Source organism: Carassius carassius, chromosome 44 (assembly GCF_963082965.1).
Source record: "Carassius carassius chromosome 44, fCarCar2.1, whole genome shotgun sequence".
NCBI lineage: Eukaryota > Metazoa > Chordata > Actinopteri > Cypriniformes > Cyprinidae > Carassius > Carassius carassius.
In genome coordinates, this window is record NC_081798.1 from 8,826,210 (window position 1) to 8,898,298 (window position 72,089).

At 35.8% G+C, this 72,089-nt stretch overlaps 4 protein-coding genes, 1 long non-coding RNA gene and 1 pseudogene across 10 annotated transcripts; 4 read left to right on the forward strand and 2 right to left on the reverse strand.

Annotated features, from left to right (window-relative positions):
• Positions 1-4,056: 4,056 nt before the first annotated feature.
• On the reverse strand, positions 4,057-7,143 carry LOC132126171 (acidic mammalian chitinase-like). Its single transcript, XM_059537287.1, has 11 exons — positions 7,055-7,143; positions 6,939-6,965; positions 6,607-6,811; positions 6,419-6,475; positions 6,171-6,336; positions 5,816-5,940; positions 5,583-5,706; positions 5,306-5,488; positions 5,101-5,217; positions 4,879-5,011; positions 4,057-4,472 (listed from the first exon to the last, which is right to left on the reverse strand). The coding sequence occupies exons 1-11, from the start codon at positions 7,077-7,079 to the stop codon at positions 4,219-4,221; spliced, it is 1,416 nt and encodes a 471-aa protein (XP_059393270.1). The 5' UTR covers positions 7,080-7,143; the 3' UTR covers positions 4,057-4,218.
• Positions 7,144-10,786: 3,643 nt separating this feature from the next.
• On the forward strand, positions 10,787-24,590 carry LOC132126213 (acidic mammalian chitinase-like; annotated as a pseudogene).
• On the forward strand, positions 16,520-18,917 carry LOC132126605 (uncharacterized). The gene is made up of 5 exons (XR_009427417.1): positions 16,520-16,643; positions 17,839-17,883; positions 17,949-18,218; positions 18,301-18,373; positions 18,508-18,917. It is a non-coding gene; the product is annotated as an uncharacterized LOC132126605 (long non-coding RNA).
• A 3,249-nt stretch (positions 24,591-27,839) lies between the features above and the next one.
• Positions 27,840-35,135, forward strand: zc3h11a (zinc finger CCCH-type containing 11A). Of its 6 annotated transcripts, none has more exons than XM_059538077.1 (17): positions 27,840-27,981; positions 29,293-29,359; positions 29,500-29,647; positions 29,884-30,003; positions 30,100-30,223; positions 30,313-30,501; positions 30,675-30,740; positions 30,818-30,898; positions 30,994-31,095; positions 31,185-31,253; positions 31,339-31,434; positions 31,519-32,052; positions 32,142-32,212; positions 32,294-32,684; positions 32,877-33,040; positions 33,149-33,288; positions 34,369-35,135. In XM_059538077.1, the coding sequence occupies exons 3-17, from the start codon at positions 29,594-29,596 to the stop codon at positions 34,574-34,576; spliced, it is 2,409 nt and encodes an 802-aa protein (XP_059394060.1). In that variant the 5' UTR covers positions 27,840-27,981; positions 29,293-29,359; positions 29,500-29,593; the 3' UTR covers positions 34,577-35,135. The 6 variants fall into 6 exon arrangements, with proteins under 6 accessions (XP_059394060.1, XP_059394059.1, XP_059394061.1 ...); XM_059538076.1 differs by having other exon boundaries at positions 27,867-27,981; positions 28,812-29,359; XM_059538078.1 differs by lacking the exon at positions 27,840-27,981 and having other exon boundaries at positions 28,439-29,359; positions 32,145-32,212.
• Positions 35,136-39,072: 3,937 nt separating this feature from the next.
• On the forward strand, positions 39,073-43,832 carry maf1a (MAF1 homolog, negative regulator of RNA polymerase III a). Its single transcript, XM_059537739.1, has 7 exons — positions 39,073-39,783; positions 39,927-40,055; positions 40,139-40,301; positions 40,412-40,533; positions 40,664-40,783; positions 42,792-42,896; positions 43,177-43,832. Exons 1-7 carry the CDS (start codon positions 39,701-39,703, stop codon positions 43,196-43,198), a joined length of 744 nt encoding a protein of 247 aa, XP_059393722.1. The 5' UTR covers positions 39,073-39,700; the 3' UTR covers positions 43,199-43,832.
• A 1,179-nt stretch (positions 43,833-45,011) lies between these two features.
• trib3 (tribbles pseudokinase 3) lies at positions 45,012-49,433 on the reverse strand. Its single transcript, XM_059537737.1, has 4 exons — positions 48,595-49,433; positions 47,496-47,783; positions 47,098-47,390; positions 45,012-46,407 (listed from the first exon to the last, which is right to left on the reverse strand). Exons 2-4 carry the CDS (start codon positions 47,781-47,783, stop codon positions 45,945-45,947), a joined length of 1,044 nt encoding a protein of 347 aa, XP_059393720.1. The 5' UTR covers positions 48,595-49,433; the 3' UTR covers positions 45,012-45,944.
• Between the last annotated feature and the right edge of the window lie 22,656 nt (positions 49,434-72,089).

Below are 72,089 nucleotides of genomic sequence, written 5' to 3' on the forward strand. Positions count from 1 at the left end.
ATTCGTTCAAAATGAACGAATAATTCAAGAACGACACATCACTACTGCGCCAGTGCGCCTTCACGGAGAGAAGACAGATTCATAATTTCACGGATTAATAAATTAAATTAAATTCTGCTCTGTACCCTATAAAAACTATTACCTCCAGAGAGGACTGCAACTGGAACTCATTATCATTTGAACTACTTTTGGTACCACTTTTGATATTTTTTCGCAAAAAATAAATGATTAACATTATGTTTGTTTGTCTGTTATTTGTTTATTTATAACAGTAACGTTATGTAGTTTTTAGAAATGGTTATGGGTAGGTTTAGGGGTAGGTGCAAGATTAACGTTAGTGGCTCAAAAATAACGTTTTAATGTTATATTTTTACAAAAATTGTGTTTTATTATGTTTTATTCTTTTAACATTCTGTATAAAATGGGTAGGTTAAATTTCGATACGTATCGAACCTGTAATTACGTCCAGATAATATGTAAATGACACTGTAAATACGTAAAGGCACATACGTATTGGACAGTTTTAATTTACGTCTAAATATGTACGTTTTGATTGTGAGATCAGGCTGGATTAATAGTTTCCACGTTAGATTGGGTACTGCTAAAACATTAACAAATTATTAATAAATGAATTAAGATGTGCAAATAGTAGAGGTCAACTCAACAAACAAAGACAAAATATATGACCTTTACAGACTGATTATAAGCTTGAATATATTAACATGAATAGTTTGTGAAGTGCCTACACTCTTAGAAAAGATGTGTTAAACATGACACTTCCTGTGTTAAACTTTAACACATTAATGAGTCCTGGGACGTTTTTCTTGTGTTTTTTTGTGTAAATTTTTACTCATTCGTTGTATTGATGATTTTAACACAAGGTAGATTGTTTAGCTTATTGTCAAGCTTATTGTCAAAATAATTATTATAATGAAATATCAACAATTACATTCATAGAACTGCAGAATATATGTACAATTTTAACCAGTCAAAAGGAAATGTACAACACAGGACAAAGGTTCTTTTCATCTCATTAGGTAACATGACGCATAACCCCACCTTCATAATCATTTCACTTTTTCCATCTTTTCCACAGCATAGGAGTAAAAGTCATTATTAAAATAGCCTTTTAAAAGCCAACACAATGTTTTTGTCCACCTCTAGGAATAAATGAACTTCTCCGCAGACTGGGTTAGGGTTAGGGTTAGGACTGGAGACTGGACTGAGTACTTGACCGACAATATCAGAATGTTCCCTGGTCTGTATACGTGTCCACAAACACAAATGCACTCAGTGCTTAAGTGGAGATCCCGGGTTTCAACACTATATTAAGACTTTCTGTCCAAAAATGATGAGATCCATAGACAGAAAGACTCCAGTTGAGGATTTAGCCTTCAGCTTGTCTGAAGCGAAGGGGTAGCTGTTTGAGACAAAAACACACTAAGACACATGCAAGAAACTATTATGTGATTATCTTTCTCCTTCCTACAGAAGTTAACCCACCTGTGCATTGATATTAGGTACCTTCCTGGTCATGTGGGACTGCAATGGTAGAGAGTCTTCTGCCTAATAAAAGATCACAAGTTTTACTGCAGTGCTTACCTGAAAATGGTTCATCTTCTGATTGGTTCATTTCCTGTGATCACTTATTTGATAAAATGTTAGTAAATCTAGATTGTAAGCTACCTGTTCTGCACCAGTGGCTCCAAAGCACTAGTTTCAGCAAACTTTTAAATAATCTACCACTGCTTTACACATAATAAATAAAGAGCATTGCTAGCACCATTTCTTTTATTTTCGTTTTTTTTAAAAACAGAGTGAAATACAGAGTTTAAAAGTGCGGTCACATTTGCCACTGCTTGGCATAATTTTGCATGCTAAATTCAGTCATTTGTAAAGGTGTGCAAGTGTGTCGTTTTGAAATCAAATTTCAACACATTTTAGCCGTGCTAACCATAGATATACATAATAAAGGCTAGATGTCTCGTCCGCACTGCTGGCCAATGGAGGTCCACGTCCGCACCTGGCGGCCATCTTGTGACAGTCAGCTTGTTCACTTGTAACATTGGGTTTTAATGGTGCATTTACTTTTTAAATAACCATAATTTGCTCAATTTTCTACCGATTTTCAAACTGTTTGGTTTGTTAAAAACATCAGAGATGTACTTATGACACTGCATACTTATGAATAATTATAACCATGGACTACCATATGAAAATAACATTTTCATAACAAATCACTTTTATAATATGAATATTACTATTATAATAAAATAATTTGAATTATTACATGGCATTTACTAGGCTTTTCCCCTCGACATTGCACTGTGCCTACTTCAGAGATCACTGTTCCCAGATATTTTTGCCTACCATCAAATGCCTGACCTCTTTAGAAGGCTGAGACCCTGTAGTTTCTTAGGAAACAATCAAAATAATTGTGTGAAGTACTGGCACAGAGTTAAAGAGGCTAGCATATGGTTTTTTACTTTCTGCCGGAATACCAACATCTCAACTGACCACATTTCAGCCTCTAGGTCACTTGATATGATATAAGTGATATGACTGTTTTGAAACAAAACTGAGCCCAAGCACCAGGTCTTGTGAAGCGGTGTGCAAAAGCAGATCAATATAGAATGAAATAAGAGTACTTTAGACCATTTATTTGCAAAGGTATGCTCATGCATTTCGTAAAATGCCCTATGGAAACTCCCCATAGGACTTATGGTTACCCAAAATGCATACTGACAATAAAAGGGTTACATTGAATTGTATGTCTGGGGTTCTGATACAGAATGACTACACAAAATATGGAATAATTACTCAAAAGTCTCTATTTTTAAACTATTATAAAAGTGACATTTATTTGCAATAAAAAGAGGTACAAGATTCCCCTTTACAAATATACACAGTTTTAAGAAACCAAACCATTTGTAAATCCGTCAAAATCATTTGAAGTTGTTGCTGTGTTTTTTTTTTTTGTTTTTTTTTAATGCATGATCATATGATTTGAAAGTTTAATGACATTTGGAAGCATTTCGATTTACATGAAATAATGATCTGGTAATCATTTAGTGATGTTTAAAAAGTTCATTAGTTAACATAAGCACATTATCTCATGTTTCTAGATATGTGAATATTTATTAAGTAATGATTAGTTAAACATTATATAATGTTTGTTAAAGTCATACTCCACTCGTTCCAAACCCGTGAAAGCTTAGTTTAACTTCGGAACACAATTCAAGATATTTTGAATGAAAACCAGGAGGCTTGTGACTGTTCCATAGACTACCAAGGTATTCCTTTAATGATTTATTAATGAACGTTATTGTAAAGTATTAACAATATTTTTGATGATTTCCGAGAGCTTTCTGACTTTGCATAGACAACAACACATCTGACACGTTCAAGGTCCAGAAAGGTATATAGGCATCGATATCTCATGCATTCTATTTTTAGTTTGTGATTTCACTTAATTTACTTGACTTCAAACATGAACTTACTTCTGTGGCAATCTAATCATGCATTATTAATCTTACCAAACTACCTGCCAGTAGGTTATAAATACAAATATTCAACAGAAAAGAAAAGAAACTTAGAGATCATTGGTGTTATGAACAGTCATAAATTAACCAAGATTTGTCATTTTAATTCTCTAATATAAAAATCGTCAGTGAGTCAGTTATAATGACTAAATATTTCTTGCAGTTTTGCTTGAAATGTATTGTTCTGTTTTTTTTTTTTATTAAAATAAATATTTATGTAATATAACTGATGATAAAACATCTAGCATATCACAGATATTTTTGTTATTGATCACATCATGAATTTTTTTATCAAATGCAAGACGATGTAATCAAACGTAACCAGAACAATTTTAATGATGGCTGCATGTTGTTTATTAACATGAGGATGAGTTTTTTTTAAATCTTGTAAAGTTCTGTACATTTCTTTTTTTAATTTTTTTTTTTATAAATGATGCATAGCAGTTGTACTAACAAGCAATCACATGAATAGATTTACAGGGGAGTTAAAAATAATAATAAACATGCATTATCCACTTTCAAAATACATTCAAATGGAAAAAAAGCACATTAATTATGTTCAGTCCACACTTATGTGAAATAGTTGTAGTCAAACATGTTTAGTTCTGATTCTTCTTGGGTTCTTAAAAAATTTGCAGTGTCCTGTTTCATTCACTCTTTTCACATTAGTGATCCCTTAGTGTTTGGGCCAGCCACAGCACTTACAGCTGTCATCAAACACAGTGCCTGGACCACACTTATCTATGTAAGTGTGGCCTCCTGCACAGTTATAATATTTGTTGGGGTCTTCAGGGTGAGGATAGAGTCCATCTGGCTTTCCATTACAGAATCCTGGTCCTGGAGCATGAGTGGTGGTGGTGGTGGTAGTGGTGGTGGTAGATGTGATTGGGCCAGGTTTGCGGGTGGTGGTTGAAATCTGAGGAGGTATTTCTGGAAAAAGCATTTTAATAAGCATTAGTTTTAGGGTGGGTTTGATGGTGGTGGTAAGGAGGGAGAGGTGGCAATTCTGATAAAATTAAAAACATTTTAGCATTAGCTAGGAAGCTTTTTAGCTTTTCTTTTGATTATAAAATGTAACGCTATAATTGTAACTAAATTTAATTTAAATTTTACAAACTGGCACTTACACCTACTGGTCCAAAAAATATAAACAATGCTTATAACTTTCCAAACATTAAGCTTGGTCTATAAAGATTCCTTGACTCACAGTATAGTGTTGAAAATTTTACCAAAGTCAGTCATAATAGGCCTACTTGTCTGCCATTTTGAAACTTACCACAAACTACCTGAGCAGCTTAAGGTGAACAGCGCCACCTAGTAATTAGGAAAGACTTACCGATATCCAGAAGATTGCGCAGATGGACCATGAGAGGATGGTTCCCCTGATTACAGAACTGTCCAGCAAAGTCATCCAGATCAAGCGCCCAGACGAAGGCTCCTCCAAATTTCTTGTCTTTCAGATAATGTACCTGTAAATTGAAAGGAGTATAGTCAGTTGCTGACAAATACTGACATTCAAACCAACTCCAGTAAATCAATACTCAAATCTCAAAAGTACCTTAGTTTCAAAGCTCTCCTTTGTATCAAATCCAACCCATTCACCATTCTTAGTGGCATAGGGCACCTTCTGATCCTCAATCCACTGGAGTGGTGTTCCCTCTAGGAATCCACAGATCTATACAAATATTTAGACAGAATTGTTTAATGTATGCCATTCATTTTACTTTCCATTTTGGACAAAAGGACTTTTCTAAAGCTCCCACCTCATAGTAAGACCAGAATCCAGCCTCGCGAGTGTAGCTTCCAGCTGAAGCAGGTCCACTAGCTGGGGCTCCAACGGCAGTATCTGAAGATGTCAGACGGAAAGTGCGACCGTATGTTGCAAAACCCATTCTGAGTTTCTCCACAGGGGTGCCGTTGTCCCTCCAATAGCGCATAGCAAAGTCCTGAATGAGCAAGATAGTAGTCATTTTAAAAATGATTCCTTTGGGAGGTTTGAATACATCATGATAAATGATGTTACAGTAAATCAGTTCTCACAGTATTAAAGTAGACCAGGTCTCCCTCATCCTTTGAGCCTTGGTACAGGGGACTGTTGTGTCCTGTGAATCTTTCCCAAGTTCCATGGAAGTCATAAGTCATCACATTGATGAAGTCCAAGTACCTAGGGAAAAAAAAGAAAATACACCAATCAAGAGAGGCCTTGGTGGCTTATTTTCACCTCATTGCTCTGCCATTTTGTAAATGTTATGATTCAGTGTCGTCATACTTACTTGGCAACCTCTGCAATCTCGTATCCATCATCAATGGTCCCTTTGCCAGCAGCTACAGCAGCAGTCAGCATCAGTCTGGGTCTGCCAGTAGCTTTGCTCTCAGCCTCATAGGCCTCAATAGTTTCCTATAAAGAAAAACATAATACAGTTAAAATCATAAACAGTGAAATTACTTTAGCTGAATAACAACACTACTGTCTTCGCTGAACTGAACCAAAATCTATAAACTATTGTATAAGTTATTATATAAAGCACTATATATCAAGGATAATAAACTTGACATAAAATGAGATTGAATAGGGAATTTGCTCCACAATATTTGCTTAAAAAGGAACTGTATTAGAATCAGACCCACCTTCAACAGCTGTGTGAATCTTTGTTTGTCTTCAGGTGGACTTCCTCTTGCTCCAGGGTATTCCCAGTCCAGGTCCATACCGTCAAATCCATAAGTTCTCAGGAACTTGATGGAGGACTGAATGAACTTCTGACGGTTTGCAGCATTGGACACCATGATGGAGAACCTGGAATGGACAGTCTTCGATGTTTTTGCATTTCTTTCGACAACATAAATCTAAACTTCAATATTTTTTTCAGAATACGTACTGTGCTGAACCAAAGTTCCATCCACCAACAGCCAAGAGAGTTTTAAGACTGGGATTTCTGTGAGGATAATGGAGATATTTTAGGATTTTGTGATATTAATTTAGTTAACATGTATGACATAACATCATAAATGATTTGAGAAACTGAGCATCTGAAGTGTTTATGTTTATGTAGTAACCAATACACACATGTTCTTGAGTTCATTGAAGGCCTTGTAAAGAGTCTCATCGTTCCATTCATAGGTGACAAGCTCGTTGGCATGGTTGATCATGGCAAAAGCATACAAAAGGTGTGTACAAAGGAAAGGGTCAACATTTGCAGGAGTATATTTTCCAATTCCAGGTCTGTACTGGGACCAGTTGGTGAAGTAGCAGCCCATTTCCATGGAGAAGGCTGGATATGGATACACAAAGAAGCTCTTAGACAAGACATCTTTCTTATTTAAACATATAAGTTAATAGTAATTCGTTACATTGAATGTAATATTATTATATGATGCAGTAGATACTCAAAGACTCACCAACATGGCAGAGCACCAAGCCCAAACCTAGAATATGCAATAATATCATGTAAATGACAAACATAAAAGAATGAATAAAACACATTAGTATTTCACTTATTATTTATACACATTACCTGCAATGAGCGTAAGCTTTCCCATGTTTATTTCTAATTGCCCTGTAAGAATAAAAGAAGAGGGTTTTTTAATTACATATATACTAATAGCAGAAATAAAGATTTTAAGATGTATTATGATCGCACATACCTAGGGTACCTCAAGCTCGAAAAATGTACAAAGGATCTTCAGGAACCCATGGTTTTTATAGCAACTGGGGGTTGTCAAAGCCATCTGGGATGATTTATTATGATGGTATTAGATATGGTATCTCTTCTAAACTATGGACTGAATTGTAAATATACCTTTTGGCCTCAGCACAAATTGCATGAAGCTAAAATCATAGATAAGATGAAAAATTAGGCCTGCTACAATAAAATCTGTGCAACGTGCCAATATGTTTGTTACACTGATATATAAAAATATATATATTAACTTATACATATAAAAAAAATATTCAGCTGACCTCAGTTATGCATTTATATTTGAAAAACGTAATTATAAAAGAATTATCATGTAATATGTGCAAGAGGAAATGACAATGTACGATAAATATAAATTAAAATATCTGGTCCTCTGAGACTTGTAGTAAAAGTATAAAGTTGTCTGTATCTTTGTTTTACTGTGAGACTATTGCTAAGCATAATTATTTATATTAATAGTAATCCTATTCCTATTTCTATTTCTATTAAAAGTTATCGTAACTAATCAAAAATAGCTGAATTTGATATCTGAATTAAAGGTTTAGATACAGTTTTCAGGAAACCAAACATTTATGGGGTCAATATTCTTTAAAGAGGCTTATGTAAGTAATTTATCTTTACAAAGATAATTTTCTTATATAACTTTGTTGCGCTATCAGAACCACATTATAAAGTGCTATGGTGCCTTCAAACTTATCGCTTCAGGATCACCATAATATTCCCCCACTGTTTTAGAAACCAAAATCAAACAGATGGTTAAACTGCACTTATCAATAAACCTTAGCAATGTCACATTTGTCTTCATTTTGCCATCATTTCCGGAATGTATAAAACTGTGTACAATCTGATCATTAAATCAAATATATAAATAAAGAGAATATAAGAACTAAAATGCGGAGATGTTAAAAGAGAACATCAGTGTTGTATTGCTCATATCTTATCACTGGTACATGCCATGTGATGATATCAGTGTGAAAAGGAAGAAATCACATTACCAAAGACAATAAAAATATGCTGCAAAAGCGACACTTAGGACATTTATAAAAATGTAAATAAAATATTGTTCTTTTCAACATTCTATTCATGAAATAACCCGCGGAGGACTGGAGTTATAGCATCTGAAAAAACAGCTTTTCCATCACAGGAATAAATTCTATTTTAAAATATATTAAAACAGAAAACAGTCATTTTTTAAATGAAAACTAATATTTCACAATATAACTGTTTTATATTTTTGATTAAATAAACGCTGCCCAGGTGAGCATATAAGAGACTTTGAAAATGGTTTACTAATTAAGTTTATTTCAATAAATAAATAAAAAAGACTTAAATGCATAACTAACTATAAATGTGTAGCTTCAATAATAAACTGCATATTCTTTATGAATCTATTTGTGTACACCACAAATAAATTTCCAAAAAAAAAAAAAAAAAGATTTAATCGCGTGCCAAGTGTCCCAGATATCTGCAGGTAGTTTATCAGCTCAGCTGTAATATAAGAATAAAAAAATCTAGGTCCCTAATATGCTTGCGTAACATTATCACAACTGTCAGAACAGCTCATTTTTATTTTTATAACTTTAATCTTCAAGTTAATCTGGCAAGCAAACCAACAAGACCTTATATTCTTGAGAAGGATACTCAGTTTACTGTATATTGTATTTCTTGGTGTTGATGGTAGACACTAAGTGAAAATACTGTATGTAGATGGGTGGTGTACATAATATGAAGTTTAATGATGGCACTTCTTTCCTCAATTATTTTTCAAGTTTATAAGAATGCTTTACTATGTGTGAAATTTACTGTTTCATAAAGCTAGTCATACATAGATTGTGTAACTATCTTTATTTCATTTGATCAGTTGGTATTAAGTAAAGAGTGCTATAAATATTTTTTTTAGCCCCCTGGGGCCTGAGAGCCTCTGGGGGCGTTTTACAGAAAGTTTCTTATCTTAGGTCTTAATTTCTTAATAACTCTGCCCCCCACACACACACACCACACACAGACTCCTCACCCCTCCTCATCACTACATCTATTTACAAACAAGCAAAAAACAGTTAACTTGTTATTACTTGCTCTACTGTCTGTTCATCCAGAATACTGAGTAATCCGTTTGCACACTGAAATATTTTCAGTTTGCACATTGAAATATTAATATACATAAAATTTTTCATAATCCATCTGTATATCATGCTGATAGTATTTAAAATCTGTAAATGATGTCCATATACTGCCTTATTTGTATATTTATTGTACATTTGTAACATATGACCTTGTATATTCTGTACTTGCTTATTGACCTTCTGGATAGATGCAAACTAAATTTTGTTGCTCTGTACCTTACATGTGCAATGAAAATAAAGTTGAATCTAATCTAATCTAATCTAATTTAAGATGCGATATCTAAAATAAGGATTTTCAGAAATGTATAGGCCTATTAAATAAGCAAATCATAACTTGATTTGGGTTTCTTATCCTATCTTACAAAATCGTATCTTATCTCTAGATAGGAATCTTATATTGCATTATCAAGTTCGACAATTCACTCTCAGGTCTGTTGCACTATGACCAGTAATGCTCCGTGATGCTTTGTTAGTCTCTGTAATGCCATTGCAGAACTGTAATATCAGTCTGTGATTACTTTTAAGCGTTTTGTTTGAAAAGGCAGTACATGCTTTATTAAAATGTAACCATGAAGGAAGCTTCAGAATTCTATTCTGGACAAATGTTTGGAATACCGAGGATTTTATGTTTTTGAAAGTCTTTTGTGCTCACCAAGGCTTCATTTGTTTGATTACAGATACAGTAAAACAGTAATGTTGTGAAATATTAATATTATCTGAAAGAACAGTTTTTTTATTGCTATATATTTTAAATTATAATTTATTCCTCTGATGTCAAAGTTGAATTATCATCAGCCAGTACTCCAGTCTTCAACGTGACTTCACAACGATCCTTCACAAATTACTCTAATATGCTGATTTGGCACTCAATTATTACTGGTACTTAATTACTATCATTCTTCTTATCAGCGTGGAAAAGTTTTTGCTGACTAACAACTTAAGAATTCTTTAATGAATAGAAAGAAAAATAAACTGCATTTGAAGTAACTTTTGTGACATTATGTCTTTACTGTAACATTTCATCTATTTAATGCATCCTTGCTGAATAAGAATATTAATTTCTTTTTCTTTTCTTTCTTTCTTTTTTATACTAATATCCCAAACTTTGTGTATGGTATATAAAGGTTTCCACAAAATATTAAGCAGCAAAAACTGCTTTCAGCATGAAAACAAAAAGAAATGTTTCTTGAGCAGCAACTCAGCATATTAGTATGATTTCTGAAGGATCATGTGTTATGGGTATACTGGAAATTATACATGACCATAATATATGTCTTTCAACATTTAAAAATCGTATTATACCAAACGTTTGACTTGTACCGCACAAATTTAAATATAGAGGGAGGTGTGATTAAATTAAGAAATTAAGACTAAACTAAATCAATATGATAGACACTTTTATTAGTTATTTTACAATGTCCCACTAATGTTGGAGGTTTTTAGACAGGTCAAAGATGATGTGTTGGAGTGCAAGCTCAGGTAATGTTGATACTAACTGCAGTGTTGTTGTTATTTTTATCACTGGATTGACACTTGCATGACCTTCGTCCCTGTCTGGACCCTTGTCTCTGTCTGCATTAAACACACTTTCCAATGAAAATAAGGAAGGCTACACTACAAAGAGCAAATGTACCTCTATCTGATTGAACAACGTCCTAATGTAACTTTCTTGTGTAACACTGGGTACATATTATCATAAATATTAGCTTGAAGTTACTTATACATGTCTATAGTATCCCTTTATGATCCTACAGAAGCAGTGGGTTCATCCTAAGGCTGTTGAAGATAATGTAATGAACATTTGTATGTCCACAGGCTACATTTCCACATGCCTGAAGTCACTGAAACATATGATGTTTGTGCAGTTTAGTTACACTAGTTTCTAGCTTCATCAGAAATAATAATAGTAGAGAGCTTGAGGTGAAACTGAAAATAGGTCATGTCAGATCAGTTTTTTTTTTTTAGGTCATGTCATGTCAGATCAGTTTCTTTTTTTTTCTTTTTTTTTGATAAGACAACAAGGCTATCCAACAAGATCAAATGTGTAGATATTGTTTATGATGTTTGTGTTTAAATGTGAAGAGCTTAACATTTAGTAGCACACTTTCATTCACTATAAAATTTGTAAGATTTAAGTGCATGAGCTTTTTTCTTCACAATCTCAAAATAAAGTTGCCATTGTATTCTCAATTGTTTTGAATAGCATTTCATTTCCTCCTATTGTGAACAGCCTCAAGGGAATGGACATCCACACCATTGAATCCACCAAGAGAGATACATTAAATCTTCACTGTGTCTGTCAAATAAAGAAAAATGTTCATTCAAAACAATAAGTTGCAAAATAAATAAATCTTTATTGGTATTTTACTACAATCAGCTAAATCTGCATTGGCCAAATCTGACTGAAATTCTGATTTTTCTATAGGCAAAAAAAATCTGATCTGACTTTTAGTGTCATGATATACATGTGTAGCCCTCCCTGTCTCTCCCCACCCTTAATTTTACTTTATGCTGAGTTTCCCACACAAAACTAAAGGGACATAGAAGCAACAAAATGAACAGGGGAATAACACATTTAACAGGTATTTTGTCTATTTTTATCCAAATATGTTTCTTTAACCCCACTGTTTTGTTGGAGTCAATTTGAACAACATTCAATTTTCAAAATACTTGAAATACTGATTAAATTATTTACTTCTCCTTTAAATTTTGTGAATATTTCTCATTTAGGGGCATAGCAAGATATTTATATATATATATATATTATTTATATTATATTATTTATACTATAAGTAACCAAGAGAAAAACATCAAAAACATTATGTTGTGTCTATGCTGATTTCTGAACATAAAACCAAGCTACAATGGATGTCTTTTTTCATAGTGCAGATTTTTGGAAAATTGCATGGAAACCAGTGTATGTCAGTTTGACCACAAATCTGAAGTTTTTTTTATACAACAGAAAGGTAACTATATTCATCTAATGTAAAAGCATCTATTAATGATCTTTTTCCATTTTTGTCAGGCCTGAATTTGCTCTTTCAGTTCGGTAAGGTTATTTTCAATCCACTGCATTAAAATGAAAATTCTATAGTTTTTTTTAGGAAGTATTGAGAGATTGAGAATTATTCATTAAAATTATATCACAAACAAATTACTTCTGACATGTTAGTATGTGTCTTTATTGTATTTTTCCTCAGTAACCTGTTCAAGACTGGTGTGTTACTTCACAAACTGGTCTCAGTACAGAGCAGGAACTGTTAAGTACCTTCCTGAGAATGTGGACCCATACTTGTGTACTCATTTGATCTATGCATTTGCCATTGTAAACTATGCCAATAACATAGCAGGCAGTGAGTGGAGATGATGTGGTCCTTTACTCGACCTTCAGTGCACTTAAGAACCGGTAAGGATGCTTCTAGCTCAGAGATACACGTTTCTAGTCTTGTATATTTTTGGTTTGTCAGATGTTCTGGTATGTGACATAGACTTCGCAAAAATGTTTCTTTTAGAAATCCTCACCTAATAACCTTGTTGTCCATCAGAGACCAGGACTCAAACCAGTAAGCATTCTTTTTCTGTTTGTTTTTTTGTTTTTGTTTTTTACAAAAACATGGCTTATTGAGAGAGATTTAGCAAATTTTCAATTAATCTGAAACATTTGTAAACCACATTACAAGTTATAGTGAAGTAAGTAGTCATGAATTTACTTGTTCACATTAGATTCTCCATTATGCTGTCCAACTGGACAAACCGTCAGATATTCATCAAGTCTTCAATAGAATTTCTGAGGAAGTATAACTTTGATGGGCTGGATTTGGACTGGGAAAACAAAGGCACTTTAGAGACGCATCTAGAAGAAAAAATGAAATTCACTGTACTATGCAAGGTTAAAATGAAAAATATGTTTTCATATGATGATGATGATGATGGTACTTTATTGTGACAGTAAAGTTTATCTGACAGTATCCATGTTTACAACATTGAACACCAACAAATGCATTTAATCTACACAGTACAAAAACATCAAGCATTGTACATTTAAAAATACACCTGTAACAAATTAAAACTTCATAATCATCGGGAAGAAGGAGGCGGGAACTGGCGGACAATCAAATAAGGTTTTAATAATCAAAATAAAGACAAAACAGCCCGTCAGCCCCTCACGGACGACTGATGCGCACAAATCAAAACCAAAACACAAACTAAAATCCAGGCCTGGTCCTCTCTCGTCCTTCACTGTCGTCGCTCCTGTTTTATATCCCTCCATCTCCTCCGTGGGACTCGAGACCGGTGGGTCGAGCAGGTGTCGCTCATTTCCAATCACTCCACCGGCCTCGCTCCTGTTCCCACGTCTCTCGGCCCCGCCCCACTCGTCACAATATCCTACACTTTACAGCACCTTCACCTCGTATGCTCTTGATTCAAAGTGTCTTATTCAACTCAAGGATAGCTTGATGCACAAAATGAATGCTTCATCCTCACTCTGTTGAAACCTCCAATTTGACTGCAATTAGACAAATTCATAATGCAGGATGTGATTAGAGTCAGCTATTATTATCTAGCCTTAACAAGTTGTTATAATAGGCTAAATCATATATAACTTCACAAGAGGGTGACCAACAATCCTTGAACAGACTTCTATGTAATTAAACAATTTTATTTTTAACTTAAACAATAGACTCTTATACCATATAGAATTACAATATTCCAGTATACTCATAATCACAGACATAAAGAATAGCAAAGGTATCTTCCTTCTCATTCTGAAAGACCTAAGACGATGAAGATTTACTCTTTTACAAAGAGTATCAATGTGATCCTTCCAAGACAGCATATCTTCCACCATCACTCCTAATATTTGTACATTTTAACCTGTCTGATTTTTTCATTATGAATAACAACAGGCAATGTACAACCATCAAATGTGGACCCAAATATGATTTCTACACCATTCTACCAATTTTGTCACACCCTATTGATGTAGAACAGGACTGTCCAAAGCATTCAACACGAATATTAAAACAGTGTCATCAGAATAATTTAAAATATAATGATTTGTCATGTCAGCTCAACAATCATCTGTATATAAAGTAAAAAGTATAGCAAAACTGACACTTCCTGGTGTACTCCAACATTTGTTATAATAGCAGATGACATATTTTTATTCACTCACAGAAATAAGATATACCAGCAAATCAATTGGGAATTTACGCTCAACTGTACAAGTTTTGACACCAAAATATTAACCTGTATTGTGTTAAACGTGGAGGAGCAATCTAGAAACAAAGTTCCTACTGCAGTAGTAGGTTTATCTAGAGGTTTAGAAATTAAAATATGTACTAAAGTAGCAACAGCATCTTCAGTACTATGAAGGGTGAATGCTGAAGTAACAATCTTTCCAAGCATTTCCAAATTACTGAAGTAAGGGCTATTGGTCTAAAATCCTTATATTCTCTCGGACATGGAACTTTGGATAATGGTTTTATACATACAGTCTTCAATAAAACAGAAACAATGTGTGTAACAATACTAGTTGCCACAGTAGGGCTAATTCATTTCCTAAGTTCTTAAAAAAAACCGCACTACACCCTTCAGGACCAACAGCTTTTATCCTATTGATAGTCCTGATGTCATATACCTTAATAACAATTTTCTCTGCAGGTAATGGAGCTACGGCATCTATTATTTCATTGCATTTGGCATATTTACCCGTTGATCTGAATCTAGTAAAAATAATAATAGTTAATTCCCAAAACAAAATCAGTTACAATAGATTTATTTGAGGGAAAAAAACCAAGTCATTGTTTTCATAATGTCCCATACCTTCTTAGTATCATTAGTCTGAAATGCTTCCTATAAGCTTGTTTTGCTTCCTTCAATATAATTTTTTATTATCTTTCTGTTTGTTTAAATACCTTAATAACTTTATTCTTAAGTGCTCCTTTCCTCAAATGTATAACTTCTTTTATACTTTTAGTCACGTATGGATTATTATTTGAATACACTTGAACTTCTTTTGTAGGTATAACCAACTCGACGCAAAAAAAAAAAAATGTAATCATTCAGCTCTGTGGTTCTTTCATCAACTGAACCGTTATCAAAACTATGGGAGTAAAATAATGACTTATGTCTTTGAAACAAAAAAGCATGCTGAATAGCACTAACTGAAAAATAATGCATTGCATTAACAGTACTTGCATTTTAATGCCTTGAATTTCCAGGACTTGCATTGTTAGGTCCTGAAATTTTATATAGTTGTTCATTTAAGCTGTGAATATTTCAATTCAAAATATTTCACACACCTTTTCATAATTAAAAAATCAATAATTCATATTGACGTTCCAGAATTCACTTCCAAAATATTAAATCGGTTAAAAAATACAATGTATAATATTCGACAGGCAAATTTCGGTCCATTTTATTTCACTTTCCAAATTCGCTTCCACAAATTCAGTGGTTAAAATTCGGCAGATAATTCCATAGACAGTAAAAGAAATGGACACAGCGACCCCATTGGAACTCAATTGAGACAAGTGAAGCCCATTTTTAGCGATTTTTAGCACTTCCGTTTCTGACGCGCAGACTCAAACTAAGCTTGATGACGTCAGCAACCTGTCTGACAGATGTAAATCTTCTAGTAGCTGTGCGTGAAAACTGCCATCGTTAATCTTGCAGAGACGGCGAGCTTGAACGGGAAGTTCTTTGGCGTGAGTGAGCAGGAGTAAGTATTCTGATTAATTATTTTGTATAGTATTTTAAAATGTAACGCCAGGGCTTGTATCTATGGGCTTCTCTCTTGACGTCTCCCCGATTGCCTGCGAGCTTCTCCTCCTGTCTGTACGGTAATTTCTCTACTGTGCGACAGAGAGTCGAGTGGTTATGACGCAATCGTTAGCCTATTTTTACAAAAACTGTTTCTATGGGGCCATAATGTAACATAGAAGGTAATGGAGCCCTTTATACATTGTCGTGTATCTTTAGAAATAAATAATGGACAAATGGAGTCTTTAAACGCCTCAGATGTAAAGTTATTCGCTGTCAAAGTGATGCCAAAATGAATGGGAGTCAATGGGATGCTAACGCAAGTGAAGTTCTGCTACAAGATGGCGGCACGCGGCCGACTTCAACTTCCGGTCGACTTCCTTCCCACCTGGATAATTGAGAAGGGTCTGGCTGCAGACCATGGGCGAGTGGAGCTCCACTCTCAAACCGGAAATACGTCACCTCCACTTGAAAACATCAAGATGGCGTTGCCGGGAGTACTTCAAACTTAAACTCAGGTAATTTTATCTCTGCATCGTTAAAATGGTGAACTGACGCTGTTGTAACGTGCAGTGTAAGAAAAACGCACAGGGCTTACGTGAAATTACTCACAAAAGGATTAATAAACACTATGAATTTATAGATTTATATCGCGAGCAATGTTGATTTCTGGCCACTGATCTATAAATCATATATTCACCATATATAGACATTAATAGATCAATGTGTCTGTCCAAAGTTATCAAGTTCAATTACAAACCTTTACGGCACATTTCAACAACTGAACAAATATTATTAGTGTTGATACAGCCAAATAAAGAAAAAAGATGGAAAAAAAAAACAAATAACAATAATCACACCATAAGATAAAACAGAATAAATAAGGGAAAGAAAAAGAAGGATGAGGGTCTTATTCTAACAGCAAAAACAAGTTCAAAGCATACAAGAGTTTCTGGGCGTTCCTGTCCATCATGTAATAAAGAGACTTTGCAAATATCCTTAGTTTATTCTTCCATCCGCTGAAGTGAGGTTTAACCTTTAAAAACTTACATCTATGAATATAGTATTTGCACAAAGTAATTAAGTTATTTATCAAAAAGTCTAGGATCTTTTCCTTCAACAATACTCCAACCTTAATTGAGATCACAGTCAAAGGCTGTATTGATATATGTTTGGAATGAAGCCAGTTTTGAAATTCGAGCCAAAAAGTCTGTACAAGTTCACATTGGAAAAACATATGATCTACAGTTTCAATATCTTTCTCACAGAACCTGCATGAATTGTTCTCCCAATTAAATCTTTCTTGTAGGAAGTTATTAGATGGATAAATGTCATTTAGAATTTTAAATGTTACTCCTTTGGCTTTAAGAAGCACTGGATAAGTAAAATAAAGTTTCCTTATTTTCTATGCCTCTTCTTCACTAAATTCTTGAAGAACAAACTTTCTTTTCAGTTGACTGGGGAAGTACAGTTTGGATAATAAATTTCTGATAAAATTATTTGTTAATTGTTTGCTCTTTAAATTTTTACCTTCAGTACATGATGGATAGCATAGGTGTAAACTTAGTTTTTGGTGGCTTGTGTTAAAATAACGTGGTGAATAATGAAAGGACACGATCGTTTTGTATGTGTATGTCTTTAGCATTTGTTGTATAATGTTAAAAAGTCATATGAGGTGGTTGTTTCCATATTTAATTTTTCATTCACATCCAGGGATAGGATTGGCATGGAAGATGCAGCACTCTTTACATTTTAAATGTTTCCACCTCTTTTTACATGTGACATTAACATGTACATATTTATTTTTTCAGATCAAAGATCAGATCAAATGTATATCAAGTGTTATCCATTCTCATAACACCTCCACAAATAGAGACTGGAACTTCTGAGCACCATCACCTTGTCTGCTTTGGGACTGTCTTAGGTGAATGATGCAGTACTATTCTGAGTTGAATTTACATAACGTCAGTACACAGACATAGTATTGTTCCAGTTTTGCTATGCTCATGTCTTCTTTGTGTCCCCATCCCAGCAATCAGATGCATCAGAACAACAAAGCACAACTGTGGTGGCCCAGGCACCTTCAGCAACAAGTAAATTGCTTTAACATTAATGATAACGCAATGTAAGTTTTGTAATTAAACTTGACCCATCTGACGTAATTGTTCATGCCAGAGATTTAACAACACTGTCAGTCAGGAGCATATTTAACATGAGGCACACTTCAGCTTGCTTGATGGTGACTTCAGTAAGTGTGGTTGACCCTCTTGTTTTTGTGGCTATGACAATTAGGCTAAGTAATCTCACTCTCTTCCATTTCCCTTACATTAAACCTTTGACTGAAACATGAAAATTATATATATTTTTTTTGATACTGAACAGGTGCAGTGAAGATATTTAAAGAGACACTATCACTATCTAAAGTACAGGAAGCTGTACATCATCTCTAGGTGCAGTCGCCTACAGTGCAGCCAGCTTCACAAAGACTGTGGGGCTGGTCACCAGGAAAATGGACAACAGGGAGGGCTTTTTGGGTTTTACTCCTCAGATGACCACCCTGGCTATTGTAGCTGGGATTGCTTAAAAAGACGATGGAGGTCTTGAAGAGTAAAGTGTGCATGCATGCGTGCGCACACATTGTGTTTTTCACTGTAACAATTATGGTCACTTGCAGTTCATGTGTTTTCAGTGTTGTGTAAGATGTTTATTATTATTATTACTCAAAAACCATTAAAACTTCTAAATTGTGGAAGTTATGCTTCATTATTTTATTGTGGTTTATTTGTATATGTTGTTATTTTGCTTAAAATACAAAATTCAACACACAAAATTCTGGTTGAGGTATTATTTTAATAATTTATTTAATATTTCATTTATTTTTCACTGCTAAATATCACAAACATAGTTAACTTTCTAAAATGTATGGAATGTTACATTGGCAGTTGTACATTGGTAAAACAAACATGAACAAAAGGCAGAAGCCCACAAAATATGGACTGCGGATGTCTGTGGTGCAAATTGTAGGGGGGAATAAAAAAATTGCTGTCGTGTCATAAACCGTAAAAGATTAGTATATATTATTATTTTTATTATTTCTACTAGGTAGAAGTAACAAAGATAAAAGTACAGAACATATTAACATTACAAGGTGACATAATTTGCAAAGCACCCTTTATACATGTATATAACAAGTAATAATACAAAACGAAAGTTTGGTGGAGGTGACGTATTTTCGCTCTTGAATGGAGCTCCACTCGCCCCCATGGAGGTGACGTAATTCTACGGAAAGTGTAGCCCGGACCAACCTGGCGGCCGCATCATTAGTGGAGGCGATGTAAATTACGGAAAGTGTGGCCCATTCCAACATGGCGGCGGAAGAGCGGAAATACGTCACCTCCACTAGCGACAATTGGGATTATAGAGCTCTGTAATTCAATTGTTACTAGTAACAATTACAATTATAGAGCTCTCTAATTGAATTCTTACTAGTAACAATTACAATTATAGAGCTCTCTAATTGAATTCTTACTAGTAAAAATTGAGTTACAGAGCTCTTCAATTGATTTATTACTAGTAAAAATACACATTAAAGATATGTGTAATTGCAGAGCTCTATAATTGAATTACAGAGTTCTCTAATTGAATTGGTACTAGTAACAATTCAATTAGAGAGCTCTCTAATCGTAATTGTTACTAGTAACAATTGAATTACAGAGCTCTCTAATCATAATTGTTACTAGTAACAATTCAATTAGAGAGCTCTGTAATTCAATTATAGAGCTCTATAATCAAATTGTTACTAGTAACAATTCAATTGTAGAGCTCTCTAATCGCAGTTCTTACTAGTAATAATTAAAGTAATAGTAATAATTAAATTATAGAGCTCTCTAATTCAATTGTTACTAGTAACAATTTGATTATAGAGCTCTATAATTAAATTACAGAGCTCTCTAATTGAATTGTTACTAGTAAGAATTAAGTTACAGAGCTCCATAATTCAGTTCTTACTAGTAACATTTAGAATTAGAGAGCTCTGTAATTGCAATCTTACTAGTACAAATTGAATTACAGAGCTCTACAATAGCAATTCTTACTAGTAACAATTGCATTACAGAGCTCTGTATTCGGCGACATATCATTATGCTAATCGTGCCTTATTTATATATATATTCAACTGGGGTATATAAACAGGCAGGCGGGAAACTTTGGCGTCCGCATTCGACATGGACGAAGTACACGGTGGAGAGGCAGGGCAGCAGTCTGCAATATCTGCGATTTGTAGCCAAAACATTCAATTCAAACACAATACCATTTTTAAATCCCCAAGATGTCTCCTAATAAAATAAAAAGAGAAAATGCAGATAACACATTCATAAAAGAAATTATAGACATATTAGTGCTCTTAGTGCAAGTTGTCTAAAAACAATCTGGTGCGTCCTAATGTGGGACACTGAAAAGTCTATGATAAAAGTCCAAAATCTATGATGATGATAGTAATAGTAATGATAATAATAATAATGATATTGATAATAATAATGATAATAATAATAAAAGTTCTGAAAAGGCCAAAGTCTATGATAAAAGTCCAAAATCTATGATGATGATAGTAATAGTAATGATAATAATAATAATGATATTGATAATAATAATGATAATAATAAAAGTTCTGAAAAGGCCAAAGTCTATGATAAAGGCCAAAATCTATGATAATGATGATAGTAATAATAATGATAATGAAAATCGTCTAGTAATTCTCTTGGTTATGGATGGATTTATTGATAATTGAACATCAGACAAATAATACAATATGATAGTTTTTATGCATTTATTACAAAGACATTAGCCAACTATTTTCATAGGCTAGGTTATTATATATAATATATATTTTTCAGACCGTTCTCATCCCGAGGCGTCATATACTGACCCTTTTGACATTTCGTCAACATCCTACGCACATGGCACCCTCTAGCGTCAATATTAGAAGCAGATAAAAATGGGCCAGAAGGCGCCTCCTAGCGGTCTAACCCTAACCCTAACCCTAACCCTAACCTTAACCCATAATCTGTGTCTCATATTGACGCTAGAGGGTGCCATATGCGTAGGATGTTGACGAAATGTCAAGAGGGTCAGTATATGACGCCTTTGGATGAGAATGCGTTAATATTTTTACATATAAAAGAGTTAAATGCACAGTCAGAATTCCTCACTGTTATCTTGTTCATTTTACTTAACAACAAACACATGCATACTCCTTAATATCAAGTTTGTCAAAAGGCTTTCATCTCAGGCATCATCTTAATTTTGCTTTAATGTGAACATGATTAATATGTTACCTAAGTCTGTAAAATATTTCAGGATACTTTAGAACCACGCTACAGGGCTTTTATTTTGAAACGCACTTTTGTAGGCGGGAAATCTGCAATCTGTTTTGCATCTCGTGAATTGGAGTTTCTACTAGTAATAATACAATTATAGAGCTCTGTAAGTAGAATTGTTACTAGTAAGAATTGAATTAAAGAGCTCTCTAATTCAGTTTTTACTAGTAACAATTACAATTAGAGAGCTCAATAATTCAGTTTTTACTAGTAACAATTGAATTAGAGAGCTCTCTAGTGGAATTGTAGAGCTCTGCAATTGGATTATTACTAGTAACAATTGAATTAGAGAGCTCTCTAGTGGAATTGTAGAGCTCTGCAATTGAATTCTTACTAGTAATAAATGAATTGTAGAGCTCTCTAATTGGAATTGTTACTAGTAAAAACTGAATTATAGAGCTCTTTAATTCAGTTGTTACTAGTAAGAATACAATTGCAGAGCTCTATAATTCAATTAGAGAGCACTACAATCATAATTGTTACTAGTAAAAATTTAATTATAGAGCTCTATAATTGTAATTGTTACTAGTACAAATGAAACGTTTTTATGCTGAAACGGCCTTCCATAATTAGAGAGCACTACAATCATAATTGGCCCGTTTCCAACATGGCGGCGGCGTCGCTAGTGGAGGTGACGTATTTCCGCTCTTGAGTGGAGCTTTACTCGCCCATATGTCTGCAGCCAGACCATAGACAGTAAAAGAAATGGACACAGCGACCCCATTGGAACTCAATTGAGACAAGTGAAGCCCATTTTAAGCAATTTTTTGCACTTCCGTTTCTGACGTGCAGACTCAAACTAAGCTTGATGACATCAGCAACCTGTCTGACAGATGTAAATCTTCTAGTAGCTGTGCGTGAAAACTGCCATCGTTAATCTTGCAGAGACGGCGAGCTTGAACGGGAAGTTCTTTGGCGTGAGTGAGCAGGAGTAAGTATTCTGATTAATTATTTTGTATAGTATTTTAAAATGTAACGCCAGTACGCCATATTAAGTTAATTGCCTGCGAGCTTCTCCTCCTGTCTGTACGGTAATGCGACAGAGAGTCGAGTGGTTATGACGCAATCGTTAGCCTATTTTTACAAAAACTGTTTCTACGGGGCCATAATGTAACATAGAAGGTAATGGAGCCCTTTATACATTGTCGTGTATCTTTATAAATAAATAATGGACAAACGGAGTCTTTAAACGCCTCAGATGTAAAGTTATTCGCTGTCAAAGTGATGCCAAAATGAATGGGAGTCAATGGGAATGCTAACGCAAGTGAAGTTCTGCTACAAGATGGCAGCACGCGGCCGACTTTAACTTCCGGTCGACTTCCTTGCCGCCTGTGAGCGACTGACAGCAGATGGAGATCATGCCTCTGTGCTCTACTGCTATTCCTGCAGCTCCCGGATGTGAAAGGGCGAATTATCTGCCGAATTTTAACCACAGAATTTGTGGAAGCGAATTTGGAAAGTGAAATAAAATGGACCGAAATTTGCCTGTCGAATATTATACATCGTATTTTTTAACCGATTTAGTATTTTGGAAGTGAATTCTGGAACGTGAATATGAATTATTGATTTTTTTATTATGAAAAAGTGTGTGAAATATTTTTAATTGAATTATTCACAGCTTAAACGAACAACTATATTAAATTCCAGGACCTAAAATGCAAGCCCTGGAAATACAAGGCATTAAAATGCAAGTACTGTTAATTCAATGCATTATTTTTTCAGATAGTGCTATTCAGCATGCTTTTTTGTTTCAAAGACATTATTTGACTTCCATACAAAACTTTCCCAATTTGTCTAATCGAAACAGACTTTAATGGTTCTCTACGTTCATTTCATTTTTCAAACATGTTTTTCTTCTTCTTGGCTTAAGCAGAAAGTTTATTAAAGTTTATGCTTAAAATTAGTAAAAACGATTACCTACTAAATGAGTTTTGTGAAACTTAAGGAACTTCTGGAGTCCTTTCTAGCTGAAGGCCAGTCAAACAAATACGCCAGACTGATGCTAACAGAAACTGTTTCAGCACAGAAAAAAGTTATTGAAAGGAGCTACAATATTCCAGAGATCTTTAAGTAAGAGCAACATGTCATTCAGCTGCCGTGCTAATTGTCTCATGAAAATTACAAAAATTGTCCCCAAAAAGTGTAAAAACATTTTTAATTTATTTTCTTAGGTACTTGGACTATATTAGTGTCAAGACATTTGATTTTCATACATTTAAAGATGGCTTGCAAGACATCACAGCCCTTTGTACAGTGGCATCCAAGACGAGGAGGATATCAACTCAAACACCGTAAGAAGACTGACTCTTATTATGAGCACAGGCTTCAAGACAATGAATAACTTGAATTTGCTGCTGGGTAGTTTGCATATTTTCATCTTGCATACAGGATTCTGCACTAAAATACTGGAGATTCCAAGGAGCTCCTCCTGAGTTTTTGATGGGCTTTGCCACGTATGGACGTTCCTTCATCCTCACCTCCTCTCAGAGTGGAGTTAGAGCCCCAGCCAATATCTTGGCTTCTCCTGGACCTTACACACAAGAGATGGGCCTGTGTGGGCCTGTATATTTTCTAGACAGAAACCTTTGTTCAAAATTTTTAATATTAATTGCAAATGCTTGTCTATATTAAGTTAAGAAATATTTTCTTTTTTCAAGATATGTCTCTTCCTAAATGGCTGGGTAGTACAGTGGATAGAAGACCAGAAAGTTCCTTTTTCTTTTAAAGGCAGTGACTGGGTGGGCTTTGACAATCTGAGGAGCTTTGAAATTAAGGTACATTCTGTTACATAGACTACTTTCACATTTAAATTGACAGACTATGTTATTAGAAAAATAACAGCTCTGCTTTTTATTGTTAAGATAAAATACTTAAAGGAACATGGCTTTGAGGGTGCATTTGTATGGGCTCTAGACCTGGATGATTTTTCTGGATATTTCTGTGGACAAGGCAATTACCCTTTAGTCAGCCTCCTGAAGAAATTGTTAATCCTTGGTAAGATTTGCATTAATTGATTTGATTTTTAGAATGGTTATTTATCTTCAGATTCTGATACATAATTATTTATTTGCTACAGGACCAGAAGATTAATTGAATGGTTCCATGACTACAAACTCCTTTGCAACATTTGGAAAGGGCTTTTCACCACTGCCAAAATGTGTGGACATTCTCAGCTCTCTTCCTGCATTGAAAAGTCAGTTCTGTGCAAACAGATCAAATGGACTTTATCACAGAATGGATTCCAACTCATTTTATAGCTGTACTGGATGACAAATATCACCTGGTGCACCCCTGCCATTATAAATAATTCTGGGCCAGCACGTCCATCCCATATGATCGTTTTTATTACATTAGGTAGTGCAAGTTTTCTAACTCAGTGGCATAACCTATTTTATGGGTAACATGTTGATTTAATGAAATATATATATATATATATATAGATGGAAAAACAGCTGAGCACAATTTTCTAAATCTAAAATGCAGGATACCTAGGTTGTAGCCTACATACAGTATGGTTGCATGTGGTGTACTTGTGAATAGTTGTGGTGGTTAATGTGAAAATTAGCTTTTGAGCCATTTTGTCAGTAGTCATGTAACCAGTGTAGTATAAATAAGCAGCTAACTAACATTTGTTGGATGTTAAAACTGATGACACTGTTTTGAGAAATTGCCTCTGCACATGTAATGTGAAGCACAAGATGCAGGTTTGCATCCATTTAGTGGAATATATGAAGATTATTAAATTTTTCTTTGTATTTTTATTTTCATAATTATTAATAATTGCATTGTGTGTGTATAAAGGTAATAGCTACATTAAAAAGTAAGAGAGCAACATTGTGTATTTTAGATTTCTGGCTATTGTTCTAGATACAATGCGAGTGAGAATCAGTTAAACTTATGCTACATACAAAATGGTGTATTTGTGTTCTTTTCACTAGGATATTGCATCCCATGGTTACTACTCAGAGACTACTTTTTATTTCTTTATTTTAACTCCTAAACTCTTATAATAATTTTTAGAAACTCTCATTTTCTGTCAACTCTGCATACACTTCTTCTGCCCAACACAAAAAAAAAGTCATACTTTTAAATAAGTGGCTATAAAATAAATATACCAGTTAAATACAAGAGATATATGGTGCGTTCAAGTCCTCCTGGGAAGTTCGTAAGCACGAGGTGGGAAGTCGTGCTTATGACGGCATGTGCGTTCAAGTCACTTTGGTCGGAGCAAGATATCGGAGTACTTTCTCTTAATTAAAAACACAAAAATACAGCAATGTTCTTAAACTCTTGTTGTAGAAAATGAAGAACAAAGAAATGTGAATTAGGTATACTTCGTTTTTTAATGTTTTAAATGATTTAATGAGGCCGCTGCCAACTTTATTGTTACAATTTGCAGTTATATTATAATGGCATCATATTATGCGTCGTCGATTGACTTACTGCGCTGTAAATAGAAAAGCCTGACAATATCACAGCCAAATACCTTAAAGTATTGTATATTCCGCCATGTTAATCACTGACACGCCCCCAACTCGTACAGATCGGGGCTTAAAGAAAATCCTGAGCTCCCCACTGGTATTTACGATATTGTGGTGGCGTTCATGTGTATTCAACTCGTAAATAGGATCTATACGAGATGACTTGAACGCACCAATAGTGCACAAGTCGTTTGGACCTCTTTTAAAACAAAAAGATACTACCCTATATTTTTCCTCTGGCTTGACTTACCAGAATTCAGGTTCTGCAGAATAAAGAAAGTCGTAGGGGTTTAGAACATATGTCTATGGTTTAGATTAGAACAACGGCACCTACAGTCAAATAATCTTTGCTACAGTTCTTCTTCTTCTTCTTTAGGGTTTATCAGCAGCTTGCATCCATTATTGTTGCACTACCGCCATCTTCCGGATTTATTTTCCTTTAATATCCATTTACATCATATTCTTCTCATCAGACCTGTTCTTGATAAATAAAATAAAATATTTCCTCTGCTTTGTTCATTCTCCTCACTTTGCAGTATTTCCCTCATTCCTGTCCCTATTTTTCCAACTTTTCCTAACTCTTCCATCATATTTTTCCTCTGTTCTTCATATTGTTTTCAACTCAACAACACATGCTCTATAGTTTCTGCAACCTGACAACAACCACAAAAACCAGTTGGGTGCTTTCTTATAATGTGTAATGTGCTATTCAGATTACTATGACCTATCCTTAATCTTGTCATAACTATTTCTTCTTTTCTATTCCCTACCCTATTCTTCACAACCCCTACTTTATTTTGAATAGCATACAAATGTCTCCCTTTAGTTTCCGTCCAACTGATTTTGCCATTCTCTAATGGCTTCTTTCCACACTCTTTCCTTCAGACTTTGACAACTTAACATTTACTTCAATATTCTCTTTTTTAACAGCTTGTATAGCTAATTTGTCCACTCTCTCTGTTTGCCCACAATGCCAATATGAGCAGGAATCCACGTCAGTTGAATCTCATAGCATTTTTCCTTCATTCTTGTGTACATTATCAATATTGAATACAGTAAATCCTGATGGCTATAAGATATACCAGTCATGAGACTGTATAAAGCTGACACTGAATCACTTCCAATCAAAGCTTTTTTAATTTTGTTTTCCTCAATCCATTCTAATGTTATAATAATAGCGTATAATTCAACTGCATACACACTCAGATCATTTGTTGTTCGTCTGCTTATCTCACCTCTTTGATTAAAAATGTAAACTGCAGATCCAGTCTTTCCTATTTCTGGATCCTTTGATCCATCTGTATAAATCTGAACATACTCTTTATATTTAAAATCTATATCTCTATAAAATTCCGCTGCCAGCTCTGTACTATTACTTACTGCTTTGACTCGAAGTAACTTAAAATCAACTTCCATTGTTTCTAGCTTCCATACCGGTGTATCAGGCCATGTTACTGTTGGGCAGAATTCCTTTTCATATACCCCCAATTCTCTCGCTGCCTCATCTCCTATCCACCCAAAACTAAACTTTTGTGCTCTCTCCCTTTCCCAATGATCTTGTAGATCTTCTTTTAGTTGGATGACTATCTCCGTGTCCTTTTAGATTTACCCAATAATTTACTAGCAATTGTTTACGTCGAATGTTCAATGGCATTTCTCCCGCTTCCACCTGTAGAGCACAAACTGGTGATGTTTTAACTGCTCCTAAACATAATCTCAGTGCTTTAGCCTGTATTACATCAAGCCTCCGAAGTACAGATTTGGTTGCTGATCCATATGCCACACTTCCATAATCCATCCTTGATCTTATTCTTTGCTACAGTTTTTGGTGAACTATCCCTTTAACGAGTCTGTTCGTCAGCACTTTGCCGTCTGGGTAGCCGGGCGCCATTTTGTACGCCTGTGAAGTCAAGAAGGGATAAAGTCCAGTCCAGGAGCGTCGACCGCGACTGTCTACATGCACCAAACCGAACATACTTAATTCCAATCGGTTTAAACTGGTAATTGTGATTGAACTTTTTATTTAATCGCTGATTTGTTTTATTTAATTGCAGTAACGTTAGTCGTGCTAAAGTTAACAACATGCTACCCGAAGCTAGCAACATGCTGTTCGAAAGCCATAGAACACGGTGTTATTTTCACGTAAACAGCTTTTAGGCTTGAAAATATGAAATAATTATTTGTTCTTTACACGTTGTTTGTCTCTGTTTCTCATCTGACAACCTTCGTAGCTTAGTGAGTCAGACCAAATACGACACTAAAGGCCTAACAAGACAAAAGGGGATAAAACTATCTTTTGAACTTTCAGTATAACGTTAATTTAAAATGTATCTAATCGTAATCGAACTTTTGAAAAGGTAAATGGAAACAAAATACTTTAAAAAAAAAAATCGAATTAACGTTTTGGTTTATTTATGAGCGTGTAAAGTTCGATTGTGTAATATAACATTTAAAAAAAAATGTTAAATTATTTGAGATTTACTGACGCGGATTTTGTGAACTGCACTCTGAATGTACAGGTGCGGATTCAAAATCTGCGAAATGTTCATTCAGATAATACCAATTTTAAAACTTGATAAATATGGTTTATCATGCTCGAAAAAACTATACCCAGAACCAGAAATGAGTTCAAATACAAAAATGTCTTCCCAATCTGAAGTTGTTTGTATCATCACGTATTATTGTGTCCAATTACAGGTGATATAAATCCAAAACATGTTCAGTCTGCTTTAAGATTCCCATGTAATAAAATGTTATGTTCATGTTCTTATTCAGATAACCAATTGTTCAGAACATGGGGAGTGTTTTTGTCTCTTTTTTTGAAATATAGGTTATGCAAGATCTTGTCCTTCATTCCAGAGGATAACTGGATTTGGAGAATGAAATAGCTTCCCTGAAGATTGCTGCTTTTTTATCTCACCATTGATTTTTGGGTTTCCTCTATTGAGCATTTTTTTTTTAAAGTTCCAGTCTACCCCCTTTAAATTTTCCACCTGCCTTCAGGAAACGTAGAAGAGAACCCTTCGTTTTGTTTCTTTCCAACATCTCCAAGATATCCAGTTCCCTATTTTTTGCCCTCGTCTATCTTTTTTTGACAACATCTAGCTTGAGGATTTTTTTTAATCTCCCCCAAACCCCCTCACCACTCAATTATCAAGAATATTGAAAAAAAAAAAAAATGAAACGGACATTTTCCACCACCTGCCAATTTTAACACAGCAGTCTGATGGGAACAAGTTTCTATGAGAGGCAAAAGTTGCCCCATCTCTCCCCCTGTTCAGTCTTTACTCATCAGTCCAGTGTTCCTTCAGGATCCATACAGTCCGGAGCGACCCTTCAAGTGCTTGAGATCACCAGGGAACATCTCAGCCACTGCAGGTGAACTAAGTTCTTGCAACTTCTTTCTCTCAAGTATTTAAATATCGGCCACCATTTTGCATCATTCAGGACAGAATGTGAAAGTGAAAACTGTGAAAGGATCAACAGGGGCATGAATAGGCTTGTAACACTCTAAATAGGGAGATTCACATAGATCCTATCTCAGGAGTCCAGGACGAGATCCCAGCATCACGGAAGAGGTCCTGACCCAGAAGACTACAAACTTGTGCCAGAATGACCATGCAAGGAGATGACTGCTACTTCTACTACTATTCCACCTGTACTAAGGTAAAATAAAAAGAGTAAATAGTCATATGCTGTGCATTGTGTGCACACAGATATATATTTGTATATATGTATATATTTAGCTATGTATAATAAATAAAACATTACATTGTTAAATAAAGATCTAATGTGAAAAGTAATATGATGAAATGTAATATGCAAAGGTTTTTTACATACATAAAAAAAGATGATGATCATGATTAAAAGTTCATATTTGGTGTTGTGATTTGCCTTTTAAGGGTGACAGCTGCCCTTTTCGACATTGCGAGGCCGCCATGGGTAGCGAGACGGTCTGCACCCGGTGGCAAGAGCAAAGGTGCTTCCTTAACATCTGCAAATTTCGCCATATGGAAATAAAGGTTTGTGACCAATTCCAAAACCTCTTTCTGTTAAGATTATTCCATTGTTTCTCAAATGGGACCTCAATAATGATCCACCCTCTTATTACTTTATAGAAAAACCGCAAGGAAATCGCATGCTATTGGGAGAAGCAGCCGGCTGGCTGCCAGAAACCTCACTGTGCTTTCCATCATGAGAAGCCGCGCATCATCGATGGGAATTATTTTGCCCCAGACAAAGGTATTTTGTTTTCTTTACAGTAGTTTGAAATATACCAGTCTTTATAAATTTCTAATATGAACTGGCCTTTGTCTTTATTTTTTTAATAGGACAAGCAGTGCAAAAGGAGAAGGAAGAGACCCCACTCGAAGACCAAGTCAACCAAGTCCCTGTGCCCACTGCAAACCCCACTAACCCGCAGTTGAGAGGGGTCATTAGAACTGAGACCCAAGAGAATGTCCCGAGCCCTACCCATCCACCAGTGGTCATCAACCCTGGTGATGATGATGATGAGGACGGTGAGCTCACATTTTTGTGACTTAACTTGAACAGGCCGTCCAATCTCGTTCGTAGTTGATTCCAACCTGTAATTAGTCCTTGATTAGCTGGTTCAGGTGTGTTTAATTAGGGTTGGAGCTACAGGCTGCAGAGTTCATCTAGAAACACTGTCTTTTTACTTCAATATTTGCAGATCAATTCTCAGAAGAAGGAGATGAATCTCTTGGCGGGTCCCCCAGAAAAATGATTCCAAGTAAAAGTAAATGCTGTTTCCATGTCCTGTTGATATTTTCTTTTATATATTAGGAGCTTATTTAATCATCATCTGTCATGCAGATGATTCGCTGGACTTCGGTATCCAGACATTAGAGGAGATCAGATTGAGGAAAGCACTCATGGCAAGTTTGAAGAAATCTGGTAAATGAATCTTCAGCACTGTTTTATTTGGGTTTGTTTTGTTGTTAAGACATCTGGTGCATCATTTAAATAATTCGCTTTTTGTTTGTTTGCAGGGCAGTCCATCATGCAAGGCTCAGCCCAAAACAAAGGAACTGCTATCGAAAAGGAAAACATTCAATCCCGCTCACGTCTGGAAGTTAACAATGCCTGCATTGGTGGGTGGTCCATCAGGTTTTAAAATTCTTTTTTTTTTTTTTTTTTTTTACAGTATCAAACCATTAAATAATTTTAAAATCTGTTGCAGATTCCTCTGTTAATGAGATTGGAAAAAGAAAAATTGTAGACAGACTTGGGAAAAGAATTTCGCCCAGAGGTAAGTTTATGAAATCCGTTTGCTTCACATTTCTATATCTGCGACCCCTTTTACAAAAACTGAAAGATGATGTTGTCGTTTAAAGATGCTCCTGTGGAGGAAGACCTACCTTTAAAACGACGCCTTGCTGAACGTCTCGGTGGAATTGTTGAATCCTCCACAGACGTGCTACCACAGAAAGGTGAAAGATTTGTTTGTGGCAGCTGTAGTTGTGTCAGTCTTTTGTATCTTTTTCATAATTTCTATTTTCCTGGTCTCTCTATAGCTCAGAAACCAGTGCATGAAAGAATTGGGTTGACTGCAGCCCCATCTACCACTGACAGCGAGCCAAAATCATCTGGAGATATCCGTATAAAAACCCTCGAGGAGATTCGGCAAGAGAAGGCAGCCAGAAACCTTAAAACAAGTAAAGTTGTGCGTGTTGTAAAAGAAGTGCCGGCGAAGGAGCTAAGCCCATCCAAGAAAAGTGTCAAACCCGCTGGCGGACCTCAAGTTAAGACTTTCTCTGAAATCCTTCACAAAAAGAAAAAAATGCAGGAAAAAAAAGCAGAGGAAGTGAGCACAACAGCCAGAAGCCCAGAGGGGAATGAAGGACCTTCCACTGCCGGAGCTGCGGTCAAGGCTCCTGTGGCAGCTGTGGAGGTACGAGTAAAAACGCTGGAGGAAATACGCAGGGAAAAGGCAGCCCGGATGCAGGCACAGCTTCAAGAGACCACAGATGATAAGACCCCAACCTCAACTGAAGCAGAGTCAAGTGGACCTCCAAAGAGGCGCATTCTACGCATTAATAAAAACTCATGTAAATCAGACACATTCATGTTTTACTAGTTTGAAATGGTTGTCATAAGCCCAAAGAAGTGTGTTCACATAGCTGTTAATTCTTTCCAGCAGCTGCGTGCACTGTGGGTCAGACAAAACCAGATGCACCTGAGAAGAAGAAACCAGAACCTGCAATAGAGGTAAGACAAGTTAAACAAAACAGCAGGCATACCTAAATATTATTGTTTCTCGAATAATTGTTTGCTCCGTTCAACTCTCAGGCAAATGGAAAAGGTAAACCCTCCAGTGAGACCGTTAAAGTGAAAACGTTTGAGGAGATCATGCGAGAGAAGAGACTCCGCAAGCTGCAGGAGGAGCAAGTCACCTCCACCAACCAAAAAGACGCAGGACTGTCTGCACCTGCTGCCTCGCCGCCAGCTTCTGAACCCTCTGGCCAACCACAAACAACCGTGAGACAGCGGATTGCCCTCAAACACAAGAGCTCTCCGCTCCCTGTTGCCCCAGAAACACCCCAGAAAAGCTCTCCCAAGCACTCTGGAGACAGGACTCCATCGAGGAACACACCGACACAATCAAACACACCAAAGCCCTCAACCTCTCCTGTGATACCTGTCCAGCTAGCTGAGGGAACTATTCAAACAGAGACCAAGGGTATGAATTTAACATTAATTGAAAGTCATATTTAATCTCTCTTTAACGGTTTCTTTAATGCTTTCTACATGACTGTAATACGTACAATAGTACTGATATTTATGTAATAAAGTGTGCCTGTTATGTTTAAAATAGAAATTAATAACTTTTCCAAATGGCCTACTCAATCCATTGCATTTGCCTGCATTTCAGTGAAGCCCAAGGTGAATGTGAAGCCATCAGTAATAAAGCCGGCAGCCCAGCCTACCCAAAAGAGGAAAGCTGCAAAAGTTCACTCTGCTGTTGCTGAAGTGAAACCTCTTAACACTGCCTGTCAAGCACCTTCCTCGCTGGTTACTCCCAACAAGCATCTTAAGGTAAGAGTTAGTTTATTTATTAATCAAATAAAGGTGCTAGGCAAGTCTGGTGCGTCACTGTATTAGAAAAAATATAGAATAGTTAGATTTTTTTTTAAACACTTTTAGATGGAGTCCCCAACCTCTCCAGATGTTCAGTCCAACGCTCAGCAGATGTCTTCCAACACCGTGGATATTCAGATGGTGCCTGTGAACTGCATTGAGCCCGCCAGTACTACATCTCCTGAAATTGTTGCGGTCCCCCAAAGGTATGGAAATTGTTCTCATGTATTTCAGACATTATGCTTTTTTTAAATAATAAATTGTGTGTGTGACGGTTCACAAACATGACGGTTCAGTATGTACTTAGGTTTTGACGTCACGGTTCAGTATGGTTTGGTACAGCAAGAGACAAAACTAAATGTGCTATAGAAATAAAGTTTGTAAAGCTCTTGTTACAGTAAGAGAAAAAACTAAACACATTGTTAAAATTAGTTTTTTAAAAATGTATTTAATTATTAATTATTTAATTATTAATTATTATGCCAAATTTTCGTAGGGATAAACATCTACTTCAGCTTCTGCTCTAAACTGTAGGGAGCCCTTTTATTTTAAGGCTACAATTAACCAAAGAGCCCAATCTTAAATTTAATTACTGTATATTTTTAACTTTAATAGTCAACATTCAAATTATAAAACCTAATGCAAACATATCAACTTCTAAAACATAGTTTCTATTTGTTGTTGAAATATAATAATTTACAGAGTGGCTGTCTACTTGTTTCATAACAGATTTATTTGAACATGCATTTAATGAAGACCCCACTAACAGTTAAAGTATAATGAGTGTATATAGTCCAATCTTTAGTGAAATGCTCTTCTCTGTACTTAATTTTTCTAGCAAATAATGAGCTGTTGATAGGCTGTTGCCTGAGGTAAATTAAATGTTAAGTGACATTTTGTTTACAATCCGTTTTAATTACATCTTTCTGCAGTTGAAACATTGAGGGATTATGTGAGGAGTGAGATGTTCATATGTTTCGCGTTTAAAAACTAGTAATACAGTGGAAGGGATGATCGCACCCACTCACACTTTGTGCTGCCATTAGAACTGAGGCAATTATACAGTGATCCATGTCAAAGAGTACCAAAACGGCATTTATTGTCTGAATTTCCTGAAAAAAAAATGAACTATTCATTCAGTATACGTGAGTACTAAACCGAAAGATCCGTAACGAAAGAGTGTACTGTGACACACACGCACAGATACACATATATACACATACATATATATATATATATATATATATATATAAAGAGAAATGTATTTTTGTTTTTGTCTCTTATAGCCCTGTGGTCAGAACACCCAGCATGCGCTCTCGGCGGTCCAGCACCACTACTGGTCGTAATTCTGTTGTTACCAGTTCATCAGTGGATGACTTTGAAGACCTGTTGGACGAATTTACTGATGATCGGCTTGAGGATGACTTGGAATTGGATTCGGGCAAGGGAGAGGACGACCTTCTATTAGAACTCTCAGAAATGATTGACAGTTAGACATGAGCGATGTCATCCGTTTTCTTACAAAAACACTGCCACTATGAATTTGAAAGGACTGTGACACCATTTGATCCACAGCATTTTAAATTACGACTTTATTTTCAAGCTCTAATAGATCTGTTTTAATGTTTCTTTTAGTTTTTTTCTTGTCAATGTAAATATGATTTCTTCATCACATAGTGCTTGAGAAATACCCGTTGTGCTGTACAGGTTTTGACCTCTTGTTTTCTTTTAGTGGACATCCTAAAAAAAGAGGAGCAAATCTTATTTAGCTGTTGCAGGTATTAAGCCATTGTAAGACAGCCTCAGGTATAAAGATTGTGTTGGAAGTTGTTATAGCACTATCACACATGTATTACAAAGACAGGAAGATTTCAGTTTGTGTACTGTGTATGCTGAAAATTTGCTTTTTATTAGAGAGGCACATCAAGGCCACACCTTTCTTAGTCTTCTTTTTGAGTCACGTGTATCTGATCCTTTAAATGTTCTTTGGACATCATTATCAACGTTGTTTTAACAGGTCATTTTGCTAACCTTTGATTTAGTTTAGGCAAAACATTTTATGGTCCTATTGTTTAATGATCTGACAGATAGTTGAAGGTCATAGGCTATGACTCATAGCTCACCTTTCTTCATTTCTGCATCGAAAATGTAAATATGAAGCAGTGTTCTCAGGGAAAATACTTGCTTACCCTGTATGTTTTGTTTTCTTTGGAAATGTCATGGCCATCCATGTCTTCTCTTCTTTTTATTCACTTTGAGTGACTTCATGCATTAAGGGACTGGGATGTAAAAATCTTATCTTTACTGCTGCGTCTTGTCTTCAGTTGAGTTGCAACTCTTCAAAACCACCTTTGTAAATAAAATGCCTTTGAAAAAATATTGTTTCAGTTTTTAACAGGGTTTATCAAGCAAGCATTATGTAAAAGCTTGTGGTCACAAGTATTTAAGAACTTGTTTTAGTTTCAGGTGTTTGTGATGAAACCTTAGTTTTAACTGCCTTTTTGTACCCAACCCAGGAACATCCTTAAGGAGGGGCAATTGGTGCGGATGAAAAATAAAAATAATTAATGAAACAACCTTTACAATTCTTATGTGTGCAGCATGTAAATCTATAGATGTTTTTCTTAGACCTTTATACATGCATACAACAATAGAAAACAATTACAGCTTTAGAATACTTAAATTGCAATATACGAATACTCTTGTGTAAAAAAAGGTTGAATTCAATGATTTGTTTTGCCATGATTTTGATACTTTATCACTGATGTTTCGTCACTGGAAGCCTCGCAGAATCATAGGTCGCGTCCGAAATCGCATACTTCCATACTATATAGTAGGCGAAAAACAGTATGCGAAGCCAGTAGTATGTCCGAATTCTTAGTATTCGAAAAACAGTAGGCGAAATGTACCCGGATGGCCTACTACTTCCGCCCGAATTCCGTAGTATGCATAGGATGGGCACTACTCTATCCCATGAGGCCTCGGGAGAGGACTCGTCATACTCATATTCGAAAATAACGGAAAATCGTGACGCCGCTGTTTTGAAGTGTAAGTACCTTATGGATATAAACGCTGTTCATTGTGGTTAAAGTGTAACGTTACTTGTTTAACATAATCCAAGTAAACGACTGACTTGTTAAAGTTTTACACATTGTAAACTGATGAGATTATTTTGTAAATTGAGTTTAAAAACATGTTTAATAATCATTATCGATCAGAGGCTGTGCCTCAGCTTGTTAATGCTGCTTTCTACAGACGGCTCGTTAAGTAATTTAATGAGATAAAGTTAAAAAAAATTTAACGAGTTAATTTACATTTTACCAGTGTTGATAAAAATTGTTGGATACCTTAACTTAACTTAATAGGTGCCTCAGTTTGATCATAAATCATCAGTAATGTGTAAATCCTGTTCTGATGTTACAGAGACGGATCAAACCCTACTCACTGGAAAGCATAATTCAGTAAGTATATAAATTAAATTTAATCTTGACTACACACACTCTTTACATGTATTTATGTTTGGATCATCAATGATTTATGCTGTTTTTTTATTATAATATGAATTTCCAGGTATTTCCAGTTGCTATTTTGTCAATTGCAAAGTGCTTAATAGCAAATATCTTTTGTAGCAGTTGTGTGCACACTGATTTTGCAGCAGTTTCCAGTTGTTTTTTAAACAAGCAACATCTTAACATCTGAAGAATGTTGTCTTGAGAATGGGTGCCACACTTTAGAGAAATACCCATACACCAAGTCACATTTAAAATTATTCTCTCTATTTATTTATTTATTTTTCATTTCTACGTGGATAAGATCACAAAGCTTCAGACAAAACCACATTAACATTTTCATAAAGTAGTATAATAGAGCTTAAAGCAACACCAAAAGGGAATTTCTTAAGACGTTTCTATAATAATGTCAGGAAAATAAACTTCAGCAGCTTCAGTTCAGTAACTGTATGTGTACAAGATGAGGACTTTAAATTTGGGTATCGAAAAACAGTGTAAATCTCAAATTTACCCCAGGGATACAGTAATACAATTGTAAAATTAAACTTGTAAATATGTTGGTATGATATGTTATGTGATATGTTGCTAGATTTTCAAATAACTGTAATATTAATTCCCAGTTATGAGTGTAATATATTTATGTGTATATATAAATACACACACGTTTAAATTTAACTATTTACATGTGTATTTATACATATTTATGTGATTTATGTGATATATATATATATATATATATATATATATATATATATATATTCTTAAATAACTAATATATGTATATCTCGATTTGACAGTCTTAAAATTACCTTCATAACTTACAGAAGCTTAAACAATAGCACTATGAGAACAAGACGTGATTTGCAGAGTCTTAACCTGTTCAACTGTCCTACAGGTAATCCTGCTCTTGAAGAGCTGCACACGGTCGTCTGGTGTGACACAGCTGTGCTCAGATTGTCCCACACATGCTCTCCTGTGCTGGCTTCTGTGTTTTGAGGTTCCAGTGTATCATCGTCATGATCCTCTACAATTTGTGGATCCGCAATGTCCTCATTCAGAAGACGGAGGTTGTGGAGCACTACACAGCATGCAACAACATCTGCACAAAGACAGGACTCACTTCCAGGGCCTTGAAGAAGAAGATGGAGCACAGCTTGTCTTCATCATCCTGAAGGCTCTCTCAACAATGTTCTGTGCACGAGCATCATTGGTGTTGAATCAAAGCTGTGCAGGATTCTGTTCAGGCTCTCTGTATGGAGTGATGAGGCAGATGTGTGCACTCAAACAAGGATACCCACCATCTCCCAGGATGTGTTTTCCTGCAGGTGGATACAGGCCTCCAGTGTAAATAGGGCTGTTCTTCAGCAACCTGGCATCATACACAGACCCGGGACACTCAACAAACATATCAAGGTACTTCCCCTGGTGGCGACCTGCAACTGAACAGAATGAAACCGCTTCCTGTTGAAATAACATTGGGCTTCACTTGCTGGAGGTTCAATTTGTATGTGACAGCCATCTATTGTGCCAGCTACCAGAAGAAAAGCTGCTTCCAATGCCTCCAGGTCATCTGTGGTGGAGAAGGCAATCAGCCTCTTCAAAATCCCCATGACTAGCCTGCTCATTCTGTGCACAATGTTATGCAGCTTGTGTTATATATATATATATATATACATAATATATACATTATAGACAATATACACACAACAGTTATGTATATGTGTGTGTGTGTGTGTGTATATTGTCTATAATGTATATATTATGTATGTATTTATGTATATATTGTGATGTGTGTGTATGTGTGTGTGTTTGTGTGTATATTTCTATAATGTATTTGTGTATATATGTGTGTGTGTATTTGTCTAAGCATTCTTTCAAGTTTATTAATTAATTTATGTTCCTTTTGTTTCTTTTGTGTAATTTTATTTGTATTTATTTATTACAATAAATTACTTTATATCCTTACATAAAATCAGGCTGTCATTCTGTTCACAGATGTAGCTGCTGTTATTCTTAGGTAGAAAATTAAAAGCTAAATTTATATTTAGTAAAGGATTTACAAGCTGTCAACGAAGGCATGATCAGAATTGTTAATTCAAACGACGTAAAAACGAAGACGAAAGCGGTAAGAATAACGAAAAACATCACCGATTTTATATCATGTTCGCTCAGTAGATTGGGCTCTTTAAATTTACGCGCTGTTGTGACGACATATGTCACGTGACAATGTCAACATGGCGGATGTAGTACGTCCGAATTCCATTCATACTACCCACATTCATACTATATAGAACGTACTTTTCTAACGGTCGAGTAGTACGTTCAAATTCAAATGTAGTACCCAGTACGCAGTATGCGATTTCGGACGCAGCGATACTTTTCTTTGTTATGATTCGGGGAAAAACAGAAGCGCAATTGAACCCCGAGCCAGCAGGTGGCGGTAAACATGGAACACTTGAACCACTATGACATCCTAACCGAAAAAAACACAGGAAAAAGACAACTGCGTATTACTGCGACTGAAAACTGCAACACAAACGCTCGTCCTCTGCTGTTGTCATTCCTCCACACAAATAGACAACCATAAACCGAGGATTAAGGCTTTTATAAGCCTTGGAATTCTCCTCAAGTTCTGATTCAATAGCTGGGATGCATAATTTCCCTCTAAATTTTAGCTTGTTTAATGGCAGGTATTGGAAATTTCACAGTAAAAAGGAAGATATATTTATTAGACATAGAAGTGCATTAAGCAACCGGAGAAGATTATTTACGCGGTCGTAAGAATCTGCAAGGGTGGCTTATTTTTTATTTATTTTTTTGTAACATTTGAATGTAATAGAGAGCCGTTTGTTTTTAAAGGTGTTTCTGTAGGTGACGTCGAGGTTAGTGGTTATTTGATCATAACCCAGTATTGGCTTGTTGTTTATTATTGCTATATTTCTGTTTGAGTCGTATATTCTCCAAACTAACGTGCTAAACATTGTTTTGGTTTGGTGTAACGGCGGAATAACAGGCCGATGGTTGTTTAGCAAAGAAATTGACATCTAGTGGCTCTAAAGAGTCATTACAATTCTATCAGTAACTTATATACAAAAAAGTTAAATACACCATGAAGCTCCTGGAAAACTCCGGTTTTGAGGCCATAAACAGTCTCCTCACTATTGAAACGGGAGACTGTAAGATAATTGGACGGTAAGTGTTCAATACTTGGTTTTATAAACAACATTTACATATCTGAACACTCTCAACACAGAGACAAACGGAGTAACGCACATGTTATGCACACTGTTCTGGTGTCAAGAGTGTTATTTGAAGAATTTGTTTTCTACTGACAGTATCGAGAGCTACTCCTGTAAGATGGCAGGTGATGACAAACAGATGTTTAAGCAGTTTTGTCAGGAGGGGCAGCCGCATGTGCTGGAGGCTCTGTCTCCTCCGCAGAGCTCAGGAATCAGCCCCAACAAGTAAGCCCCCTCACTTACACACAATACAATACTTGTCTTCCAGAATGTCAATGCACATTAACTGAAATACGTTCTACTTTCAGACTGAGCCAGAGTTTGGATGATGGTGAGGGTCCTCTTTCGGACAAGTGCAGCAGAAAGACACTTTTTTACCTGATCGCCACTCTCAATGAATCCTTTCGGCCAGACTACGACTTCAGTCGCACCAAAGGCCACGATTTCAGCAAAGAGCCCAGTGTTAATTGGGTAAATTTGATGTTAAATGGTTACAATTTCTGAAACAATATATGCACTCATTCTTATATAGAATGGGACATTATAAAACTATTGTAAAACATCATTCATGTTTTCCGCAGGTGTTTAATGCAGTGAACAGCAGTTTGTCTGCTGCTGCGGGTGAGGTGTACAGTCACCTACAGCCTCAGTTATGGGAGGCTCTAGACAAGGAGATCAGCCTTGCTGAATGTGACATATACAGGTAGATATTCTGCTTTTAAAATAAGTGTTCATTCAGGCTTGCCTTAAATTTGATGAAGCTTTTGAATAGTGTTTGTTTGAATGCTACAGCACTAAATTATTAAGCAAGCTCTGATTGCATTCTGTGACAGCTACTACCCAGATCTAGATTCCGACCCTTATGGGGAAGAAGGCAACCTATGGTCCTTCAACTACTTCTTTTATAACAAAAGACTGAAGAGGATCGTGTTCTTCACATGCCGTTCTGTCAGGTGAGAATCTTTATGTCAGGTAGTGAAGTGAAATGACATTCAGCCAAGTATAGTGACCCATACTCTGAATTCGTGCTCTGCATTTAACCCATTCAAAGTGCACACACACAGAGCAGTGAACACACACACACAAACCCAGAGCAGTGGGCAGCCATTTTTGCTGCGGTGCCCGGGGAGCAGTTCGGGGTTCAATGCCTTGCTTAAGGGCACCTAAGTCATTTTATTGCTGGCCCAAGACTCGAACCCACAACCCTAGGGTTGGGAGTCAAACTCTCTAACCACTAGGCCACGACTTCCCCAAAGCAAATCAGCATCAACATGCAAAAAAAGTTATCTCTGTAATGGAAAAGGCTTTGATTGTATTACACATTGCGTATTATGTTATGTGTAGAGTTGTTCCGATTCCGATACTAGTATCGGAAATATCTCCGATACCACAACAAATTCTGGCATCGGCATCGGCATCGGCGAGTACATGAACCCATATACCGATCCGATACCATTTTCAAGACCTAGTTATGAACGCTAGCTTTGCCTAACCGCTGCACGGTTCTTCTTCGCTGCTCAGAATGCATTGCAAACACAGGACGTTGTGCTGTAATGCCACAAGCAACCCCTGTGTAGAGCAGCGAAGAAGAAATGAAAACGCGTTAGCAGCACTGATCTATATATGACTGGATCGCTCATCGCGTTCTAAACTGCCAACAGACAGTGAAGCCGCTTCTATATTATAGACCAGTGGTTAGCAGTATGTCCGCTGTTTAGCAGTATTTCAGACTGGACCAACCAGACAGTAAAACGGCGACTAGGGACCAAGACGGTGCTGAAAATTTTAAAATGTGATGATACCAGCGTCTCTGTAGAACCGGTAGTAAGTTTGAGTATATTCGTTACCCGCAGCTGCGTTCAGTCGCTTCCGTGTTAGTCTAAGCGCAGGGCTCCAGACTGTAGCCGAATATATATACTAGTGTCTGTGAATATTAAACTGCAAAATACTATTTAAATATTACTCCTGCAAAGTCTACATCTCTGTGGGAGACGGGCGCAGATGCACGGGAGCTCGCTGTTTTGTAGTCTCTGCCGTGTGTCACTATATGAGGACATGAACGCATAAACCGTCACTTCATGAGAATTTAACGTTTCATTTGAGAAAACTGTCATATCATAAACACAGACACTCAAAGATCTTCATGGCGAGTAAATTGACAATATATTAAGCTACTGTTGTAGCCTACAGTAGATTTAGCTACGTCTCTATGTAGTAATAATAAGTCTCTATTAATAATAATAATTATGCCTAGACGGTTGCTTGTTTTTTACTTGTTTTGTTGTAAAGAGATTATCTGATTAATATAGAATTTTTTATATTCCTAGACTTATTTGTTGCAGTTTTTTATACACCAATATTGTAAAACTAAAATACTAAAATACCTTTTTTAGTTTGCGGTGTTAGATTTTTGGCTGCATTTGAAGTTCTTTTTCGCTTAAGAAATTAAATAATATTACTGTCAAATTCATGTCAGATAATAAAAATACTGTAATAAATACAGTAGTTAACCATGTATTTGTTCATGTTTTATCAAGGGATAAGTCTGGAGCACACCATAAAATAATTCTAGAAGTTTACACAGGGCTAGTAGTATATACAGCTGTATATACAGATACACACCCAGGTATCGGATCAGTACTCGGTATCGGCCGATACCCTGAGCCCAGGTATCGGAATCGGTATCGGGAAGAGAAAAAGGGTATCGGAACATCTCTAGTTATGTGGGGGTGGAAGAATACATTTATTCCGCATGGATGCATTAAATTGATCAAAAGTGGCAGTGAATACTTTTATAACGTACAAAAGATTTTTAAATGCATAAATAAATGCTGTCCTTTTAAACTTTAATAAAGAATCCTTCCACAAAAATAGAGTAGCACAACTGTTTTTTAACATAACTAATAATAAGAAAAGTGTATTTAGCACCAAATTGAGCTCTGAATTTTTGTGATCCTTTAGTCTTTTCATGGCTCCACGTGACTCTGGCATCGGCACTGAACTGGATCTGGAGTTAGATGAGGGCAGCTATGAGGAAGAGGAAGAGGGCAACATGGATGAAGAGAGGTGAGGAACTATGCGAACTGCACCGTTATTATTTATTATCACTTCTCTAGGAAGTACTGCATCATGAACGCCCTTCGGCTGTTGCGTTATCATCTTTCAGATTTGACAGAAAAAATGACTGCAAATAAACCATGTGGTTCCAGTGTATTTGCTAATGGAGAGCCAAAAGCCAAAAGTCACATTGTAGTGTAACTAAACAAAATTACTCTGATATTACCAGACTGACAAACAGCAGCTTGTGTCATTGAAGTCAATGATGGATTGAGGGGTCTTTCCACAGGTACGGTGCACTGTGTGCCTGATGAAGCCCTCCTCCTTGTCATATGAAGCCAGCATCTCTTGCCTGAGATTAATCGCTTGTTATTTTTTTCTGCTTCTTATTCAATTTTATATATCGTTGGTCATTTCTGAAGAATGGAGAGATGTGGTAATACAGAGTGCTATTCATTGCACTTTAGCATTTTTCTTTACTTTTCTCTGTACTTTCCATTGCATTCTCTTAATGTTCCTCTGAATTCCACTGGAGGGAACATGTGGGATATGTGTTATGATACTTGCCATTTTACACTTCCAAAGAGGTCATGATATTTGTATCAGTGCATGTATATAAGGTTTATTCTCCCTGGCTGTTTTCTCCCTCTCCAGGTATTTTTATTTTTTTTAATACTCAAACCTCATTCATTTATTTGTGTTCATTATTTCCAATAGTTTTTATGACTCCAAGTACTTTACATCAGTATTTCCACTAGGTGGCATCCTTCAACATCCTTGTCTTCTGCCTCTGATCATCCTTTAATGTTTAATTTTTGCAGCTTGTTTTAAGTTTTAATGCATTTTGAGCATCAAATGAAATTAAAAGATTGTAAGTCATAGTTTACATTTAAATGTTCTTTCAAGTTTCCATGTTTGTGAGACCAATTCATGCTTATAACTCAATTTTTTGTTATAGCAACATCCCCCTGATTTTTGTCTCTATTAATCACAGTAGAAGTTAATGGATGAGTGTCATTTTGTTTTGTAGGATTTAATATATTTTTCTTCAACTTGTTTGCCTCAGGACAATATTAAATTTAAACAGATATTAGTGTAAACATCGGCCAGTAGATTTATTGATGTCTTGACCTTTGGATTAACTTTTTCAACTTTTTTAGTTGCGCCCCCAAAGCAAATAAATATGTCAAAGGAAAACCATGATGGGTCTGTAAAGTTTAGTTTTTCATTTGGATTTTGTAACATTTGTGAGGTGTATAACGTGAAGTAAACATTGCAGTTCTGCTTTCTTCCACAAAGACTTGTTTGTGGTGACTTATTTTGCGTTGTCTTTTGACTCTTGATATTGTTTGCTGATGTGTTTATAACTGTAGATCTAACATGGTTCTGTGGATAATATTGATTGTCTATAAACTTTAAGTGGGTGTCAATGGCTGTTTCTTAACTTTATTACATCCCGTTTGACATATAGCTTGATAGTGAACCAAATTGTCTGATCAGATTCAGTGCTATTGCTTAATCTTTCTTTTGTGGCTTGAATAAATAACACTTACTCGTAATGAGCGCTATAGTTCATAATGTCTGCTGTTATGTTTTGGAGGGCCTCTTGAGGATCAGGCCATATGTGGTGAAGTTGCAATCTTACTGAATTCCTTTTCTGTTTTAGATTTGACTGACCCATCTATGTTTGTAATTTTGAGCACTTTGATGTATCACAGTGTTGCACCAGTATAAGAGCAGGATACGAGCAGAAAGATGTGAGATCACTTTTGCTCTTAACTTCATAGTTTATTACTATAAATGTTTTGAGTAATAATCCTAAAAACTATCAAGGATGAGCCTCATTGGATGCAGATTTATGCATTAATGATACATAAACATTTCCTTCTTGGCAGCTTAACACTTTTTTTATGAGTTTTCTTTTAAAGAGCATTTTTGTTATTTTCAAATTGCTATGTCAAATAAATATTTACTGATTTAATGTGCACTGATTGTGATTCTTAAGACAAAAACTCTTTCTTATTACAAAACCTTGCTGAGATAAAAATAAAAATACTGCTTTTTGTATCATTAATCAGGCCAAATCTCATAATGAATCATTAATAAGCAGCAATGCAGTCTTGATTTTCTTTATTTTATTTTTTCATTTTATTTTTACTGGCAACAACAAAATACTTGTTTGTAGGTATGTCAACCTTTGAAACAACAACGAATGTAGTGTCCACTTCTGGCTAGTAACAAAAAGATATCTACAAAATTACAGGTACTTAAACGAAAAAGGGGTGAAAGCATTGCATGCAGGCATCACAAACGATAACACATGTAAAGCCTTTGTTTCGCTCAACAGGCACACCTCTAAATCATGTGGATGCTTCCTTTGGCACATGATTTGCCCCATATCCCTTAAGGGTTAAACCTGCTCTACAGCACAAATACATAGATTAACAGATGGAAAGACATTTACAAAAGTGACTCGCAGAAAACTTAGAACCCTTTTGAATTCTGTGCACTCGTGCTGACCCGTTGCAGTTACACATGCTCAGACTGTGGGAGGAAAAACTCAAATCTTTGGTACTTCAACAAGTCCAACAACATTGGCTGTTTTTCTGGAAAAAAGGCACTTTAAATAGTCTGTGTTTTCCACTGCAAAAATATGTAAACAGTACATAAAGGCACAAAGTGTGCATCAAGTATACCAGGAATTAAGTTAGAGGTACTTTAATTTACACAACATGGTTGTACAATGGGAAATCCATGCACTGATTAGACAATACTGATGTTAAAATAGTATGCACGAGCCTCATGACTTTCTTTCAGGAACGAAGATGGAACGTCTGCTAGGAAAGCAGCATTTTTTTTTGTCCTCCTGTGTCATTTTCTTGGAGAGATCACAAATGGATATTTTTAAGAGGTAAAAAACAGTTACTTCGGTCTGTAAAGACTACAAGGTCAGTCTCTGGCCCATCACGAACACCTCAGCCTACCTTGCGAGGCAATCTCTCTTCCTCCATAGAGTCCAATCCCCCTGATTGTGGGTAAACAGAATGAAGCAGCTCATTAACAATCTTCATTCTCATTTGGTTCAAAATCAGGCACCAACTGATCTGTCGAGTGTCTGGTGCTGGAGTGCTGGTTGAGGGATACGTTGTTATTACAGTGGAGCCACGGGTGGAAGAGTACATCTCCAGCCTCAAGCCTCTCTGAGGGAGTCTTCCTCAACATGCAACACACCAGTGACTTAGCCCTGGGTGAAAGAGTCTCTGGGATGGTGAACGCACCCCTGCGAATTTTGCTGAACAGTGCTGTGGGTTCCACGTCCTGAAATGGATAACGTCCTACTAGCATTGTGTAGAGAACCACGCCAAGGCTCCATACGTCGGCAGCCTTCCCTGAGTACGAGTGCCGTGAGTTTAAGATCTCCGGGCCGACGTAGGCCGGGCAGCCATGTTTGTCCGTCAGCGAATCGTCATTCCCGTTAAGAAGACAGGAGTCTTCCAGGTTTTGCAAGACCAGCTTTGTTCTGAGGAAACAAAAGAGCATCTATCAGTCACCTGATAACTACCTCCTGCGTTAAAAATACTAGAACATATTTGCTGAAATGAGCAATACAAGGTAATGTCTATGCAAATCCTGCAGGTTGTAATTAGTGTGGATCTAATATTTTATACACTTAAAAATGCATGGTTTTATTTTTAAATTGTTTTAACAAAAAAAAAATGTATGTAACTATTTATTTTATATTAATCTTTAATTCATGTATACATTAATATAGTAGTTAACTATAATATATATTTTTATACTATTTATTTAATTTTTTTATATTTTAATTTAACAACACCTTTACGGAGTAATCTTGTTATACCTAAACAATGACAATAACATTGTAAAAATTCTGTCCAATATCAATAAGCCAATTATTATTTTTCATATGTAAATAACAATAGTCATTTTAAATACTACAATTAAATTTAGCATTGCAACAATAAAAAAAATTATATTAATTTTAAGATTTGCTAAAGACTACCTTTAGTTATCAAATTATTAATGCTTTAAAAGAAAAATATGGGAAATAAGCATGTGCAATTAAAATCAATACTGTGCAAAAACTATTTTTATATTTGCTGGTGTTTAATATTATGCATCCCTACTACAAATAGCAGATTTGACTCAATTGGCTAGTAATTAAAGAATGAAATCCTAAGTTACTTACCTCTGTGGATCAGTGAACACGAACTTGCGCAGTTTAAGGTCTCTTAAAATGACGCCGTTCTCATGACAGTGTGCGACCGCAGCTGCCATCTGGCCAAACAGGCGCACTGCCTCATCCTCCTGCAGCCTCTTGCAGGTGCGCACGTATGAGTGCATGTCTCCATAGTTACGCTCGAAGAATATGTACACGTTGGCCTCCCCGAGCACCATCTCTGAGATCTTGCAGATGTTGCTGTGTGGAAGCAGACGTGTGTAGGGTGCGATGAACTCGTGATACTTCTTAATGGAGAACACCTGGTGACAACATAACAAAACAAGATGATTATTGATCCCTTATTACATCAACTTACATTAACAGAAACTATTTTAAATCCATTATAATGAAGCATCTATGCTCACCTTGCATGTGTACTCCTGTTCGGTGACCTGATGAACCGCTCTGAACGTCTGAGCTCCTTCTGTGGCCTCCAGCAGGATGTAGGGCCCAATACGTGAGACGTGGTGCTTCTCTGACCCCGGCTGCTCAAGGCTCTGGGATAGGGGGCGAAGACAAGGCGTGAGGCCCGGGGATGGAGGCTGGCTGAGTCTGCGGCGCTTGCATTTGAAAGTATCGGTGTTGTGAGAGTCCTCAAAGTCTACTCGCTTCAGTCGCAGTGGAGGTGTAGGAGTTGACAGATTCATACTCATCTGTGACAAAAACAAGAAAAGGTAAGTTCATGACCTTGTGACAACATGACTTAACGTACCATAAAGGGTGATTTGATTAAGAATGAAGGGTCTATGCACAAAGGTGAAAAGGAAAGTTGATAAAAATGTGACACACTCATTAACCGCGGTATAATATCTCACACTAACTAACTTAACAAGAATGGGAGGTTCGTTGACATTGTGTAATGAAAGGAGGTGATTTAAAACTGTTAAATGACTGTGATGAGCAGGGTTGCTCGATCATACTGACTCAAGTTCTTAAAGAAATGTTGTTCGGCGACTGTGAGTCATACAGTTTCTAAGTTATTACACATTCAAGCATACGTCATACAATGACGTAGCCTAGTTTCTTCCACTTCAGTATTTGAAATCAACTTTTTTATCTATTAAAATGTTAGCGTTTTTCGTTTAAAATACTATTTTGAAACATTTTCACGTGTGAGGTTTCGGAACTTGACCCAGGTCACGTCGGACTCGAACCTTTATCCCCAGAACGAGCGGTTTTTAGCATAAACGTAAACTACTACACCAAAGTTCTCGGCTGAATAAACGATTTAAGTAATATGTCCAAAATGCTCAAGAGATAGGATGTGACATCCAAGTTTACAAGGTTCAAACAACAACATGCGCCGCATCACTTTCCATGTAAAGTTTAACCAAAGTGTTTCTCAATAATCGTTTCAATGGAAAAGTTGATCAATAACTGAACTAATCTTAGGGATTTTTGGTTGGTTGCACTATATAGTGATTCTAGAGGTTAATGTGACGCGTAAAGGTTTGCAGGACTTACCTCGCTGCTTAGACAAAGGACCCGCTCCTCTCCAAAACAGAACAATGAAGACCACAGGCGCACTTAGTTGTGTCTACTTGTCAGACAACATTTCCACGGGGGGGAAATTTAAATATTATGAAATGAACTCTGGGAAACTGTCAGCTTTAGTTAAGTCTCAGCATAAAAATGAAAATGTCGTCTCCAGTGAATGCAAAATAAATATGAGTCAGTTTGAAAGGAGGCGCGTGCCTTATACAGTAGGTGATTTGAAAAGTATCCCCGGCTTCAAAGTGTTTTGCAGTTATTCGTGCACGTTTAGATTTTTCCCATCCGTATTCTGTCCTTTTCTTTGTCCTGGAGACTGAGCAAATTGATACTTGTGAGTCTGGCGGCAACACCAAGAGATCTTCAGTTGTTGGCACGAATGTCTTTGTTCCTTATTCCCGCTAAATGAACGCGTCCTGCATGGATAATATTTCCTTGGATCTTGATTCTCACTGTTGGTATATATGTTATAACGTCCTTTGGTGGTCGGATATAGTTTTAGATCTTTCACGGCGAGTACCGGACAAATGAAACTTGATAAAACGTTGTTGGATGCACTTAACTCTAAGTTTAGCGATACGACACACAATAAATTGTCCAAAGAAAGTTTAACTAGAGGACGCGACTGAAATGGTGACAGCGCAGAAATGAAAAAGTAGTCCTTTAGTTGGTCTTTTGTTGCTGCCGAAATAAAGGTCCTTTTAGTAATGTGATCACAAATCAGACGTGGACCCTCAGCCTGACTGTCTGACTGTAATCTCACTTCGGCTGGGCACGTCTAATATGCTCCGTGTGTTACACCAGCCTGACTCGATGATGCTGTTCTTAGTAAGATTGCGACATCTTGGCTCCGCCCCTTGGGTCTGACGACATCTAGTACAGAGCTTCGCAATAGTAGTACGCACAAATGGTGAAGTTTGCAAGGGGTGGATTGCAAACACTAACCGTGGCGTTTAATGGAAAATCTTTAGCCAATTTTACGCAGTAAACGCCGCTAAACCGACCACGACAACTTGACGGTTTTCAAAAGCAGCGAAAATGTCGTGCAATCAATATAGCCTCCTATTGAATTTCAACGGAGATGGAAAATAAAACAGGAAATAAACAAAGTAATGTAACAAATCGTGTGAATGTACATTTAAAGCGAACGAAAACCGTGTTACTCGTGTTGCTATATATACTTTAAGTTTGTTCTTTTTTCCGTTGTTAAGATTAATGCCCCACCCCCGTGTATGACTCAATACCAGTGTTGGTGTTGCACACACATCAAATGCCTGTCAGGGCGACATGCAGGTAGATGACAGATATAGAGCAAAATACGAAATATGAACCCACAGAAAATAGATGTGTCGTTTCTCCTAAACAGAAACAATATTACATGGAGTTTACATGTTTCTCTTCTCAGGTCTCCTTTGGGGATCTGAACAGTGCCTCAAACTGTGTTCAAGTTTGCAGAGACACCAAAAGTCATACATTTCAATATGAACTCAAAATATTTTCATTAAAGTCTCTCAATGTTTATGGTGTGCACTTACCGTTGATCAGCAGTTGTCTTATTTTAGGTCGGTTTCATTCAAGATGTTAAATGACATGAAACATTATTATAGATCTCCTTGAGGTTAATTTCCTATGAGGTATGTTCAGTGAGCTAATCTTAAATTTTGCAGCTGCGTTTTGTGTTATTCAATTTCAGTCTGTAATATTGCTGGACTGGTGTACTGGTCATTTAGTACACTGCATGTTTATCTTACAGATGACCTACACTAAGAAGGTTGCAGTGACAAACCCTGTAATCTGAGGCAGGGTGCACCAGGCAAGTCAGCAGGATGCCTCCACAGCACTCATGGATTCAAGTTGAGTCAGAGGTTTCATGCCTGTGTGTGTGTGTGTGTGTGTGTGTGTGTGTGTGTGTGTGTGTGTGTGTGTGTGTGTGTGGGTGGAAAGAGGTTTCCTGGGCTGTTCCACCCTTAGAGGCCTGAGTGGGAGACCAACCACTCCTTAAAATGGAAACGTTTTTGCTGCACGGAGCATTTATCCTTTACCTTGTACCTCGAGCCACCAGATGCTAATGTTCAAAATGCGCTAAATAGATGGATGGATATTCAGGGGGTTTCTTAAAATGTAATCCTTTGGTTTAATAGCCATAGCTGAGTCACAACATTTTAATAGCACCATCTGAAAGTTAAAAGTGTAGCACAGCTTCTCTGTGTATTGACAGAGAGGGAATTGTTAGGATTAATATGACTCTATTTCCAAGAAATCTCCTTCCTGTCTGTGTCTACGCAGATGTCACACATTCTGGATTTAGACATATTGTTACCATGGGAACAGGCAATGTCCTCATAAAGGCTCTGTCTCATCTTGATGGACACTAATAGTGGTTTGTCGCTTTGGAAGCACTGGTCCAAAGTGATCAGGAAGTCATGAATATACTCCCTCCAGTTTCCACCAGCTGATGACAGCCTTTGGGCAAAAAGGGCACATTTGTTCTCTTTATATCAAAGTTGGTTTTGATGAAAGGCATGCTGACCTATTCATATTGGCTCTGCATCAGTTTTTCTCACACGCAGACACAAATACACTCAACCACAGACATACGTCTTTGAATTAGCCTAGTTTAGGAAAAGGGGCAGACCTGTACATCAAAGTCTAATTGGATTAGCTGCCTGATTGAGTGGGTTATGCTATAAGCTCCCAGATGTCTCTCTAGAGGACGTGCTACACCACTTCCGCATCTAACTGGCTAATCTTGTTAGTAGCAATGCCATTAGCATAACAGAAACACTTAAAAGAGACTATTTGAACTTGTAACTCTTTCGGAAGGTAAGAGCAGACAGAAATAACAATTTTAACATTTTGATTCCAGTGAAACTACAGAGAAGATCAACCCAGGTACTTTAAAAAAAAAATATGCCAGTGGAGTGACCTGATGTTGTTTCTCAAACCCATTACAGCAATTTTAAATTGAAATCTCTAGTGAGTGGTGCTAAAAGCAAGTTGAGCTCTATCCAAAACAGACGAACATGAATTTGGAAACATTTATTGTGTTGGTTGTTGTATGTATTGCAACAGTTTGGAAATGAAATGTTCAGTGAGTGGCACTTAAAGCACATTCAGTTTTATTCAAAACTAAGTACATTTTGGCAATGTTTTATTACATTGTTTGTTGTATCATGACAGTTCAGAAACAAAATGTCCTGTGAGTGGCTATAATGCTTAGTGCGTTTGAAAATAATGTACCACCTACAGTAAACTTTACTTCTAAATAGCTGATAATGTTAACAAAGGTGCATTTGATGATGCATTAATGCCATTTAAGCCTGTTTCTATCATTATTTATGCTGTTTTATCTTGACTCGTGTTTCACAGTGTACCAGGTGAGCTATCAAGCAAGTTTACTGCATCAGAAAAGCCATTCATTTGCAGTTAGCTGTGTAACACAAACTGTATTATTTTGTTTTAGTTGAAGTCATAACATATTTTTCAAGAAAACATGCAAATATAAGTCTTTAATGATACATTTCTGTGAAAGAGTTTTAAAAAATTTAGGTAGAAACATGTTTTGCCAGCGAGCCTAGGTTGAAAAGGGTGCTACAGTCAAGATTAGTATATGATGAAATTAAAGAAACTCCTGAATTAATTACTAACAAAAGATACAGAATTGTTTTGGGAGATTCTCATTTTACTTCTCACCAAAACCAAAATACTCTCCTGTCAGCATACCAATTATACATCACAGAGAAGCCAGCACTTAGAAAAGTATTAAGCAACTTGGACTAGAAGAGAATCAGAAACTAGCTAATTTCTGATTATTAGCCTACTGCTAAAAGGCCTTGTCTGGAAGATTGTGTCACTCCGTTGCAGGTTTTTTTTTTCCTTTTATGAAACCATCACGTGTGTTTTAAAGAGAGACAGAAAGACAGCAGTCAGCAGGTTATTTCCTTTTTTAAGCCTCACTCTGGATCATCCGCAGTGTTTTTGAAAGATTGTGAAAGTCTGAATTCCTCAGCTGTGAGCAGTCTCTCAGATAAACAAGTTAGTCAGAGCGCTTAATGGAACATCGAATGGCTTTGCGCTCCTGTTTTGGGTTTTTCAGATGTCTTAAGTGGCTTTGTGTGAAAAAAAAAAACTAACAAACTTCATTTACAATATAAACTCCAAACGTTGAGTCATTTGATTCTTTCAAATTCTTTAATGGTTTTTGCTGTGTGTATTTAGGGATGCTCTTTATTCTGCTTAAGTTTCCACTGAGATCCTCTGTAAACAGACCTCCACCCTATCTTTTTTGATCACAAGTGTAAAGTGGCAAGTCTTTTCATTTCCAGCAGTTAAGCGTTCCCTGTGTAGTTGGGCCCAACAGCCCTATCTGATTTCAAAGCTTAAATGTGTCTTGTGTGTGTATTGTCTTTATTGACCTCTAAATGGCTCATTAAAGGATCCACAAAAGGATGATATAAATTATTTTCTAAATATGGCTATAACTTTTTTTCCCTTGCTTTGTCTATAAAAAGTCTTTACATATTTAATGTTTTGAAACAGTTCTTGAATAGGTCTAACTGAAGCTTTTACAAGTAGCATAATAAGCTTATTTTGTATGTCAGACATATTTTTACTGTGACAAATAGATACTATTACAGAAATATTAATATAAAGAATATGAAAAACAGAAAATACTGCATATCTATATGACCCTAGTCCACAAAACCAGTCATAAGTCACACAATACATTGGGTCAAAATTGTCGATTTTTCTTTTATGACAAAAAATTATAAGGATATTAAGTAAAGATCATGTTTCATTAAGATATTTTGTAATTTTCCTACTGTAAATATATCAACACTTAATTTTTAACCAGTAATATGTGTTGCTAAGGACTTCATTTGGACAACTTTAAAGGCGAATTTTAATTGTATTTTTTTTTTTATCCATCAGATTCAACTTTTTTTTTTTCTTTTTCTTTTTTTTAAATCTCAGACAAATATTGTCCTATCCTAACAAACCATACAGCAATGGACAGCTTGTTTTAAAACATGACCCTTGTGACTGGTTTTGTGGTCCAGGGTCACACACACACAAACACACACACACACACATATATGTGTGTGTGTGTGTGTGTGTGTGACCCTAGTCTGTATTGTTAACACTAGTCAACATTTGATGTGGATCAGAACCTTTCATCAAAGTAGTCCTAAAACCCAAACCCAAAACCTATTCTTGTCTTAGGACAACTTTGATTAACTTTGTTGATCCACTTCAGATGTTGACTACTATATATATTTTGTTTATTTATGTATTTATTTATTTAACTATAAATAAGACATTGTTGCTGAAATGTACCATTGGGCTGAAAGTGGATTCAGAGTGAAACACAGTGCTGACTGAAATGAACAATGCTCACAGGTTTATTACTAATGACCTCTTAAATGTTTATATTGCTTGTTCCATCCAGCCGTCTGTTGACTGTAACCACCAGGTCTGGCTGGTCTGGAAGATTTTCTCCTTTTAAGCCTTTGGTCACTTAATCACTAAGCTATTTTGGCAACAGCTGTACTGAGACCTGAATAAATCGAATACTTCCGTCTGGACTGGGCTTTGTTTCTCTCTATCTCTGGCTTAACACCCCCCCCCCCCAAAAAAAAGCACTTGCTGTTTAGCTTTAAGGAAACTGTTCTGACTTGTAGTCATGGGTGTCATTTGTTTTAAGTGGGCTCCAGTGGCAGTCTTTGTTCGCTTGTGGCCTAGGCAAGATAAGATGTGACCATATAATGGTTTTAAAAATATGGTTTTAGCAACTTTGTAATTAGTTTTGAGTGACATGAGAGTGAGTAGATTATCTGCTATCAAAAGTATTTACATATTATATTTCCATATATACAAACCCGATTCCAAAAAAGTTGGGACACTGTACAAATTGTGAATAATAACCGAATACAATGATGTGGAAGTTTCAAATTTCAATATTTTATTCAGAATACAACATAGATGACATATCAAATGTTTAGACTGAGATTGTGATTTCCATTACAGTAGCATTCCTGTATGAGATGCAGTGCCGTCTAAGGGCCCGAAGATCACGGGGATCCAGTATGGTTTTCCGGCCTTGACCCTTACGCACAGAGATTGTTCCAGATTCTCTGAATCTTTGGATGATATTATGCACTGTAGATGATGATAACTTGATAACTAATCTTTGCAATTTTTCTCAGAAAAACTCCTTTCCGATATTGCTAAACTATTTTTCGCCGCAGCATTGGGGGAATTGGTGATCTTCTGCCCATCTTGACTTCTGAGAGACATTGCCACTCTAAAAGGCTCTTTTTATACCCAATCATGTTGCCAATTAACCTAATAAGTTGCAAATTGGTCCTCCAGCTGTTCTTTATACGTACATTTAACTTTTCCGGCCTCTTATTGCTACCTGTCCCAACTGTTTTGGAATGTGTAGCTCTCATGTCATCCAAAATGAGCCAATATTTGGCATGACATTTCAAAATGTCTCACTTTCAACATTTGATGTTATCAGTGTTGGGAAGGTTACTTTGGAAATGTAATAGGTTACAGATTACAAGTTACCCTGTTTAAAATGTAATAGTAGTGTAACTTTTTCAATTACTTTATTAAAGTAATGTAACTAATTACTTTTGAGTACTTTTTGATTACTTTTCTAAATTTGTGAAAATTAAAGAATAATAAATAAAAGCATATACATCAACTTAAATACAGTTATCTAATAAGCATGTGACGTATTCTGTGTACTAAACTCCTGAAACATTGGTGTTTCTTTTAAACTGCTGTCTCTCTGTATATGATGATAGTTTTCTCAAAATAAGTAAAATGGACATGAAGTGACACAAAGCAGTTCTAGAAATTATGTTTATGTGCTCGTGTACTCCTATATTGAGGCAGCAGAGGTTGAAAACACTGCGAGCTTCAGTAGGCCTATGTGTAGTAAATCAAACCATGTCTTTGCCATTCATTTACAGGAGGGGCGGACTGGGAAAAAAATTCAGACTGGAAAATTCAAACTCATACAAACAAATTCATGAACAAAACTATTTTTTGTATGGACCTGACATAAAAAAGGTTTAAATCTTTAATTTGGGGACATGCAAAATAATTAAAAGTTCTCTCCTGAACTGCACCTTCACTTCCATTTTTCTCTTCAGTCTCTTTATTTTGCCCTGTTATCCATCTCTCTCGTGACTTTAATACTCAAGATTGAACAAAACTATACTTTACAATACTCTACAATACTACAATATTTTTATAGAAAAATCCTAATACTGTACACGAGTCATGTTTTTCCCTTACAAAAAATTACCATGCTTTTATTAGCCTATATAAAAGTAAAATAACCTTTTTTTTTTTTTTTGCAAATGGATTTGTATTTATTTTTAAATAAATACATTTGTAAAATAATTTTACATTTTTGGTTATCACAGTTAAACAATAGTAACCATTTTCTCTGGATTTATAGTTAAATATTAAAATGTTAATTTTCGTAAGGGTTGTGTTGTTGTCTATCGTAGCTCCCCCTAAACCTATAAAAAAAAATCTGATTATTTTTCAGCTAAATTACTAGCCTACTGTAACATTACAACAGATAATAATGATGTCCTTTATATAGTATTTTGAGTGATGACTGATGAGCAACGTGCTGCTGCTTGATTAATTAAATAAAAAAACAAAGACAAAAAAGCATCTTTACAGATGAAACTGACCTGAAACCCTGAACAGTATAGTTCTGCTTCTCTCTCTCTCTCTCTCTCTCTCTCTCTCTCTCTCTCTCTCTCTCTCTCTCTCTCTCTCTCTCTCTCTCTCTCTCTCTCTCTCTCTCTCTCTCTCGCATAGGCGCGGAGAGCGCGCGAGTCATGGCTTACAATTCATGACTTATTAGAGATTTAATTATCAAATGGCGGATTCGCAAATGATCGCTTTAGTACATTCGGCAGGCAATTATACAATAATTATATTAAATAGTGGGGCAAAATCGGCTGCCAGGCCATCGGGAATTGTCCCGGTTCTCCCGATGTCCAGTCCGCGCCTGATTTCCACAGACACGCAGAATGTGCAAGTCATATATCGCATTTTTGGGGCTTAATATTCACAGACACTAGTCCATGTCATGTTTTGATTCAAGTGTACTGACTTACTTTTGATTTAGTCATCCAAAATGTGGGATGTTCCGTCCGCGTTAGGCATTCCGTTTTTATGACTGGATTCTACGAACCAGACTGTATTTCCGCATCCCGGAAATTATTAGGGCGGTATGTCTCATAATAGTCAGTGCAATTTGGGAAAGAAATCAGTTAAATCTGTATGTGGATGTGTGTAAATATTCAAATGTAATCCCCTTTGTAATCGTAAAAAATTTCATAAGTAACTGTAATTTAATTACTCATTTTTTCTTAGTAATTGTAACTAATTACAGTTACAATAATTTTGTAATTAAATTACGTAACGCCGTTACATGTAACTAGTTACTCCCCAACACTGGATGTTATCTATATTCTACTGTGAATAAAATATAAGTTTATGACATTTGTAAATTATTCTATTCCTTTTTTACTCACAATTTGTACAGAGTCCCAACTTTTTTGGAGTCGGGTTTGTATATATATATATATATATATATATATATAAATAAATATTTTAGGGTGTATGTGCAGTTTGAATGATCACAGCACTTCAGCTTGTAACCCAAGCTAGCTGACACAGTGATCAAACTCTAAAGTTTCGAATCTAAACATAGGTGCGCACAGTCTGTAATCCTGCTAGAAATAGTGTTACTAACATACCCTCCAGGCTAATAGTAGATTGCATGATATACACAGATGAACAGTTTAATATGCAGCATGATTAAAAATATCATCACTATGGAGATAATTAAAACAATTTCAAATGTCACATGCACACACCTGTTTATGTATTTCATTCTGGACGATTTTAGGATTTCTTCCTTAACAGTGCATCAGATCTTTAGTTTGGAAGAAATCTTTCTTGCTTAAGAGGTAGTGAGTTCGCTTGACTGATTTTTTTTAACTGTTTGTTAGATGTTAAATATAAGTGAAAAGCTGCTTCTCTGTATCTGTTTCTTGTTCTAAATATAAAGGGCACTGTGTTGTTTATTAGCGTTCTGTGGCTTTCTCCACTTATGTGTACCAAAAAGAGGTTCTAAGAAAATCGAGCTGGTGTCTAATCTTGTGAGTGGGTCAAAACTGGTGTTCAGCACGTGGTGGGTGTATGTGTATAGGAAACCATAATTTATTTTGATCAGTGTCTGTTATCTCTTTTTTGTTTCCCAGTAGTCCGATAACAGCATTTACAGTTAGTTAGTTAGTTGCACTCTGCAAATGTCATCCAACTTAAAAGACACTAATGTTGGAGTCTGTTCCATATAGTCTTAATCTTGAATTGCTCAATGATAAGAGCTTTTGTTTTATCAGTGTAGACCCTCAACCATTAGGTAACCAGTTCTAAACACCATAAAAAGTTTTATGTAAAGTTGGATTCATTGTGAATCACAAATATGGGCCTGTAAGTATTATGATTACAAAGGTTTTTAGTAGACCTGCTGAACTTGCAAACAGACTGAGGTTGCATTATAATTTGCTGAGTCACTGAGATAGATTTTGGTTTTAAACAGCTGAATGACTGCAATAAAACCAATAAAGAAAAACAACTGAATGCATGATATATGACACTATATGCTTGTTTCATATTCTTGCCATCTATCCTTTCTAAAATTAAGATCGTAACCATGTCGTGAACATTAATTAAAATATTTGATCAAATAATTGTTTTATTAAATCATTATTTTAAATAAAATAGAATAGTCGCAAACTTGTTGTTTTATACAATAATTAGAAATTATGTAAATGTATTTAAGGGGAAGAAAGAACAGTAAAAAGAATTAGATTTATAAAAGTAAAGTAATCAATTTGAATTTTGGTTTTGAAATATGCATACATTCACTCTTATTGCCTAATATGTCAAATGCAAAATGGCTAAATGTTTCGTGCTATATTGTATATGTAAATTAAAAAAAAATTAGTAATTTGCATCATATTACTGTTGGTTGTCCCCTCAATGTCGTTATTTTGATCCTGTGTAACATACATAACATGCGTCTCGGACGAATTTGTTCACCATGTAATATCACATAAGAAATGTGACACAAAAGTACCTAACTTATTAACTTCCCATTCTTCTGAGTAGAAATTCTCTATTTAGAGGAAATTTAAGAAAGACGATTACTTAATCTTCCAGCAGACGACACATCGCTTGCCTCAGCAGTTTTCTCAAACTTTCTCAATGCAACATTAATTCCTTCTACATTAATGCTGTAGTGATATGTAAGTGAAATAACCAAAACTCTCCAGAGAAACACAGAGGTTTTGAACTTCATTTAGTGTTTCAGACAGGGGGCGAAACAACAGTGGAAAGTCATTACTGTGCTTGCTGAGTCATTTTAAAAGTGTCATACATTTTCTGTGGTATGACCTATTTTTGTAGGTTTCTGTTAGCTTTACTTTTTTAATGTCAATATTTTTTTTATTTAAATGACAAAATATGCAGATTAATTAATTGAATTGATTACACTTAAACCCATATGCCATGAAAAGACCTCAAATTAATATAATTGATAGGCGTTTAATATAATTCAAGATTGACCTGGAAAAAAAGTGTAGCAATGCTATAGACTGATAATTTCACAGAATTTTAAAACATTCTTGAGTTATAAGCCATTCACCAAACCAACTAGTAACAAAGTGAATCACAACATTACAAAATTTAAGCAAATAGTTTTTTTGAATTTGAAATTCAGTCAATAAGATAAAGGTATTAATGAGGCTTTAATGAGCGAAAGAACTACAATCCCAAGAAGCATTGCAAATGACTTAATAGAAAATAAAATAAAAAATGAACTTAAAAACCGAGAAACATTAAACCTTTTAATTAAATGATTATTATATATAGAAACTATATTTTATGTTTATTGAAAAATATGTGTATTAAGCAAATATTTAAGTACATTGAGATTTACATACTTTTGGATGATTCTCTGATCGGTGAGGATTTCTCTGCAGAATCATGGGTAATGTAGTTTTTCACCAGGAATTCCACTTTTAAACACAACATATTGCTCGTAAAATACCTTGTAGCTCACAACAGGTCTGTCTAAGATCAAAACCAGAATGTTGCAATCTGAAGAGAGAGAGAGTAATGAGAATCTGATTGTTATAATAACATTTGCTTCAATATTAAAAGAAAACAAACTGAGTGCATTCACATGACTTTCCAACAAATTAAGAGAGATCAGTTGTGGCAGGCAAAAGAGACTGGAAATGTGTCAACACTCTCTGTGAATTTGAATGCAAGAAACATGGTCAGTATGTTTCAGTCTTGAACCATAAACAAGTCAGAGGCGTCATTGTTAATTGCATATTTTTGTCACATTATGAAAAAAAAAAGATTTATTCATACCAATATTACCATGTTAAACTGGCAACATTACATAAGGTTTTCATAGTTATGCAAAGTACAATGAGGGACACAAAATCCTGCATTCAAGATGAGCTGTTAAAAAAGCGTTCTGAGATCAACATAATTGGTGTGGTATACGCAATGAGGTTTCCGTTGAAATCACATGCACTCTTGCCAGGGGGCACCTCTGTGTCTCTGTTTCCTGCAGAAAGCAAAACATGAACTCAAAACAGAGTTGAAAAACTGAACAATGTGTTCTCTCTTCAATCATATAGAAGAGCAAGCACATGACTGTTTAAAGAAACTGCTCCTTTGCAGAGCACAGGCGTGGGATATTCTCTTTGTCAGACTCTTGGATGAGTCATCCATGGTTTCTTATACTTTCTTTCACGAGGCATTTAAAAACTTCATACTTTCAGCTCAGTACATAACAAGTACAGTACTTTATGATTGTTTTACAAAGCTGCAGACCTCAAAATTGATCAGTATCAATTTTTTGGTTCCCACAGGGATATTTTCAGCTTCATATGGAATCAAAATGATTACTTGTTTCTCTTGTTTCTATAGATATAACAGGCTTTCAGCAGTATAGCTCCTACAAAACTGGTCTAGTTTTTATCATATCCGGCTCCTTTCACGGGCCATTGCTGTAAGGCTATATTGAGCGAGACACATTGCCAATTCCATCCCACTCCCAGACACGTAAGCAGCTTTTTTGAGTCAGCTCTGTTTCTCTCTGAATCACATGCCTTTCGTAATATATGTGATGAAACCAGAGGCCAAATGGAATGAGTCAAACATTGCTTGACATTAAAGTTTAGAGAGAGACAGCAAAACAAGGTGGAGGGAGAGAGAAAGTGTAAAAGTGAAGCTGCTGTTGTCACAGTTACAGTCCTGCTAAACCCCACCGAGATGAGGAGCACAAGAGGCTTTCACAAGCAAGCCCTTCCTCATTAATTGGCATTGTCCCTCGACACTTTCTCTTGTGTTTTCCCCTGCATCCTTGTGCACTTGGGCAAAAAACAAAAGTGCGGCCTTTTTCTTATTATGAATACGAGATGTTTGAAGTTTATTTTGGAGGAGTTTTTTAGGCAACGCCAGCGGTAGGTTGACTTCTATTTTTTTCTGACTGAACTTTGGCATGAATTCCAGTCTGTGAGACCACAAAGGTTTAGCACAACGTAGCTCATGTGATTTACTCTTCACACCCTGGTGACCAGCATTAGTGGAGAGAGACGCATAGGGAAGGTGTGGCTAAGCGGTTACTGTGATGAAAGCAAGAATTCTTTTCTGGTGACATTACAAAACGTGAAAAAGTTGTACTAGCTTAGACAGCATTTTCCATTGGGAGTCCCTAAAAAATCTTGTTTGTTTATGTAGAATTGTTTCCTAATCAGCATAAGGTGGGTTTCAATACTTGATTTACTGACAACACTTTACAATAAGGTCATGTCAGTTAACATTATCAACAAAGAATTAGCAATGCATTTGTTACAGTGTTTGTTGATTTATTTAGTTAACGTTAGTTAATAAAGACAACTGTTCATTGTTAGTTTACGTCAGCTCAGGTCCATCATAAAATATAAACAGATACAAATTTGCTTTTAATATTAATGTTAACCTTACCTATAATTAATAAATGCTTTAAAAGTATTTTTCATTGTTGGTTTATCTTAAATAATGTTAGTGAATTAAACCTTAATGAGACAAAAGCAATATGCCACTAAAATATTTATAACAAAGTGTTAATAAATTAAGACTTTTTAAATAGTTTTGCATGAAAAAATAATGCTTGACTGCAGTGTAGACAGGTTTCTATCCATTTGGTCTTAGCAAAAAAAAAAAAAAAAGTCAGTTACCATCATTAAACATGATAACCAAAGATGCTGGGAAATTAGAGGAGAAGTGTTAAAACAAGGAACGAGCTTGGCAGCTTTTCCGTTTCTTTCTGACTTTTTTTGTGGGTGGTTTGGTTTTTCAGAATGTAGGGAAACCACGACTTCCGCCGTGTGTATTTTAGCATCTGATACTGATGCGCCCTTGAGAGGGATTTTTTTTTCTGTTTCTATTCATGTTCTGTTTCTGGACATATTCAATTGTATATGTAGTATTGCAAAAGAAATTCTGCTGTATTGCTGAGCTAATCTACAGCTTTCATTGGAATTGCGAGCTTGCATTTAATCAGTACATATATCTGATCTATTAGACTTTGCTACTGACCATATAATACAATTGCAGAGGAATGTTTGGGAAGTGACCAGATCTTGTCAATGGGAACCCTGGAGACAGGGTCGGGACAGCAGTTAGGACTCAGGATACAATTATCAGGCTTTCCAGTTCAGACAGGCCCATCCTAGAGTACAAGGATTTCCTCTAGGGCCGCACTTCCACAGGCATCAGTGGGAGACAGGAAGCAAGGAGCCACAGAGTCCTTTAACGTCTTTAGGCCTGTATACATTCACTCCTCTATTTTCAAATATTGCTTATTATATCTGTAGTGAATGTTAAAAACTATATCTAACCCAACCCAAACCACAAACACACTGCCAGGCATGCAGATTGTCTCTTTCCTGTAAAAGCAGAAAATCAGGCTTGAGTGCCGTTTTAATCACACCATGTGCAATAAAAACAAAAGTCGAGATCAGTTTCAGGGTTTGCCCCAACATTCGGCTGGCATCTTAGTCAATGATTGATAAATGTTTAGTTGATACCATCACGGAATGATGCATGGGGACTTTCCAACTCAGAAAGGTTTCAGTTTCAATATCAAAGGAATTGTTTGAAACATGTCTTCCTTTTAATTACAAATGAAACAAGCGAAAGTTGCAATTTAGCTTGTGTGTTTGAGTGTAGCTCTCTTTCTCTATATGGTAGTGTGTCTTTGTAAGTTGTGGGGCTCTGCTCTTGTTTATTTTGGTATCTGTGGAATGTCTTCCTGTCATGACATTTCAGTGTTATCCTGACGGCCAATCGAGAGGAAGGAGGGGAAGGATGTTGTTTGTACTTATATCTGTATGTGAGATAGATAAATGATAAACAGCTCAGACATCTCAGGCAAACATTAGATTATCTAACATACATCCTTATGTCTAAGAGCATGTCAAATGTTTTTGACATTAAAGTTATGGATTTGTTAATGAATACAATGGATTTTTTCAAATTATTATATGTAGTATTATTTTTCTTAATGTATTTTATTAATTCATTAATTCATTCCAATTTGTATTTTTTAAAAACAATTACATGCTAAATACTTGTTTTATGTTGAATGTAGTGTTCTCAAATGCATCCAAAATAAAAGTTTTTGTTTACACAATATACGTGTGTGTACGGTGTATATTTATTATGTTTATATAAAGATACACACATACCGTATATATTTTGAAAATATTTACATGTATTTACTTGTTTATATTTTTATATAATTTATATATTATATAAATATATTTAACATAACATATTTTTCTTAAATATATACATGCATGTGTGTGTGTTTATATACATAATAAATAGACCCAGTGCACACACATATATTGTGTGAACAAAAACTTTTTTATTTTGGATGCGATCAATCGTGATTATTCGTTTGAAAGCAGTTGTTGAATGTGGTTCAGCATAAAGATTGTATTTTTTATGAATCTATAACTGAATACCATCTTAGATTTCCTGTTTCTTGCAATATGGAATACTTTTATGACATCTTGCTGCTTTTTTTTGTCCTTTTGGGAGCTCTACAGCCTTTGGACCCCATCTACTTTCATTATACGAAAGAGTGCAGCTTGGACATTTTGCTAAAGTTCTCATTCTGCGTTCTAATGAGGAAAGAAGCACAAATGGTTTTGGAATGACATGAGGGTGAGTAAATGATGACAGAAATGTTATTTCTGGAAGGGCTCATGCTTTAAAGAGACTCCATGGACTCACATTTATACATAATTTGTTTACTATATGTTAGTCTATGCCCGCTGGCTAAGAAGATGCTTGTTTTGATTTATGTTATTTTGCATCACCTCTCAACTCTATTATAGTATTACAGAAGGCTTTTATCATCCTTTCTCCAAATGTAACAGAGGCTCAGCAGTATCCAAAGACAGCTTGTTAGCTTTGGGTTGTGGCAGCAGGCTACATTGTATCTATCTCTGATGAAACACCATGTAACGCTTCACGTGGTATTTATAATACTGAAGGTCTTACTTTCCCGTTCTGTCCTTCTCCATCTCTCTTTCTCTCTAAACTTTCTGTTCTCATCTCACTCTGCAACTTTCTTTCTTGCGCTCCCTGTCACTCACTGAATGATTCTGCTTTTCCCATTGCAGCTCATCAAAATTGCATGCTTGTGACATCTGAGCGGGTTCACGCTCTCAAAGACATATTTTTTCCAGTGCAGAGCTCCAGCTGGGAAAAAAACAGAGCATGCCTTGTATGATGCAATCCAAATATCATCATATCAGTGAGATTAAAATGATAGTGACAGAGACTATCAACAAAACATGAAAGCATCTGCATTTCTTTGCCATTAGCAGGGAAAGATAGTCGCCAGAAATGTGAGGCCTTTAAGAAAAAGTTTCCTTCCAATTATATGACTTTCAAAAGTTGCTTGTGAAATCTTTATGGAAATACCACACGGTTTTGATGGTGCAAATATCTGTGCTGTGTAGAATCCTGTTTCCAGGATATTGTCTTCCTAGTAATTTCCTCATTTCAACCAGAGCGGTTTCACAATGAGCTGTCAACACACATAAGCAGAGGTGGATGTGAAGGTCTAACATGTCCATAACAAACCCGGTGCAAATGCCTCGTTCAACTTTTGACCCAGAGAACACTTACCTAACACTGACCTGCGGCTGACTAAATGCTTTTTACCACCATGACAAACCAACTAATTAACTTATAGATGTTATGTATGATGCATTCTTAAAGGGATAGTTCACCCAAAAATGACAATTCACCCTCATGTTGTCCCAGACCCAATTTTTTATTTGTCTGTTATCACAAAAATTAGCTAGTGATTTTTTTTATTGTAGTTATAGAAAATGGGAACTGGATCCTTCAAGCTTCAAAACATATGTAAGATTCGTAAACATTGTGTTGTCCAGTTCATGGATTAGGTGTTTTGTTTGTTTGTTTGTTTGTATAATAATAAAAATAATTGTTTGTATAATAATTATTAATTATTAATAATATTAATAATGTTCATCGTCTGGCTGACTACGTCTTGTATTAATTTTTCTAAAAATCCTGTCATACGTGCACAAATTGACAGTCACCACTTATAGGCTACTACTAAATATTGTAGAAACATAATTTTCTGTAAAGTTGCTTTGTAACGACTTATATTGTAAAAAGCGCTATACAAATAAACTTGAATTGAATTGTTTGTTTAGAATTTTATTTTAATCTGATCATTGATTTTAGTTCGCAAAAGACAGTGATTTCTCTAATTAATATGTGGAGGGAAGCTAAAGCAAAGACTAAGAAATTCAGTGACCAACAACTTAAATTTGGATCTTCACACAAAGCTGTATTTGTTATTATAGTTATATGATATTTGTCATATGATACTTTTTATGATATTTTTATGCAGCTTTTGCATAATTTTTATTTGAGTGTTAGTCACTTTAGACTTTCATCTTAAATGTTTTTTTTTACATTTTAAATTATTATTTTTTATTTTAGTTTAGTTCCCAATGTCACATTTTCTACAATATATATACAGTACAGACCAAAAGTTTGGACACACCTTCTCATTCAAAGTGTTTTCTTTATTTTCATGACTATGAAAATTGTAGATTCACACTGAAGGCATCAAAACTATTAATTAACACATGTGGAATTATATATGGAATTATATACATAACAAAAAAGTGTGAAATAACTGAAAATATGTCATATTCTTGGTTCTTCAAAATAGCCACCTTTTGCTTTGATTACTGCTTTGCACACTCTTGGCATTCTCTTGATGAGCTTCAAGAGGTAGTCACCTGAAATGGTCTTCCAACAGTCTTGAAGGAGTTCCCCGAGAGATGCTTAGCACTTGTTGGCCCTTTTGCCTTCAGTCTGAGGTCCAGCTCACCCCTAAACCATCTCGATTGGGTTCAGGTCCGGTGACTGTGGAGGCCAGGTCATCTGGCGCAGCACCCCATCACTCTCCTTCTTGGTCAAATAGCCCTTGATGCCTTCAGTGTGACTCTACAATTTTCATAGTCATTAAATTAAAGAAAACTCTTTGAATGAGAAGGTGTGTCCAAACTTTTGGTCTGTACTGTATATATATATATATATATATATATATATATATATATATATATATATATATATATATATATATATATATATATATATATATATAGCATTAGTTCTATTTAACTATATGCAATGCTGGTCTGGAATATCCAGTTCCCATTCATTGTAATTATGCTAAAAAACAGTGACAAGGAACTTCATTCATATTTCACAGAAGAAATTTCATAATGGGTGACCAATTCCTTTAAAGCCAATCATTTGTTCCCACAGGTGTTTGGGATATATGATGGCAGGTTTGTTTATGACCTCTCAACCATGCTTTGTTTTTCCCTGCCTGATGTGTCGACATAGTTCCTGTAGGCAGTGAGAAGGTTGAGCAATCCCAGGGCCATTGTGTAACCCTGCCCTTCTCCCTCTCAGGTGCGATCTCCCTCCCTCTCTATTTCAGTTCGTGCCTGTAAGTCAAGCTCCTCTAGACACGCGAGACATGCGGCTAGCGGAGGTGAGGTAATGCTGTGAACATACAGTGTATCCAGCCCCCGGGGGTTTGGCAGGGGAGGGGGAAGGCTTTCACAACCAACGGTCTTTGGATCTCAGAAGCTTCTGCTCAGGAGGTCACAGTAATAATGCCTTGACTGTAAACTGAGGGCAATACTGGGTTTAAGCGAATGAGTTGTAAATGTGGTCATGGAATTAGACAGTCAAAGAGAGAAAAAGGCATGAAGGAAAGCTTGAGGGTGAGACGCTGAACGAAGAAAAGATTAATTAAATTATCATGTATAGCTCCACAAGTGCTATTATTTGTAAAATGTAAATTTGCACCGTGCTGAAATGCCCTACTTTCAAAAAGCAGTGTGACATTTTTAAAGCCCAAAAGAACTTGCAAATGACTTGCTGTACAGTATGTCAAACTAAAAAGACTTTGAGTGCTTTGAGTGAGAAAGTGTGCGTGTATTAAATCTGTCTGATGACACAACAGGCAGATATCACTGTACAATATGTGATCATATGCAATTCCAGGCAATAGCACTGTCTCTCACTGCAATAAAAGCGGGCCCGTCTTTAACCATGCCGTAACGATCTGCAATCACTGTGCAATGATGACCAACAGTGGAAAGCTCACCTCTCCGCACACTCACGTAAACTGAGCCAACTCGGATGAATGAAGAAGGGTCAGTCATGTGGTAAACGTGACAACTGGGAGAAAAAGCGTTTTTTAAGTGATTGCATAGGAGTTGCAGGATTTGAGTCAGGTGAGATTAATGTTGACACTGTTAGTACAAATGCCAATGTGAAGTCAGATGGGCTCTTAACAGTGTGCAATTGAGTATCAAAATTGCACACTGTTAAGAAAAAGAAAAGATCAGTGAATCTGTGAATCATTTTGCAGGTAAAAAAAAAGCAGCAGGATTTGTAAATGGAGTCTGTGACACAGATATTCACTGGTAAAATTTTTCAGTTCATGCAATCCCTGGGAATCAAACATATGACCTTTGTGTTGCTTGCACTATGCTGTTCTGTTTGAGCTACTGAGCTATCAGATGACAATTTTTATTTTATTTGAAGTTAATTATCTACTCTAGACTATCCAAAGTGGATAGTTATATACATTCTCAATAATGTTCTTATCCTCAATCATAAAATGATAATTTAAACTTTTTTATAATATATTACTATTTATGACTACTGGAGAGCTACTGTTTTTAATGACATGAGCTCCATTCCACAACTTAGTGAGCAGCCCCACTGGCTAGATAGGGAGCTGCCTTCTGATGCAGAATAATAAAAAAAAAAGTATTTTGTTTGTTTGTTTTTGGCCAAATTAATTCATTTTAAATGTATTAATTATGTCTTCTTTTTTTTAAAGCACCTATGATGATTTAAATGCTGCAGGTAACAAGATTTTACAAGAGAACAATTGTTTACTTAGCTTTTGTGGGAAAGTGAGGTAATTCCAGGAGGTCATTTAGACAGTAATTCACGCAGCACAAGGTACACAAATCTCTTTCTGTTTTTCACGGCCCTTTAAGGTCGCTCCTGTGGTTTTCAGAAAAAGGAAGTCTAAAGAAACATTCAGGGTTTCCTTTCTTCTCATGAACAAAGCCTGAACAAGCTTTTTTTGTCTGAGAGTGAAGTCTACACAGTGATTGGTATTCCCCTATCAAGACTGACAAGTCTAAATCTGGCTGGCTTAGTTTTAGTGGTTACATTCACTGGAAAAAGTTGCATAGGAGTTTTATGTGGGCTGCTGTCTGAACCTGTCAGAAAGCATTAGTCATTCCATGAATCGCAGTGTCATAATAGTGAATTTATAATCATACCTTTGGGTTCCTCTTTGGCTTTTTCATGACCCTAGTTGACCTCCATTGCAATTTGTGGCTATTTCATCGACTTTTATTTCCTAGATAATCTCTAAAATTACCCTTTAACTGCAACTTCATGTTCATGAAGCGAGTGAGCCAGTGAAAATTCAAATCGCAGACACTGTTTGCAACAGTCTTATGCTTTGATTTATTGGCTTGTTTTGTTTCTAAGATTGTGCTTTCCTTCCTGAAGATGGCAGCTTGTGATTTGTGCAGAATTGCCCGAATGTATGAGTCATTCTAGAAGCATTTGTGGAGACACTGCTGTCGCTATATGAACAATCTGTGGAGCACTAAAGGCTTCGAAATGTCATATTAGTGCAGAATGTAGCACTGCTGTGTTCTCCAACACACTCTTGCTTTCAGTTGAGACAGTATACACACACCGCCCAAAGGCCTCTTCATGTGACTCAAGTTGAAACTGACATAGGAAAGACTTTGTGTAGAGATACAGATTAAATCAGTTTATCTCACTTTTACATAGCATTTGATTCCATTCTGATGCCTTGTTTTTTTTTACATGCAGCAGTATTCTTTGACCTTGTTTATGGTGATTTCCCTCGACTCTGAGATGACATTAGATGTATGACATTGTATGAGTGAATCATTGACTCATTTACAAAAAAAGGATTATTTTAGGGATTTTCATTTGGGTACAAAACAAGATTGTTAATGAGAGAGTCATTGAATAATTTGCTCAGCCAGTTTATTAAAAACACAGTGTCCCAAACTCACATACTCTCTAAGTATTTTTTTTCTTGAATAAATACTTTGCAACATTTAAAAACTACATGCCATGTAGTATAAATATAGTATGGATGTATTAATGTTGACCTACTAATTTCAGTTGAGTTGTGTCACCCAAGTAATTTTTGCCTGCTATTTTATGAAAACTATGAATGTGGACATATCATTCTTTTCACATACACTTTTTCGCCTACTATATAGGGAGGTATGCATATTCAAATGCAGCCACTTGCTTGAGTCACTGAATCATTTAATCAACCAATTCATTAAAAAAACATTGATTCTTTCAAGAATTCTACTTGTGCATGTTGCTAGGTGATTCACAACAGCTGGTTCTACTTTGTAACAACTTTTGGTAAGTTCAAGTTCATGTTTAAAACGACACGTGTTGTACCAAAGTGCTGTACAATTTGAAACATTATTTGGCGATATAAAATTAAAACTTGTAAGATAAAATACAACATGCAGATAAACCATTAAAAAAACTGTATTACTCAGGTAACACAATAGGCCAAAGAGAATAAATTAGTCTTCAATCTGGATTTAAGACTCATGTTGTAGCAAGATTAGACAAAACAAGTGGGAATTTTGTTTCTAAAATTAAAAATGACACAGGCTTAACTTAATAAAAACAATATAATACTCACAATCTTTCAGTGAATTTTCTTTTTTTAGTGCAAAGAATATTTAAATAATCTCAAGAACCTTTCTCCACTATATAGAACCTTTTGTGCAATGGAAGTTTCTAAGAGGAAGTGTACAGGTCAACCATCTTCTTATAGAGTCAAAAAAAAAAAACCTTCAAAGAATTGCTTATACGGGAAAATATATTCTGAAAAGTCACCACAAATGGAATTCTTGCGTGAGATCTTGTTACTGTGGGGTCCTTGTGAATGGGTTTTAGAGAGCATTTGAAATCATTCTATCACGTAATCATTTTTCTCAGAGGCTAATTTGTCAATATAGCACTGGTTAGCTTCCAGGAAGGATTATTTTCCTCATAGTGACCTTGAAGAGCAGCCTCCAGTAAATGCACTGATGTCTCATTGACTGCTCAGCCCACTGAAGATAATGGATCTTTATGGATGTCTGTCCATTTAGAGGATCAGATTTCCTTGTGGACATGACGGATGAAATAGAATACTTTGTGAGGAAGAAGGAAATAAGCTAATACATATTGTCTAATGCCAAGCACATGCTGAAAGACTGAAGTTTGTTCCGTTCACATTTAAAGAGTTTGTTATGTCATGTTGTGCACTTTACTAAACAAATCACTATGCGATCCAGATGTGGTTACTACATGATTCATTTTTACACAAACACATATATTTATGGGATAGCTGATGGGTTGACTGGTCATTAATTTTTATATATGAATGCCCTCAAACATATAATTTTTTTTATAATAATGTATTTTTATATATTGATTTATTCAAAAATAGAATGATTTTAATACACAACCTCTATGATTTATTCCCGAAAACCATGCGTTGGCTTTGTTTGAAACTATTTTCATCTGTGAAAAAGAAAAAAAGAAATTGTAGTAAGTGGAAGAACAAAAACTAAATTTAAAACAAATTAATGTTTTGCACAATTAACTTCTTGTTTATTGACATTGTATAAAAGCTATTGGCAACTCAAAAGACAATCCTTTTTCTTGTGTGTGTGTGTGTGTGTGTGTGTATAAATTTTTTTGATGATAAAATGTATTTTAAAGCACAATTAAATCTTCTAAATACCTCTTAAAAGCAAGAAGAAGAGCTAGAAACAGGAAAAGATTGGATTAGTCCAGGAAATCATAAAATTAAAGAGGAGGAAACAAAATTAGGACAGGGACAACAATACATATTAAGCATATGGTGAAATTCTACCAAAATAAATGAATATAATTATTTATATAAAACAAAACTGTATATTATGTAATTTTCTTTATTCATTATGATGATTTTTTGGACAGGATTTTGTGTGTGTGTGTGTGTGAAGGGGCCAGTGTTTACACATTCCGAACAAGGCTATTAATAAAGAAGCTTTGTGTTTCCCACAGTGGGAAGCTGAGCAGTCTTCACTCTCACTGTGTCATAGAAGGTCGACTGTGTGCAGTACAGCAAAATTTGACCCCATGGATGTGTTGGACTTCCTAGTTTCCAAAGCACAACGGAGACTTACCCTATCCATTTATCACCCATTGAGGCCTTGTAAACATCGCACAGAAAAGTGCATAAAAAAGTAGCTGACCTGAATAATTTATCGCATTGAGATTGCGAAGCAACAGCTGGCATCAGCTGCAATTCCCAATGCGTTTTTACAATTCTTTGACAGTTCCTTTGATTGTGTTAAAAAGACATTCCAGTCATGATTTTGGGTTGTGAGAATACTGCTATCACTGGGGCAATGTGATGACAGTATTGCGACAACTCAGCATGTGACCTATCATTAGACAAGAGAGTCATTTGGTAATGTCTGTCTGCTTTATTTTCATTGCAGACCCATCAGAGGAGCAAAGCAGAGATGCTAAACTTAACATGCATATCCATCACTAGCTATGTTTATTTATACATCCAAATAATCAGTTTATTTTCAGATCGATGGACTGAAAAGCCTTCATACACCTCCATCAATCCGACTGAG

Coding starts and splice junctions, on each gene's coding strand:
- LOC132126171 (XM_059537287.1), bottom strand. CDS start 7,079: ATGGGAAAGCTTACGCTCATTGCAG. Junction 6,812..6,938: donor CTTGGTGCTCTGCCATGTTG/GTGAGTCTTTGA, acceptor ATCCATATCCAG/CCTTCTCCATGGAAATGGGC. Junction 4,473..4,878: donor GCGCAATCTTCTGGATATCG/GTAAGTCTTTCC, acceptor TGCTTTTTCCAG/AAATACCTCCTCAGATTTCA.
- zc3h11a (XM_059538077.1), top strand. CDS start 29,594: ATGACCATGCAAGGAGATGACTGCTACTTCTACTACTATTCCACCTGT. Junction 30,899..30,993: donor GGCAAGTTTGAAGAAATCTG/GTAAATGAATCT, acceptor GTTTGTTTGCAG/GGCAGTCCATCATGCAAGGC. Junction 32,053..32,141: donor ACGCATTAATAAAAACTCAT/GTAAATCAGACA, acceptor AATTCTTTCCAG/CAGCTGCGTGCACTGTGGGT.
- maf1a (XM_059537739.1), top strand. CDS start 39,701: ATGAAGCTCCTGGAAAACTCCGGTTTTGAGGCCATAAACAGTCTCCTC. Junction 39,784..39,926: donor GACTGTAAGATAATTGGACG/GTAAGTGTTCAA, acceptor TTCTACTGACAG/TATCGAGAGCTACTCCTGTA. Junction 42,897..43,176: donor GGCAACATGGATGAAGAGAG/GTGAGGAACTAT, acceptor GTCTTTCCACAG/GTACGGTGCACTGTGTGCCT.
- trib3 (XM_059537737.1), bottom strand. CDS start 47,783: ATGAGTATGAATCTGTCAACTCCTACACCTCCACTGCGACTGAAGCGA. Junction 47,391..47,495: donor AACAGGAGTACACATGCAAG/GTGAGCATAGAT, acceptor TGTTGTCACCAG/GTGTTCTCCATTAAGAAGTA. Junction 46,408..47,097: donor GTGTTCACTGATCCACAGAG/GTAAGTAACTTA, acceptor TTGTTTCCTCAG/AACAAAGCTGGTCTTGCAAA.